This window comes from Oryctolagus cuniculus, chromosome 2, assembly GCF_964237555.1.
Source record: "Oryctolagus cuniculus chromosome 2, mOryCun1.1, whole genome shotgun sequence".
Taxonomy (NCBI): domain Eukaryota; kingdom Metazoa; phylum Chordata; class Mammalia; order Lagomorpha; family Leporidae; genus Oryctolagus; species Oryctolagus cuniculus.
In genome coordinates, this window is record NC_091433.1 from 174,216,370 (window position 1) to 174,287,155 (window position 70,786).

At 50.7% G+C, this 70,786-nt stretch overlaps 2 long non-coding RNA genes across 2 annotated transcripts; one reads left to right on the forward strand and one right to left on the reverse strand.

Moving 5' to 3' along the window:
- Positions 1-8,861: 8,861 nt before the first annotated feature.
- Positions 8,862-27,894, forward strand: LOC138848645 (uncharacterized). The gene is made up of 3 exons (XR_011386723.1): positions 8,862-9,132; positions 11,372-11,443; positions 27,406-27,894. It is a non-coding gene; the product is annotated as an uncharacterized lncRNA (long non-coding RNA).
- Positions 27,895-55,651: 27,757 nt separating this feature from the next.
- On the reverse strand, positions 55,652-57,351 carry LOC138848646 (uncharacterized). The gene is made up of 3 exons (XR_011386724.1): positions 57,046-57,351; positions 56,353-56,502; positions 55,652-56,229 (listed from the first exon to the last, which is right to left on the reverse strand). It is a non-coding gene; the product is annotated as an uncharacterized lncRNA (long non-coding RNA).
- Positions 57,352-70,786: the final 13,435 nt, after the last annotated feature.

Sequence of the window (70,786 nt, forward strand, 5' to 3'; positions counted from 1 at the left end):
TAGGCCTACCATGGGAGACAAACACTGAATCAGGAGCCTAGAGAGTATGGGGGTGTGTGTGTTCTGATACCACTGAATCCCCAGGGGGGCTGGGAGGGCTGAGCACAGTTTCTGGTATCTGGAGCTTGGTTATCAGGAAGGGGTTGGCTTCAGAATCAAAGGATAGGGAATGGAGGGACAGAAGGGGAAAAGGGAGTGAACAGGCCAAGTTGGGAACTTTTTAAAAAATGATACAATTGCTTTAAATCTCATTCATTCTGCAGTTGAGGAAATTGAGATTTAAAAGGGTTAAATTGCATTAACCAAATAGCAGAAATATGACTTGAAAATATCCACCTCTCTCTCTCTCTCCCTTTCTCTCTCTCTCTCTCTCTCTCTCTCTCTCTCTCTCTCTCCTCTCTGGATTTTACTTGAAAGCCTCACACTATGCAAGAAACTACTCTTTTCTCCTGATTCCCACCTGCCAGGAACCCCCTGGAACCCAGCATCCTCTATCCATCCTTACTCTTTTCTCCTCCAGTGCAACTGGGTCAGTAGCTAGCACCACGTTTCTCTGTCTTGCCCCATGTTTCAACAGTGCCACCAGCTCGCAGAATGATTTCCTAGTGGCTAAAAAAAGAGGTTGCTATGGCCTCTCATTCTAGTTCCAGTACAGGTTTGAACAAACAGAATGTGGTTGAGTGAATCCTAACTCTAATAATGTTAGGGTATTTCTAGTAGTTGATCTTGTTAAGACAACCAAAGGAAGGGCTTGTGTCCCAATACCCAGTAACAACAGTAACAAGTATTACTCTCTTTCTTTCTCTTTCTTTCTTTCTTTCTTTCTTTCTTTCTTTCTTTCTTTCTTTCTTTCTCTCTTTCTCTCTTTCTCTCTTTCTCTCTTTCTCTCTTTCTCTCTTTCTCTCTTTCTCTCTTTCTCTCTTTCTCTCTCTTTCTCTCTCTCTTTCTCTCTCTTTCTCTCTCTCTCTCTTTCTCTCTTTCTCTCTCTTTCTCTCTTTCTCTCTCTTTCTCTCTCTTTCTCTCTCTTTCTCTTTCTCTTTCTCTCTCTTTCTCTCGTTCTCTCTCTTTCTCTCTCTTCCTTCCTTCCTTTATTTTCCTTCCTTCCTTCCTTCCTTCCTTCCTTCCTTCCTTCCTTCCTTCCTTCCTTCCTTTCCTTCCTTCCTTCCTTCCTTCCTTCCTTCCTTCCTTCCTTCCTTCCTTCCTTCCTTCCTTTTCCTTCCTTCCTTCCTTCCTTCCTTCCTTCCTTCCTTCCTTCCTTCCTTCCTTCCTTCCTTCTATTTGAAAGGCAGAGCAACACAGAGAGAGACAGATCTTCCATCTGCTGGTTCACTCCCCTGGGGCTAGGCCAGTCCCAAACCAGGAGCCTGAAATTCCATCAAGGTCTCACATGTGGGTGGCTGGGGTCCAGTTACTGCGGCCACCTTCCACTGCTTTCCCAGGTGTATTAGCAGGAAGCTGGATTGGAAGTGGAGCAGCCGGGACTCATACTGGTGCTTCAATATGGAATGCCAGTGTCGCAAACAGTGGTTTAATCTGCTGTGACACTTTGCCAGCTCCAGATATTGCTCCTTTGTCAAAAAGGCTCCTGGCTGGAGGCTCCTAAGTGTGCCTATGCTTGGAATTGTAACTGACATGCTTATATTGAATCCCTCTGAAAATTCCACCCAATAAGTCATTTATCTTTTATAGATGTGGGAATGAAGGCTGAACACTTGTCTCTGGTCACTGGGGTAGTCTGATTTCAAAGCCCTGGCTGGGGCACCCAGACAGCGCGACTTAGAGGTTAGCTTGCCCAGGTAAGGTAGGTGGACTGTCTCTGGGACCCTGTTGTGCAAGAAAGTGAAAAGAAGTGAGTGGGGGCAGGGGATGGTGAGTGACAAAATGTGCTTTGCTGCAAGGATCCTCAGGGCATAGCAGGCATGTGGGGGATGGAGGCAGATGAGGGTGATCTGGGCAGTGGGGTAGAGCTGTTGAGAATGAAGGAATGAGAAATCACCCTCAACTACCTCCGGGCAGAGGCTGGGTGATGCCTGCCCTGCATACCTGAGGCCAGGCAAACATCGAAGAAGCCACCCTGATTTGTCTATGGATCTTGTGTCAGGCCTGCATAGCCCCTGTCTGGTGGTGTGGTTCAGATCCTGAGCTTTCCAGAATTCCAAAGACAGGGAGGACTGAGCAGTCAGGCTCGGCTTTCCTAACAGGGACACCCTGGAAGGGTTGAGCATGGGGTTGTGGGGTATTGTGGGATTTAGATCAGTGAGTTTCAGTGAAAGTGGCTGTGTGTTTGCTGTCAGAATCACCTAGGGAACTTTTTTTTTTTTTTTTAAACTCCATGTTTGATTTTCCTCCCATCCCAGGAACATCATATCTAATTCTCGCATTGGGAGTAGAGGAGTCATATTTTGAAACAGTGCCCCAGGGCCTTCTGATGGTGACCCACGCATCCCTCCCCCACTTTCCACCGATAGAGATCTCAAACAATAAAGCAAATCAGGTCAAAGGCAGCAGGGAGGGCTCTTCTTGTGAAGGGACTGTTTCTGGTTAGGTGTGTGAAAGAGTGGGGAGACCGGGATGCCTGGAGCAGGGGGAGCATCAGAGGGAGCAGGAGGGAGTGGGGTGGGTGATTAGCACGGGGCACCCAGGAACTGGAAGCCTGGAGGAGGGTTTAACTCGGATGCTGTTTGAAGCAGGAAATGGTTCCCAGATTCATTCATTCATCAAATAATTACTGAGCATTCATTCCATGCTGGGACTGTGTCACATCCTGGGGATATAGCAGAGAACAAAATAAAGTCCTTTCCCTCATCCAGTGATATTCTGTAGGAGAGGGTTGGGGAGATCAGGGCTAGGAGACCAGTTGGCCTGGCACTTCTGTTTGGATGTCTTTTAAAAAAATTTATTTATTTATTTGAAAGGCAGAGAGAGAGAGAGGGAGGTCTTCCATCTGCTGGTTCACTCCCCATATGGCTGCAATGCCTGGAGCTGGACTGATCTGAAGCCAGGAGCTTCTTCCAGATCTCCCATGTGGGTGCAGGGACTCAAGCACTTGGGCCATTCTCCACTGCTTTCCCAGGCCATAGCAGAGAGCTGGATCAGAAGAGGGGGCAGCCAGGACTCAAACCAGTGCCCATATGGAATGGTGGCACTACAGGCTGCAGCTTTACCTGCAACACCACAGTGCTGGCCCCTGGATGGGTTTTTTAGCACCAATAACATCCAGTTTAGCACCCAATTTGCCTGAGTTTCAGCACTGAAAATCTTCCTAGAAATTTCCCGGGCAGACCAAGAAGGTTGATTCTCTAATAGAATGGGTGTTTATGTGTTTCCAGTGCTAAGGGCCACAAAGACAAATAAATCAGAATAAGAAGGGCTAAAGAAGAATGCTAGGTAGGACTGTTAGGAAAGATCCTAATCCACGCGTGAGTGCAGAGCCCCCAGGACCTAATCAGCTCTCACAGGCCCCACCTCTCAGTGCTGTTGCCTTGGGGATCAAATTTCCAACACTTGAACTTGGGGGGGGGGGTGTGCATGTTCAAGGGAGTGAGAGTCAAGCTTTTCTTCAAGTTTGAAATCCTCACTCAGTGTCACCATCCAAACTTCATGGAGGAAAAGAGTGTGTGGTGCTCTTTCCCACAATTGAGCCATGAGACCAGGAAGCTGGGATTGTACAGACCAAGGCTCATACTCGAGCTCCAGCAGCTGCAAGCCACGTGCCTCAGGCAGCTCTCTGAAGCTCTGGGGATCTTCATGTCCTTACTCGTGGTGCCAAGCTGGTAGAGTTGTGAACTCTGAGCGAGAGACCATGGAGAGGAACCTAGGGCAGGACGTGGTACACGCTCAGTTTGAGTTCGGATTCTCTGTGTGTTTTCCTTGGTGGTCAATGTCGAATCTGTCGTTTTGAACTTCCACTCCCTGCCCACTTACTCCATAAATACCTTTCTGTGTGTGGATAGGGCCCACACTGTGGTCCTTCCCTTCACCTTCTCTGGGCCTGTTCAAACCTGTCTTCTTTCCCACCCGCAGGTCATACTTCAGCAGAATAACATGATTACACCACTATCTGCTTACGTACCCCAGGTCTCTGCATCAGTCTCAGGATAAAATCTATTGCCCTGAGCTAGAGTCCAGGCCTTGCATAATCCATGCCCGCTCCTCACAGATTTCCTCCCACCTCTGGCCCGCCCCTCCCCCTCCGCCCCTGCCAAGTTCACAGACGCATTCTTGGTGCTCCTGTGGTGCTCTGACCTCCTGCTGCTTATATCCTGGTCACCTCTGCACAGAATGAACAAGGTATCGCGTGCAGGGGTTGAGAAGTCAGGCTCTGGAGCTACCCACTCTGCATCGCAGTCCCAACTCTGCTACTCCTTTGCCAGCTGGGCTTAATAATTAGTAGTTAATTAAGTAAACTATGGGGGCCAGTGCCATGGCACACTAGGTTAATCCTCCGCCTGTGGTGCCAGCATCCCATATGGGCACTGGTTCTAGTCCGGGTTGCTCCTCTTCCAGGCCAGCTCTCTGCTGTGGCCTGGGAAGGCAGTGGAGGATGGCCCAGGTGCCTGGGCCCCTGCACCTGCATGGGAGACCAGGAGGAAGCACCTGGCTCCTGGCTTCGGATCGGCACAAGTGTGCCAGCCGTAGCATTTGGGGGGTGAACCAACGGAAAGAAGACCTTTCTCTCTGTCTCTCTCTCACTGTAACTCTACCTGTCAAACAAATAAATAACAATCTTTAAAAAAAATTAAGTAAACTATGATACTTCCCTCCTCCAAAATACTACAACTTTGAGCAAATTAGTTTATCCTCATGTTTCAGATGTGATAGTAACTACCTCCTCACAGGAGTGAGTATTAAAAGCTAATACATGTAAAATGCCCAAATAGTACCTCCTACGTAGTCAGCCCTCCGGAAACATTGCCTCCGGAAACATTGCCTGCAATTATTACATCTATCTGCCTGAGTGTGAGCTCCTTGAAAGATGAGATTATATTTATTCTTAAAAAAAAAAAAAAATCCCCTTATCTCCTCTTAATAGTCACTTAAATATTTGAACAAAGACCTGAGTAAATCTTCTTTTAAAGGTCTGTTTTTTAATTCACTCATTAAAAATATAGAAGGATGAGTTTTTTACTAACTCATATCAAAAGACTGAGTTTTTCTTTTTTTAGTCATCTGTTTTCTTAGCTATTTAAAAGAAAAAAAAAACATTTATTTAAGAGGCAGAGGCCGAGAGAGCTCCCATCCGCTTGTTCACTCCCCACTTGCCTGCCGTGACCACGGCTGGGCTGCAGCGAGGAACTGGGAACTCAGACCAGTTCTCCCACAGGAGCGGTAGGGACCCGAGCCATCACTGCTGCTTCCTAGGTGCTCATTAGCAGGAAGCTGGAATTGGGGGCAGAGCCGGGACTCAAACCCAAACACTCTGATGTGGAGGGTGGGTATCTTAACTGGCAGGCTGAGCACCTGCTGCTGCCCACCTATTTCTTGCTTGTAACATTTGGACTCTTCAAAATCTTGCTCATAAAAATAATAATATTTTTGTAAAATTTTAAGTTTTAATTTGCATTTTCCTTGGAGTGTATGGCTGTTTCTAAAAATAGAATCATCAGGTAATGGCAAAGGTAATTTTATGCTCTTTTGTACCTATTCACAGATTGTTCCTTATTAAAATTTTCCCAATCAACTTATATGCTCAGCTATAGGAAACTAGTTAAAGGATGCTATTTTTTTTATAGCTGAATAAGATGCAACCAGTAGATATCATGCTTCTCCAGAGTTTAGCTATTACTGTTTCTTTCTCATTTCTATTTATTTTTGCTAATTTAATAAATGTGTAGTGATGAAATTAATGTCATTTTAATTTCCATTTCAAATGAATTTTTCCATTTTTCATATGGTGAAAATAATAATAAAATATACATTTCCCATTAATTTTCCTTGATTATTTATGGGATCTAATTGTATGGTGAGTGAACACATTTGAATCTATATGTTTATATCATTTTCTTTCAATATGCTTTGGACAGGAAGCTCCTATTTAATGTTTAGCACATATAATTTTGTTCAATTTTTTTGATGTATTTTATTTGTTTGAATTTATCTACTTTGTCTCTTCCAAGAGCCTTCATTAAGGAAAATAGTGGAATGGTAGAGCTTAGGGGAACTTTGACCTCATTACCTTCATTCTTTTCCAATGTTTTGTTGTTATTTTCAAATACTTGAAAGAGTGACAGAGAGAGAGAGTGAGAGAGAGAGAGAAATATTCCATTTACCAGTTCACTCCCCAAATGCCCCCAACACTCAGAGCTGGGTCAGGTAGAAGCCAGGGGCTCAGTCTCCCACATGGCTGGCAGGGGCTTAAGCACTTGAGCTATCATTGCTGCCTCCCAGGATACATCAGCGGGAAGCTGGATCAAAAGCAGAGAAGCCAGAACATGAACTAGCATTCCAATATGGGAGGTGGGTATTTGCAACTAGAGGCCTAACTTGCTGCACCAATACACCTGCCCCTTATTCTTTTTACAAATGAAGAAACTGAGAGTCTGAGAATCTGACTTAATGCATTCTTTTGTTCCTTGAAACAAATTTTCTCCTGTAGCTGGGATGAACAGAATATTTTCTATTTTTGTTAAATCTGAATTTTCTTGTATAGAATGAGATATGTTTATGCCATGAGACAAAGCATAATGTAATGTTCAAACTACTCAAATTCTTGAGAATTTGTACTCAGTACAAAAACAGGTAGAGTACTGTGTTGTGTGTATTTGAGTGTGTGTTGATGGGTGTCTGAACCTAGTAGGAGAGGAGAGACCTGTCTCTTTTTGAAAATCCCTTATATGCAGCAATACACTTCCTAATATGACCTATGATTAGAAATAACTTAATTGGGCCGGCGCCGTGGCTCACTAGGCTAATCCTCCGCCTAGCGGCGCCGGCACACCGGGTTCTAGTCCCGGTTGGGGCGCCGGATTCTGTCCCGGTTGCCCCTCTTCCAGGCCAGCTCTCTGCTGTGGCCAGGGAGTGCAGTGGAGGATGGCCCAGGTGCTTGGGCCCTGCACCCCATGGGAGACCAGGAGAAGCACCTGGCTCCTGGCTCCTGGCTCCTGCCATCAGATCAGCGCAGTGCGCCGGCCGCAGCGCGCCGGCCGCGGCGGCCATTGGAGGGTGAACCAAAGGCAAAGGAAGACCTTTCTCTCTGTCTCTCTCTCTCACTGTCCACTCTGCCTGTCAAAAAAATAAAAAAAAATAAAATAAAATAAAAAAATAAGAAATAACTTAATTGACCGGCGCCGTGGCTCAATAGGCTAATCCTCTGCCTTGTGGCGCCGGCACACCGGGTTCTAGTCCCGGTCAGGGCGCCGGATTCTGTCCCGCTAGCCCCTCTTCCAGGCCAGCTCTCTGCTATGGCCCAGGAGTGCAGTGGAGGATGGCCCAAGTCCTTGGGCCCTGCACCCGCATGGGAGACCAGGAGAAGCACCTGGCTCCTGGCTTCGGAACAGCACGATGCGCCGGCTGCAGCGCGCTGGCCGTGGCGGCCATTGGAGGGTGAACCAACGGCAAAAGGAAGACCTTTCTCTCTTTCTCTCTGTCTCTCTCTCTCTCACTGTCCACTCTGCCTGTTAAAAAGAAAAAAAAAAAAAAGAAATAACTTAATTGCCTAATGCTTAGGGATCAGCTAAAGGAACTCTCATACTTACACATAGTGCAATACCATGTAGTCATTTCAAATATTATAGAAGAACATTTAATGAAAATGACAGATCCACCTAAATGTTGCTAAGCAAAAAAAAAAAAAAAAATTAAACTATAATTAAAGAAGACCTAAATAAAAGGCATGCATAAAATGTAATGATAGTTTTTAAAAAAATTAAAGATTTGTTTATTTGAAAGGAAAAGTGGCAGAGACTGAGAATGAGAGACAGAGAGAGAGCTTTTGTCCACTGGTTTACTCCCCCAAATGGCCAAAATAGGGCTAGGCCAGGCTGAAGCCAGAAGCCAGGAACTACGTCCTAGTCTCCCATATGGGTGGCAGGGGCCCAAGTACTGGGTCATCTGCTGCCTTCCCAGGAACATTAACATGGAGCTGGATCAGACACAGAGTAGCTGGGGCTCAAACCAGTGTTCCAGTACGGCATGTGCATGTTCCAAGCAACAGCTTAACACACTGGGCCACAACCCAGTCCTCCCCTGCCAGTTTTATTTTTAATGACAAAATTTAAAAACAAGTTAAATATCCCTCCATGGGAAATTGCTGAATTGTATAATTTTACACAGCAAAAAACCACCTCAAAACTCATCTACTACAACATACAACTCCATGGATATGTCTTACACAAATTATAATGAATGGAAAAAAAGACATGAAAAGTATGTGGTGTTTGACTATATTTATATGAAATCTAAAAATAGGTAAAGCTAATTAAAATCAATAACTTCGGGATAGGATTTACCTCCGGGGCACAGGATATTGATTGGGAAGGAACTAGTGAGAACTTTCTGGAATGGTTTATGTTGATCTAACTGGTAGTTAAATAGATTTATACTTACATAAAAGTGTGCCAAAATGTACATTTTAGATTATTTCACTTTGCTATATACATTATACCTCTAGAAAGAATGTTACAGGAAATTTTCATTTTCTTCTTTTTGCTATGATTTCTAAATATTCTCCCCTTTTTCTTGACTATGTTTTTCATAAAGTCTAAAATGAAGGCATGCACATTTTAATAAGAGGGAAAACAATGAAGTTAATATATTCTAAAAACCTAGAGCTGACTCTTCACCTCTAGACTTATTGGCCTGAGCCCCGGACCCAGCTAAAAATAGTTCAAAGACTGCCAGCTGGGAGCTGGGCTATGTTTAGCAGAATCGGGCAGATGAGGGAGTGGAATGGGGTGGAGCCCCGTGCACGCTCTGGGTCTGGTAGGGATGGCTCTCTCAGCAGGCCTTTTAGGTCACACCTGTCATCAATAACTCGGGCTGTTTCCTCCATGGCAGGCCAACAGCAGGTGTATTGGGAAGTGGAGATGAGAGGGAAGGACGAATGTCTGTAGAGAAGCAGCCTGGACACAAAGGCGCTCAGAGTAGCTGGACCCCGGCTAATCGCCGCATGTACCTTCCTTTTCTCTTCACCAGGTGAGACTTTCAGTCTTTACTTTTATAAAAAAGGATTCATTTCCCAACAACTGGGTTTTAAATGTCATTGGCTGCCTTTCGGGAAACCAGGTGCAGACGTATTTAGATCGAAAGGCTGAAAACTTCCCTGAGTGGTTTTCCTGCTGACTCAGCCCAAGGTGGGGAATTAGCTTGTCTTAACTTCTGCATCCTTTACTGTGCCCGTCTAAGAGGTGGGAAGAGCTGGTATAATTATCCACGTCACAGGGGTGCTTTGAGGCTTAATTAATGATCACAAGTCACTTTGAAGTTATTCAGATGAAGAGACAGTTGATAGGAAGGGTGTTCTTCCATGATCCACTTACCGACTCTAGCAAGGTAGGAAGCACCATGTGTGTTGTGTGCTCCACTTCCAGTGTCCTAGCGTGGCACCTACAAGATTGTTCCCATTATCATTGGAAAGGCTGTCACTCAGCCAAATGAGCAGACTGCGCTTCCACATGTTGTTGTTCCTTTTTAAAAGGAAAGTGTAAATAGGAGGTAAGTCGTTAACAGGTGGCAGACGGTGTCTGGAAGAGTGACTGAACAAGTTAGCATGTTGCAGTTGTCAGTAGCTAGAAAACTTTTAGCCCCAAAGTAGGATACAACCCAATTTTTAAGACAGGGCAAAAACGTGCCAAATTCTGAGATCAAAGGTTAGCATCAAGCCAAATGTTGTGGCAGCCATTAGAAATTCCTGAAAACAAATCCATCCTGTTGCGTGAGTTTGGAATGGCTTAGGATATCATCTTTTACATCCAGGAGAAGCAGAAACTTGGAAATATCACCAACAAAAGCAATCTGGGAGATCGCATTAAGACTCTGTCAATGTGTGGCCTCCCTTAAGACAATAACTAATCAATTTGGCTGTGCTTGGTTTAAAAAATCCAATCCATGAACAAACAGGAACGTGGTGGCTTGCACAATGATAATGAAGATGATGATGGTAACAGTGGTAATAAAAATAGCCGGGATGTGTTGAGGACTTAGTAGCACTAGACGCTGTTCTAAGGACTTTACATGTCTTGGCTCATCTGATCCCTGCAATAACTCTGGGCTATAGAACCTGTTATTATCCCTGCTTTACAGACAAAGCCACTGAGGCTTGGAGAATTCAGTAACTAGCTTGTTTGAGGTTATATAGCGTAGCAACTATCAGTAGTTTTTAAAACGTTAGTGTGCATGAAAGTCCTCTAGAAAACTAGCTAAAAATCATACTCCCAGCCCAAGGCCAGAAATTCTGATTCAGGGGCCGGCATTCTGGTGCAAGGGGTTAAGCCTCCACTTGCGACACAGCATCTCATACCAGAGTGGAGGTTTGAGTACCGGCTGCTCCCCTCCCATCCAGCTCCCTGGTAATGCACCTGGGAAAGCAGCAGAAGATGGCACAAGTTGGGTCTCTGTCACCCATGTGGGAGATCTGGATGCAGTTCTAGGCTCCTGCTTCAGCCTGGCTCATTCCCAGCCATTGCAACCATTTGGAGAGTGAAACAATGGATCTCTCTCTCTCTCTCTCTCTCCCTCTCTTCCTCTCTCCCCCATCCCTGCCACTGCCTTTCAAGTAAATAACAAATAAATCTTTTAAAAAAGTGATCAATCTCAAAAAATAAAATGCAAAAGAAATTCTGATTCAGAGGTGTGATATGGGGTCTAGAAAAATCCATTAAAATTGCTGATTTGTTTCGTCCTCTTAAAAGGCAGAATGAGAGAGATAGAGACAGAGAAAGATTGTGCACTGACTCCCTCCACAAATGCCCACAACAGCTGGGGCTTGACCAGGCCAATCTATTTCTTAAATAGATTGTCCTACCAGGAGCCATCTGGATTTCCCTCATGGGTGGTAGGTGCTGCCTCCCCTGTGGGCACCTTAAGCAGCAACTTAACCTGCTACATACACCACAATGACCACCCCAGAAAAATGCATTTTTATTTAATAAATATGCAAAGATCACTCTTTGGGAAATAGTGGTCCAGACCTAGAAAAAGGAAAGGCTGGGGACAAGAACCGGCCAGTATTTCTATAGCACTGGCCTTCTTTGTCCAGCCTGATGGTAGTAGATCTTCTCTGCCCAACTGGGACTGTGTGTCCTTGTGGTAAAAAAAGGCGACTCCAGTGTTCCACTGCTTACTGAAAATAGCCCTCCAAAATTCCCAACTTGATGTGTTCAGCTCCCATATTTAACATTTTAACCTTCTAACTGTATCTTGGTTTCTTAAATAGTTTGTCCTACCAGGAAGAGTACGTGCTGACCAACAGCTGTGCATTTTAGTGTGGTAGCTCTTATGCTCACAGGTAAGGAATACCTGGCATTGTTCCATATTCATCAATCCGTTCTAACTCTGATTAATGTGAATTCATTCCCCGGAGCCAGCTCTCCACTAAATGCACTGAGAACAACAAATATCTGAGTCTGCAAATCTCAGGGCCGTGATGTTTCAAGGCCTGGGTTTTCCCTCCCTTGGTTCACACACATCAGCTAGCTGGAAGTGACATTTGGAGACTCAGAATTCTGACCCCTTGGTCCTTCCAAAAGGGCAAGTTGATCAAGTTTAATAAAATATCATAACAAGTCATTCACCTGCGTCCCACTCTTCCACTAACACACGCGACCTCTGCGATACTGAGCAGCATGGTGATACATTTCTCAATTCCTTGCTCTTTTGCTCTTTTCAAATGCTACTTGTCTGCTTTGGTGTATGGGGTACCTAGTAAATAGAGAAAAACAGAAACTTGAATTTGGTCGAAGACAGCGCCGTAGAGACTGAACTGACACATATTACACACCCACCTTTCCTTATTGTGTATTTTTATTTTTTTAAAGATTTATTTATTTATTTGAAAGAATTACAGAGGGAGAGGGAGAGACAGGGAGAGGGTGGGAGAAGAGAGAGAGAGAGAGAGAGAGAGAGAAGAGAAATCTCCCATCTGCTAGTTCACTCCCCAAATGGCCACAAGAGCCAGGACTGGGCCAGGTTGAAGCTAGGAGCCTGGAATTCCATCCAGGCTCCCACATGGGTCAGGGGCCCAAGCACTTCTGCTGTCTTCCCAGGCATGTTAGCAGGGAGCTGGATTTGAAATGGAGCAGCCGGGACTCAAACCAGTGCTCATATGGGATGCTAGCATCACAGGTGACGGTTTACCTGGTTGTGCTACAATACCAGCCCCCGCCCCCCCCCCTTATTATACGTATTTTAAGTAAAGCAAAATCCCATGATCTCTTAGGAAATTATCAAAGTACTTGGCATCACCCACGCTTCTGATGGACACATTCTCATGGCTGCTCCTCCCCTTGCCCGCCGCCCTCAAGCCTCCCTTCCCTCCTGGCATGCCCCAGCCTGTTCCTGCTTTGGGCCTTTGTCTCAGCCTGGTTCTAATGCATTCTCTCCCTGCTTCCTGGGACTGGCTCCTTCCTGTCTCTCAGAGCTCCACTAAAACGTCACCCTTCAGAGAGGTTTTAACTGATGGCCCCACCCCATACCGCCTAAAGTAATCACCTTCTGTAAAATTATTCAATTTTATTCTCTGCATAGCCCTTACCAATTGCTGGAATTTTCTTTTTCTTTATTATTATTTTTAATAATCTGTCTCTTGCAATAGAACGCGAGCCCCCGGAGGGTAGGCTCTTATTACATTACATTTACACTTTCTAAAACCGTGCCTTTGGGGAGATGCTCTATACCTGTTTGGGAGTGTGGAGAAAGGAGGGAAGGAAGGAAGAGAGAAAGGGGGCAGGGAGGGAGAGAGGGAGCAATTAAAGAGCGAAAGGAAGAGAGTGGAGAAGCTGTCTCTGACCTGAGGCTGCTGTTGGCGGCATCTGGCTGGGTATGTCTTTGTTTAATAGTACTTTTCTTACTTTTATTTTTGCCCAGCTCCTCTGAAAACAAATCAGAGACCTTAAGGATGTGTTGACTTTAATACATCTGACCATTTAACAGTGGTTTAAGAACACGGACGGGTTACACCGAGAGTCTTTTCTAGATCCTCGTCAGCTTAGCTCAGCCTCACAAGTTATCACAACAGGAAACCCGGAAGCTGCCTACATGCTTCAACTCAGGTAGCTGCACACCGAAGGATCATAGAAACCGTAGCACCAAGGGATGCCGGGCCTTGGCTAGTGCAGGCGTTTGGGGAGTGAAAGGACTCTCTCTCTCTCTGCCCCCATCCCCGCCTTCCAAATAAAGACAAGGAAATCTTACAAACACAAATGGTGTCCCAAGCCTAAAAATTTTTAAAAACAAAACAAAACCAAAAAACAGTAGCACTGAAAGTTTTCTTTCAAAAGAGCTCTCACCTACTTTATTGGCAGTACATGAGGGACAATAGTAAAGTAGCTACCGAAAATCTAAAAATAGGAGATAAAATTGTCTTCTCTCTTTAATTATTTTTACTTTAATTTTATTTGAGAGAGAGAGAGAGAGAGAGACGTAGATAGATCTTCCATCTACGAGTCACTCCTCAAACGCCTGCAACAGCCCAGGCTAAGCCAGGCCAAGTCAGGAACCAAGGACTCCATCTGAGTGGCAGGGGCCCCCAACTCGGGCCCTCATCAGCTGCCTTCTCAGGGTCTGCATCAGCAAGAAGCTGGATCAGAAGCAGAGCCTGGACTCCAACATGGGATGTGGGCATCCCAAGTGGCATCTTAACCACTGTCCCGAGGTTGTCTTCTGTGAATAGGATCGATGAGAGGCACATGTGAGCACGTGCATGCTGGGCCTTGGGTGTGCACACACAGAGGTCAGGATAAACTGAAAGGTCACCAGTGTGCAACCAAAGGCCTTGGGAACTCCTCTAACTCCAGTCAAGGTGCCCTGGGAGTGTTCTCAAATTCACCAAGTAACCTACATGATGGTGGAGGAAAGAGGAGAGGCCAGGGTGTGCTCTGGCTGGACTCACCCGCAAGAACCCACGTGGCCCCGGCAGGTGAGGTAGGAGTGCTCTGGTCCATGGATCAGCAAACTTTCCTGGAAAGGGCCAGATAATGAATACACTAACGCTTTGCAGGCCATACACAGTCTCTATTACGTATGTGTCAACGTCTTCTTGATTTTTTTTTTTTTGACAGGCAGAGTGGACAGTGAGAGAGAGACAGACAGAGAGAAAGGTCTTCCTTTGCCATTGGTTCACCCTCCAATGGCCGCCGCAGCTGGCACACCGCGCTGATCCAGTGGCAGGAGCCAGGTGCTTCTCCTGGTCTCCCATGGGGTGCAGGGCCCAAGCACTTGGGCCATCCTCCACTGCACTCCCTGGCCACAGCAGAGAGCTGGCCTGGAAGAGGGGCAACCGGGACAGAATCCGGCGCCCCGACCGGGACTAGAACCCGGTGTGCTGGCGCCGCAAGGCGGAGGATTAGCCTAGTGAGCCACGGCGCCAGCCCTTCTTGATTTTTAAAACAATCCTTTAACAAAATAAAGTGTTCTTTGCTCCTGGCACAAAAACCAAGAGTTGGCAAGAGTTGGCCTTAGGAGCGTGGCTTACTAACCCTTGTTCTGGTTCGGAACTGGCCATTCATTAAAGGCGGGGGGGAGGGGGGGTTGAGTGGGAAGGGCTGATATAAGATGCATCAACTGGTTTATTCATAAACAAACAAGCAAGTGGTGAGTTTGTAACCTGCCCAAGGAGACACACCGGTCCAGGAGGGGCTAGAGGAGAGCTGCTGTCTCCCAGCACGCCTGGAGAATAAGGATTGTCTAAAACAAAGTCTCAATGGAAGATGAGACTTCCTACAGGAAGCCAAGGAGAGACTGCCCTAGGCCAGAAATGAGCTGAGCTCAGGTAATTGGTGGAAAATACCAAGCCCGGGGGATCCCTGCGACAGTTCTCAAGGGCCTCCAAGCTTCCTGCTTCTCCTTCTGTGGCTTTATAACTGCCTAGATCTGCTGTCTGATTTCTACCGTGTGTCCCAGTGAATGGTGCTTCTCCACGATCCAGACAACACACCCAGATTGCACCTCAGAGCATGGACACTGCTGGACACTGGATCTGCCAGGGCCCAGCTATAGCTGAACACACGTTTTCTTGAGGGGCAAACAAGACTTCCAGAAAGAATTCTATTTTAATCAAATTTCTGGATTTTTTTTTGGAGGGGGAAAGTGTAGCAGACAATCTAAACATCATTTTTATAAGAATTTTTCATTATATGTATTCCATTGTTTGAAATTTAAATCACTTTATATTTTATTTATCTAAATTCAAAATATGCACATGAACAGATTTCTGGAATCGGCTAGAAGGTAATTCAAGATTACAGAGCAGGTGGGGAGTGGGAGACAGAAATGTGAATGGAACCTTGAGCCCAGGTTCTCACTTCCTATGTCCACTATTGCACACTGGGATGGGGGCAGGATTGTGTGGGGGGATACTGTGCAGTTTGAAAAAGCCATCAACTCTCTCATTCCCAACTGAAATTTGCTCATCTACAAGTCATCTCGTTTTGCTTTGAATCTTTGTGAAACATCTTCAGACAAAACAAAACAAAAGACCTTTACAACTCAAGAGAATGGTTCTACCTATTTAGAGTTGCTAGCCCAGGGGCTGTGCTGTACCTTAGAGGGTAAAGCCACTGCCTGCAGAGCTGGCATCCCATATCGGCACCAGTTCCAGTCCTGGCTGCTCCCCTTCTGATCCAGCTCTCTGCTGTGGCCTGGGAAAGCAGCAGAGAATGGCTCAAGTGCTTGGACCCCTGTACCCATGTGGGAGACCCAGATGAAGCTCTTGGCTCCTGGTTTTGGCCTGGCCCAGTCCTGGCCTTTGTGGCTATTTGGGGAGTGAGTCAGCAGGTGGAAGACTGCCCCATCCCCCATCCTTGCCCACCCTCTCTGCCTTGCCCTCTCTGTAACTCTGACTTCCAAATAAAAAAATAAATCTTAAAAAAAAAAAAAGTGGCCAGCAGAAGAGCCGTGGGCAGCAGAGTGATTCTTGAATCAGCAAAGCAGAGCTTGAATGAACCACCATGAGGCTATGGCTGGGACTGAAATCATTCACTAGCAAGAAGCCATCCGAGAAATCATAAGATAGACCTTTTTCTCCCCCCAGATAGATCATTTTTTCCAAAATAGAAGAGAAGAAAGTGTCTCAGAATCATTGTGTTCATGTGAAAGGATCAAGGACAAGTCAATTCTATTAGCGTTTGAATCTGTGCCCAGGAAGTACCTTGAGTAGGTGACAAAGCCATTCTCCACCATGTGAGTAGATGGAAGGGAAGGTTACACCCTGAAAGCATGCCCACTATGACACCCTTCCCCAGTGAAGACAGGGTCAGTGTAGGGTTCTAAGTCGGCGATTAGCAGGGAGAAAACATTAAGAGGTACCCAGAAGAAACAAAGATTTGTTCTGGCATCAACATTATAGAAATGCTGTTGCTGCATTTGGTGTGGCTATTAGACACCTTTTCTGGAACAATGTGAAACCTAGAGCCGTAAAGGACAACTGTATGCCTTTTAGTTTGGAGGGACCCCAGAGAAACTGTTCAGATGGAAAAACTGAATCCCTGCTCTGGACTCAAAACTCATGGACTAGACTGGACCAGGGACCTGGCGTGTGCCTCCCCCGTGGCACAGAGCATAGACTGTGGGGAGCAACCCGGACTGGACTGAGTTACTGGAATTAAGACTTATTCTATGCATCTGCTCTCCCACAATATGGCGCTGGGAGAGGAGGCAACAGCTTCTACCCAGCTGCCTCTCACCAACTTGACAAGCTGCAGGACCTGCTCCTGATTGGAGGAGAGCAGCGTACTCGGCGTGTGGGTAGCAGAGTTGGGATTGGTGGAAGAGGACTATAAAGGAGGAGAGAGATGGCATGCACGAGGAACATCTAGGGGGAACATCTGAAGGAACACCTGTGCAGCCCCCGAGAGAGCCGGCCGGCGGTGTGCCGCTCCCCCGCGGAAGTGGGGAAAGTGGCCAGGGGGAACCGCCCTTCCACGGAGGTGGAAGGGACGGTAGCCAACCCGGGAAGGACCAGCAGCCAACCCGGGAAGGACCAGCAGCCAACCCGGGAAGAACCAGCAGCAAACCCAGGAGGGCCGAGCAGACGAAAGAACAACACAGGGTCCTGTGTCGTTCCTCCACGAAGAGGAGGAGTGACATAATGGTGCCGTGACTCGGATATGAAGCCTAGGCAGGGTTTAGTGTCGTTCCTCCACGAAGAGGGGGAGCGACAATAGACAGCAAGGATACCATTCCTGCCGTCTGGATCCTCTACCCTAGGCCGCTTGACCCCAGAGGCTGTGATTTTCAAAAAGATTTATTTATTTGTTTGAAAGACAGAGTCACACATACAAAGACAGAGAGACAGAAGGGGAGGGGGGAGATAGAGAGATCTACTATCTGTTGGTTTCCTCTGCACATGGCCCTAACAGCCTGGTCTAAGCCAGACCCAGTCCTGTAGTTTGGAACTCCATTTGGATCTCACACATGGGAGGCAGGGGCCATCACCCACTGCCTCCCCAGGAACATTAGCAGGAAGCTGGATTGCAAGCAGAGCAGTTAGGACTGGAACAGCTGTTCCAATACAGGATGCTGGCGTTGCCAGCAGTGGCTTACCCTGAGGGGCCACAACAGTCCAGGGACTGTCATTTTTATCTTTCACATCCTAACTTCCAGTACAGCGTCTGGCACTTAGTAAGTGTTCGATAATGTTTGTTCTATCGATCGGAAGAACCAAGAATGCACATCTTAGGGGATTTGGAAAAATATTTCAGAGGAAAAAACTCGTATTTCCCAGGGCAAAACTGCCCAGAGAGCGAAAGTGAGCGTGAGCTCTGTGCTTCTTCCTTGGGGCAGATTCCCCAAGTCACAGGTAAGCATGCGGCAGGCTGCCCCCAGCTATCACGCCCACCTTGTCATTACCAACATTGGAGAATTCGAATGAGTTCATTCATAATTAAGTTCCCCTGTTTAATTAACCAGAATAATGGAGAGAAAATGACTTTCATTCAAGTGTTTCAGCAGTGTTTTACTTTTGAAGTGTGAAGTATTAAGGGTAGATAAAAACAGCATCTTGTTTGAAGTTGAAAGTACAGATTATCTCATCATGGAAAAAGATTAAATGTAATTCTATTTACGTTATGATTATAATAGTTCATCAGATTTAGGAACTGTTGGGAAACAATCATATCTTTTCTAAATCTAAGTTATTTGATTCTTTGCCTTGGAAAGACAAAAGATGCTGTGAACCCTTCATTGCAATTGAACTGTGCGTTGCATGTTTATAAATCAGCCACAGGACAAAGAGAAGTGATGGGGAATTAAATGTTACAGTCCATTAAGAAATATTTTATTTCAGCATGACATGAATATCTTTGTGGTTTTCCATTTTCTTTTTAAAACCAAGTAACCCTATGACATTTCCAAGTGAAATAACTATACACAACATCTTTATACAGAGGCAAGGATCATTTTTTTTAGAACAAGTACACACACAGCACGTTATTCATGGGCCTCTGACCTTTGTCATTTCGTTTCATATTCTGAAAATGTTTGCTTCTAAATGTAGTCAGGGAAATGAGGTAATGTCAAGACTGCTTTATCGGCCAGCCATTATAGTAGAGTGTACCTAGAATACTGTTCAAATGTGGGTGTTGAAAAATATGTATTGTTTGTGTGCTTTGGCACATGGAAGGTTTGCTAGAAGCCAAGTGATTTATCAGAGAGATCCCCATCCGAGGGCCTGAAAAATTGTGATGTAAAGCACAGTGCCTGGTGGAGTCAAGGAGAGGAACACACCCAACTGGAGAGGGTTCAAGGACCAGAGGCTGCTGCACACTGAAGGTGCTGGCCGAAGTTCCCTGTTGCCTCTCCTCTCCCAGCGCCTCCAGAGACCATAATGTGGCTGGCTCCGCACAGGAGTTTAAACAAGATACAAGACGTAAAGTTGAAGGGGCCAGCGTTGTGGCACAGTGCTTCGTTTGCATCCTGGTTGCTCCTCTTCTGATCCAGCTCCCTGCATAATGTACCTGAGAATCAACAGAAGATGACCCAAGTCCTTGGCCGCCTGCTTCCAGGAGACCTGGATGGAATTCTTGGCTCCTGGCTTTGGCTTGGCCCAGCCGTGGTTGACATTGTGGCCTTTAGGGGAGTGAATCAGTAGATGGAAGACTTCTGTCTGTTTCTCCATCTCCCTCTCTGTAACTCTGCCTTTTAAATAAATAATCTTCAAAACAAAATGTAAAGTACTATAATCTCTTTTTCTAAAATGAGAATATGTTCAGCGCTGTGGTGTAGCAGGTGAAGCCACTGCCTGCAGTGCCGGCATCCCACAACGGCACTGGTTCAAGTCCCGGCTGCTCCACTTCCCATCCAGCTCTCTGCTATGGCCTGGGAAAGCAGTAGAAGATGAACCAAATCATTGGGCCCCTGCACCCGCCTGGGAGACTTGGAAGAAACTCCTGGCTCCTGGCTTCGGATCAGCACAGCTCCGGTCGTTGTGGCTATCTGGGGAGTGAACCAGCAGATGGAAGACCTTTCTCTCTCTCTCTCTCTCTCTCTCTCTCTCTCTCTCTCTCTCTCTCCCCACACCTCTGCCTCTCTGTAGCTCTGCCTTCAAATAAATAAAGAAATCTTTAAAAATAATTAAAAAAAATAAAAACTGACATTTAAAAAATAAAGTGAAAATAAGCACAAAAACAAAAGCAAAATGCCTCACTACACAGTGAGCCCAAAGCTCCTGCTGTGGTTGATGTGTGGCTCGTGGGTGGGTGCTGGAGGCCCCTCAGGGGAGCCTAGAGGTAGGTAGACCAGAGTCCCGGTGCCTCTGTGCTAGTATGACCATCGCTGCCCAGGTCAGAGCCACATGTGCATAGCGCAGGTGCCCAGCCAAGCGACCACTTGGCACTGACGCTGACGCCTGTTGCCAAGCGCAGCTCCCTGGCCGGGGCTGGTTCTCCAAGAGGAAAGGGCGCCTTTTTGTGTTTTGCCTGCTTTGAGGGAATGTCAGCTAGCACTGAGTGGCAGGAACTAGCAAGGCCCAGGCCCAAGGCTGTGATGTTCCGGGGAAGGCTTCTGACCCCATGTCTACCCCACTTCTGGGCCTCGTGTCCCAGGGGCTGGCCATTCTCCCGGCAGCGTGAGTGTCCCTGAGATCAGGGTGAGGTGCAGCGTCACCTCCGTGGTCAGGTCCCCGGGGGACTTCACTTGGGCGGAGGGAGGAGAGTGGCCGCCTCGGTCTCAGTGGGAGGTCTTGGCCAGGGGTCCCTTTCCTGCCTTGGTCTGCAGAACTCAGACGCAGACCGAGCTTATTCCTGGACTTCCTCCCCCTCTGTTCAAGGAAATGAACCTGACACAGCTCCATTCTAAGACTTGGGGGCTGGATTCATTTTCCCTCTTAGGTGAATTTGGATATTTTTAAATTTGAGAGGGAGAGAGGAGAGAGAGAGAGAGAGAGAGATCTTTCATTTGCTGGTTCTCTCCCGGAAGAAGCTCCTGGCTCCTGGCTTTGGATCAGCACAGCTCCAGCCATTGCAGCCAATTGGGGAGTGACCCAGCAGGTGGAGGACCTCTCTCTCTCTCTCTCTTTCTATCTCTCTCTCTCTCTGTGTAACTCTCTGACTTTCAAGTAAATAAAATAAATCTTTAAAAAAAATGGGATTGCAATCATTTAATTAATATAAATATATTTCAAAAGACAATCAAATATGCATAAAGTTACATTTAAAAGTTCACCTTAGGGATAGGTACTTGATACAACTGTTAAGATCCTACTTGTAATGCTCTAATCCCATATCAGAGTGTGCAGTTTAAGCTCTGCTTCTGACCCAGCTTTCTGCTAACGTGAACCCTGGGAGGCAGGAGGTGATGGCTCAAGTAGCTGGGTCCCCACCACCCATGTGGGAGACCTGGATTCAGTTCCTGGCTCCTGGCTTTGACCTGGTCCAGGCTGGCTATTTCCGGCATTTGGGGACTGAAGAATCAGTGGTGTCTCATTCTATGTGTACATTTACATATTTATTTTGAAAGCACAATAGGCCTCTTATCCTTAGAGGGGATTCATTCCAAGACCCCCAGTGGAAATCTAAAACCTTGGATAGTACAGAACCTTATATATACTGTTTTTTTTTCTATGCATACATACATACATACTTATGCTAAGGTTTAATTTGTAAATTAGGTGAAGAGATGAGCAATAACTAATAATAAAATAGAATTATTATGCGGCTCACTAGGCTAATCCTCCGCCTTGCGGCGCCGGCACACCGGGTTCTAGTCCCGGTAGGGGCACCGGATTCTGTCCCGGTTGCCCCTCTTCCAGGCCAGCCCTCTGCTGTGGCCAGGGAGTGCAGTGGAGGATGGCCCAGGTGCTTGGGCCCTGCACCCCATGGGAGACCAGGAAAAGCACCTGGCTCCTGGCTCCTGCCATCGGATCAGCGCGGTGCGCCGGCCGCAGCGCACCGGCCGCGGCGGCCATTGGAGGGTGAACCAACGGCAAAAGGAAGACCTTTCTCTCTGTCTCTCTCTCTCACTGTCCACCCTGCCTGTCAAAAAAAAAAAATAGAATTATTATAATAATATACATAATAAACTCCATCCACAACTTATCACTTGTTTATCTCTGGAACTTCCTATGTAATGTTTTTGGACCACAGAAAGTGAAAGCGCAAACAAGGTGGACTACTGCACTAAGAATCATTTGCTGTTGCAAAATCTCTCCAGTCACCACCGAGAAGGCCATCAAATTCCCAAGCACCTCCAGGACTGTGATTTGGAACACACCAAGAAGCAGTAACTCCTGGCTAACGATTCTTTGTTATGCAAGAATCTATTACATTCATACCCTCTGAGAGGAAGGTTTTGCCAACTTGTCTTTTCTTACCTAAGAGCTTTCACCCATAAATTCCTCCCTGGTTTTTCTTTCTTTTGAAATTTTTTTTATTTTATTTGAAGGGCAGAGAGAGAGGGAGAGAGACAGGCAGAGAGAAAAGTAGAGATCTGTCATCCTCCAGTTCACTCCCCAGATGCCTGTAACGGCCAGGGTTTGGCCAAGCTGGCACCAGGAGCTCAGTCTGGATCTCCCACGTCGGTGGCAGGGACTCAAGTTCTTGGGTTATCACCTATTTTTTTTTTAAAGATTTACTTTATTTATTTGAAAGGCAGAGTTACAGAGAGAGAAGGAGAGACAGAAAAATCTTCCATCCCCTGGTTTACTACCCGAATGGCCCCAACAGCCAGGGCTGGGCCAGGCTAAAGCCAGGAGCCAGGAGCTTTTTCCAGGTCTCCCACGTGGGTGAAGGGGACCCAGCACTTGGGCCATCCTCTGCTGCTTTCCCAGATGCATTAGCAGGGAGCTGAATGGGAAGTGGAGCCCATATGAGATGCCAGCCCTGCAGGTGGAGGCTTTACCTGCTGTGCCACAGCACTGGCCCCAGGGCATCACCTGTTGCTTCCCAGGCTGCACATTAGCTGGAAGCTTGAACCCAGGCACTCTGATTCGGAATGCGGGAATTCCAAGCGGCATTTAGACCGTTACAGCAAGTGCCTACCCCAGCAATTTTTATTTTTCACAGTGGCAACACTATTCAACCTTCTTTCATTCTGTAGACACAGCTCAAGCGAGGCAGAATGTTTCTGGGAATCCTGGGTGGTGTTGCCTCCAGAGGAGCTGCTTGAGGTCATGACCTTCCCTGTCAGAATACAGGAGTAGACATTTACATGGAAGAGATGCCGCTCTAATGAGCACATTACAAGTCACGCTGAAATCTCAATGCTCATTTCGCCCTTGGAGAAGTTCTTTTCTTTTTCCTTCTCCCCTTCCTTCACGCTCTCATTCCCCACCCTACTCTACCCAGAAGTCAATTGCTGCCAGAACTAACTCTCTCTCTCTCTCTCTGATAACAGCCTTATTAGGATGTAACTCATTCACGGTACATCGCACCCCTTTCAGGCGTGTGTGTCAACAGTATTTGGTGTGTTCACAGAGTCTATAACCATCACCACAGCCAACTTTAGAATCTTTCCATCGGCCCCAAAGGGAGCCCTGGGGCCATGCGTGGTCACTTCCATTTCCTCTCCACGCCCCAGTCCACCTTAGACGACCACTCTCTGCTGCTATAAATGTCTCTATTCTGGATACTTCATATAATTGACACCACCCAATGTGGGCTTTTTTGTAACTGGCTTCTCTTACTTGCAACATTGTGGTAGCCTTTTCGCTGTTGAATAATATCCCATTGTGTAGCTATACCACATTTGTGTATCCATCTAAAAGCCAATAGATATTCAAATTGTGTCCTTTTTATTGCCTGTTCTGAATAATGCCGTTGTGACCCTTCTCATGCATGCTTTTATGTGGACACATTTTTGCTTTTCTTGGTAGATTCCTAGGCTGAGTCTATGAGACCTCGACGTTTAACCTTGAGGGACTGCCAATCTGTTTTCCCATGCAGCTGCACCATTTTACACCCCTGCCAGCAGCTCTTGTGGGTTCTGATGGCTCCACATCCTCACCGACACTTGTGAACACTGTCTTTTTCATCAGTGGATGGGAAGAGGTATCTCCTTGGGGTTTTGATTTGCGTTTCCCTAATGGCTAATGCCAATAGATCTTCTTCAACTGGCTTTTGCAGAGGGGGAGAAAGAACAAAGATGTCTGTGCACATCCCCCTTGAGTGCTGTGTGCACAGTATTTAGAGAAAGACCAGGAGGGGTCGCGCTCTGGACAGGAGCCTGCTTTATAACACAGCGCACCTGCACAGCTTGGTGCTCACTCCTACTTGTCAAAAAATTCTGACCATTAGTGAGATTTTTATTTTAATCTGAAATGTACAGCCACTAGATTAAGCTTTGCAAAGCTCTCCCCTCACCCCGCTGCTCCACAGGCCTGAACTCACCTGTATATTTTTAAAGACAAGCTTTGGTAGTGTACACACTTGCTGCCTTTCCCCTTTCCCTTCTGAGGCAGTGAAAACAACCTGCAGCTGGTACGTACTCCTGGACTCCCCGACCAGGCTGCGCTAACTTGGCGGGGGTTCTCCAGGAGGGTGCAGCCCAAAATCCAGGCAGAGGGGACACAGGTAACTTAAGGAAACATGTGCGGAAATCACCTGACCTGGTTTGTTTTGAAGCTGCGCATCCTTTTAAAGAGGGTTTGTGGTTGTGTGTGTGATGACAGGGAACACATGCTCAGATGTGAAGAATGAGGTCTATCAGAGCAGGGGCTCCACATTCCTGCTTGCTATCCCGCACAAAGACACACACAGCTCATTTCCCTCAACCTGACACGCTCTGCAAAAGCCACCTGTTCTTGCAGCCTATGTAGGGTTGCCTGTGTGTGCCTGTCTGGGTGTCAGCACCAGTCTGTCCATCGTCCCGTCTTCCACGAACTTGGTCTTCTGCCTCTGACTCACCCTGTCCCAAACCTCTAACCAAAGAGGATTCTGTCCAGTGTTTTTTCAGACTCTGGAGTCCCCGCTGACCTCCTCTCTGTTCTCTCAAACCGTCCTCCTACATCGAGAAGAATCTCTCTCTTATTGTGGACAAAGTGCCTTTTACTCTAAGTTTGTTTCTCTTATTTCTTATTTCTGACTCTCCATTCCTCCTCATCCAAACTAATGGTTTCCCCTCGAAGATCCCACTCCCCTTTCCTACCTGCTGTTCCCCCAAGCCCTTGGCACTGGTCTAGGTGCCGTCTAGGTGCGATGCTCTTGCAGCCATGTGTCCCTGGGCTCCCTCCCTTTCGGTTCTCAGATCTCAGCTGGGGTGACCTGCCCCGATGGCCGTTGACCAGAGCTCCGTGGCAGTGGGGGTTTCTGTGCGCTTTGCTCATGTAGCATTCCCAGCACTAGAACCACGCCAGGCCATTGCTTGCTGCGTGATCCCGTAAAGCTGCTCTGTAGAAAGTACCTGGCTGCCTCATGGCTGCCGATTTGTGTTGGACAAGAAACGCCCTGGGGGATGAGCAAGAAAGGAGGAGCAGATGAGAGAAGGGGAAAGAGCTCCTTGCAGAGCAGGGGTGGAGTTAGACAGAGGGAAAGAGACTAGGGACAAGGTTTAAGGCCCGTTCTGCACTTCCCCTGATGTGACGAGAGCAAAACCCGGCTTCACTTGAAGCACATTCCCAAAGAAACCAGAAAAGCGGACAATTCTTCCCCATCCCGCCATCCCTCCAGCACCCCACTCCCCTACCCCCAGCTTCCGGTTTTCATCAGCAAAAGAAACAAGGGTTGGGTCAGAGTCCAGACTCACCACGTGTTAGACAGTCACCTGGTTATGTTAGTGTAAATGAGATCGAGATTCAGGGGACACGATTGTGTCTGAAAGCAGAATAGCAAGCCCTTCGCCACCGCACTGTTTGCTTAGACTTTCTGGCTAAGCTGTTCCATTCGCAAGTGAGTGAGTGACCTGTCGTGGTAGCAACGGACATCCCCAGCGCAGGTGCCCATTGAGCAACCATGCTTGGTTTCCTTTGCCAAACTGGATCTTCTGCTCCCTTTGCCAACGGCAAGCACATGTGTTGGGTCACAGCCCTGCTGCGAATGAGTTTCCACACTTGTTTTTTTCTCCTTTTTTACCCCCTGTCCATTCCACATAACAAATCAGATTGTAATTATGAAACTGAGGGACTCGGGCAGCTTGCATGCCTGCCGAGGCTGAGCAATGCTGCTGGTATTGTTTCGATTGCTTGGTGACAGCCAGAGGGTGCTTGTCACATGACTGTTGGGAATGTGCAATCCACAGAGGTGAAAATGACATCACCAGAGTGCCTTACACTGGAATTTAGCAAATCTGCGATGCGGGATTTGCAAGGGAAAGCAAGCTATCAGCTTTTTTTATTTTTTAATTCCTTCCATCCCCCATGTGATCAGTGATATTTTTCTAGTGGTGTTTGTTTTATGCTGAAGAGGAAGCTCATCCGGTTCTACTATCTGATACCTCCGAAGTTGCAGAGACACAGTGTTACCACTGAGAATGTTTTCCTTTTTCTTCTCCATATCATTGAATGGGTGTGACCTCTGATGGTGTGAAGCCTCTCTCACTGCTCTGGCCTTGGGTGTGGGACTTTCTCTGTCTGGCACAACCTTCTTGCTGGTCCTCTCCCTTCTGCCCCATTGGTCTGAGGAATGCCACTCATTCATTAAGACAGTCTCTCCTGTGGCACCGGCATCCCATATGGGTGCGTGTTTGAGTCCCAGCTGCTCCGCTTCCGATCCAGCTCTCTGCTATAGCCTGGGAAAGCTGGAGAAGATGGTCCAAGTTCTTGGGCCCCTGCACCTATGTGGGAGACCCGGAAGAAGCTCCTGGCTCCTGGCTTTGGATTGGCCCAGCTCCAGCCATTGAGGCCATTTGGGGAGTGAACCAGTGGATAGAAGACCTTTCTCTCTGTCTCTGCCTCTCTCTGTAACTCTGCCTCTCAAACAAATAAATAAAAATCTTAAAAAAAAAAAAGGCCACTTCAAATCGACGTCTCCTAAGTGAGTTTTCTTTTACCTCTCACTATCCTGACTCAGCGAGTCCTTCCTCTCTTCCCTGGCCCTGTCTTGTACAGCCTCTATGGTTCCCTTTATCGCACTATGTGTCCATTATTCTCGTAGTGCAGTTTCACAAGGGCAGAGACCATGTCTCCATGTCCTCGTTTCCCCAGCGTTTGGTGCAGTCTTGGCAGTTATGAAGCCCTCAGCACGGGCTGCTGCCTTTTCCCCTTCCTCCCTCAATGATTTTTCTTCATCGCCATGTATGTTTTCAATTTGAAGCATGATGAAGGTTTTATCAATTATTATATACTTTGAAGATATTTTATTAAGTATGAATAAATTTAGAGTTCTTATATAAGTGATACATTAAAACTTTTATTAAAAATAACATTAAAATATGGTGATTTACTTTACCCTCAATAATGATTTTTTTAACTAATTTGATGTTAATAATAGCTAGATTAGCTGTTTTGAGGTATGTATCAGCTTTTTTTTAATACTTCTATCTTCTGTCATCCTGGATCCTTATAGTTTTGCAAGCTTCTTAAAAAATAGAAATCTGGGTTTCTAATATTGTTGTATCCAATACTTTTGCATTTTAATCCATTTATATTTATTGTGATTACCGATATTTGGATTTATTGCTATACTCTCCTTTTGTGCATTGTATCTGTACTGGTTTTTTTTTCTGTGCTTCTTTCTCTCCCATTTTTTTTTTTTTAATGTTGGAACAAACTTGAACTTTGTGGTTCTTCCTTTTCCATAAACAAGTTTAACTTGCTGCTGATAATGGGAGGACTGGTCTGGCAAGTTTCTGTCTTCTTGTTTCTTAAAGTTTCTTCTTTTAACTCAGAAAATGAGAAGATTTCAAAGGATATTTACAACCATGCATCACGTCATCAAGAAAGAATAATAATAAAGAAGAGACTCAGGCAAGAATTTATTTCTTAGCATTTCTCACTGGGGACTAAGGCAGTTTAACAGCCAAGTCACTGGTTCTCAAAGCCATGAGTCACCATGTTGGGCAACGCTGGCTATAGAAAGATGGCAGCTGTGTAATGTGTCTGCTCCCAGGGCCAGGACGGCACCCGAGGGAAGGCCCTGGGGGCTCCTTGTCGTGTGACTTCACGAGGAAGCAATGCTCCCGTGACTCGCCTCCTGTTCCCTCAGCAGCAAAGCCTTTATTCATTCAGCCAGCCGTGACGGGGTGTGGCCTTCTCTTGGCCAGAGGTGGACCACAAATGCAAAAGGCGCCGTTAAACAGTGTGACACTGCCTGGCGATCCAGAATACACTTTAAGTTGTTACTTAAATAAATGCCTAATTTTAACTTTCTCACGGAATACTGCTTTGTGGTCTCTTTTTTGGATTCTCCTTTTTCTCCTATGGAAAAACAAGAATATCACAGCAGTGACCAACTTGGAATCGGGTTTCAAATAGCCTGGCTTTGGAATCTTGATGATGCCGTGTGTGATCTAGGGCAAGCTACTAATCAAGCCAAACCTCTAAGTGGGACTGAATCTACACATGGCATTGCCACGAGAATCTAATACATTGGGACATATAAGCCTGTGGCCTAAGCTTAGTACTCAAAAAGCAAACACAGTGCAGTGGCTGGTCTAATTTTTCTTTTTTATGAATTAGAAGCTTCTTGAAGTGATCCTTCTGACACCCCTCCTCCCCTTCAACATATACCCTTGGCATAGTAGTAGGCAGAGAAAAAAGATCTCGAGACAGGATGGGGACTGGCTGAAGGCTGATCTCTTTGCTTCAGGGATTTAACAGCTGAATATAGTGGAAATCCCTTCAAACTTTATATCCTCAAGTGTGACGTCCAGAGCCGGTAGGTGCCAGGGTTGCAGGCAAACTTGCTTCAGCAGGCACGACCCCTTTGATGGGGTTGGCTCAGCCCTACACTCTCAAGTCCTGACCTCTGCAAACCCAGTTAGAAGGTGTCAGGTGCCAGAGTGCTGCTAACGTCATGTTTGAGAACCCTTCCTTCCCAGGCTAGGGCAATCATGTCCTGGCGTGCTGACCTGGAATTGGGGGTGCATTTTCCCATGTGAAGGTGAAGATTTGTAGGTGGTATGTACCTCTGGAGCCAGCACTGTTCCCAGTAGGTAAAAGAGGGCTTTAGGACCCAGCATGTGATCCTAACTTCTTTCAATAACATGTTTCTTCATGTGAAACGTGTTCTCAGTTCCAAATAATTGATTTGCAAGTAAGATGTTGAAACATAAGCCATTAGGAACATGGAGCTATACTTCTTCATGTCTGCAGTGCGGCAAGCAGGAGGGAGATTCTGCAGATCCCCCCAGAACTGTAGCAATGGGCAGAGGTTTGCTGCAGCAAGGTGAGGCCATCACTTAGGATGTCCACTTTAACCAAGTGCCCGGGGTCGCGTCCCAGCTCCACTTTCGATCCAGCTTCCTGCTAATGGGCACCCTGAGGGGCAGCAGGTGATGGTTCAAGTACTTGGGTCCCTGCCACCCCTATGGGAGACCCGGATGAGTTCCTGGAGACAGGCTTCAGACTGGCCCAGACTTGGCTGTTGCAGGCGTTTGGGGAGTATATCATCAGATGGAAGACCTCTCTCTGTCTCTTTGTCTTTCTGCCTTTCAAGTAAAACTTAAAAAGAAAGAAAAAACAATAGGAACATGTGGGTACTGTACATTTTTCTAACCCAGAGGTTAGCCAGGGCAACAGAACAGCTGTTTGTGGCAAAGAACAATACTGGCTCCTTAGTGATCACCAAAGATAGGGACATTGAGTTAGATTCCATCCCATGGCCACCCCTGTGTCTTTATCTGGGTGCCTCTTTATCCCTGGGCAGGGAGGGGGGAGTTCTCCTGGGAGGAGAGAAGGCCACGTTACTGCCCAGGCTAACTGAGTGCTGACCAGAGGGGGCTTGTGTGCCCATACTCCCTTCCCCTGAGACAGCCTGGCAGTGAGCAGCCCCCAAACTCTCTGCCAGATCCCTCTCCCACTCCCTTCCTTCTCCTCTCTTCACTGCCCAGACATGGGCTCTCCCATCTGTCCATTAACATGGGGGTGCTGAGTCTAAACTGTTATCTAGGCTCTGTGAGAGAACAGGAAAGAAAAGCTCCAAATCTTCACTCTCCAGAAATTTATAAACTAGGTTGGAAAGCGAGTATCTGTTTATGGGATTCGAGTCGGCCAACTCTAACCTAAATCTACCATTTCTTAACTTATAGTCTTGAAGTCTCAGTGCTTCCATCTGTAAAATGGGACTGAGGAAAGCAACTGTCTCATAGGTCTGTCAAGCGGATTGTGCCGCAAGATTCTCAGCACTGCCTACACATGGGAAGTGCTCGATGAATGCTAGCGATCGTTACTATCATTATGCAGGAGGCCTGAGAGGGGAAATCCACTGGTCTGGGCTGCGTGTGAGCCAAATAACACTTCCCCCAACACTCTCCTTAGTATTTTTTATTATTTTTTTACAGGCAGAGTGGACAGTGAGAGAGAGAGACAGAGAGAAAGGTCTTCCTTTGCCGTTGGTTCACCCTCCAATGGCCGCCATGGTCGGTGCACCACGCTGATCCAATGGCAGGAGCCAGGTACTTCTCCTGGTCTCCCATGGGGTGCAGGGCCCAAGCACTTGGGCCATCCTCCACTGCACTCCCGGGCCATAGCAGAGAGCTGGCCTGGAAGAGGGGCAACCGGGACAGAATCTGGTGCCCCGACCGGGACTAGAACCCCGTGTGCCGGCGCCGCTAGGTGGAGGATTAGCCTAGTGAGCCGCGGGTGCTGGCCTCCTTAGTCTTTTTGACCTGGGAGAGGGAGCACTGCGCTCTGGGTCACAGAAACATACAGTAACACACTGGTGTGAGAAGGGCTTCGGGGATGCATTAGGGGCTGGCGAAGGCAGTCTGCCTGTCTGGGCTCACATCTACCCTGCACGTCTGGTTGGGTTTGTAAGCCAAATGATTGAAACTCCTTCTGTGTTGAAGAATTTATCAGTTAGGTGGGGATTCAAGACATACACATGAGATGTAGTCTTCACAAAATAATAAAGCAGTTTATTAATCCACTAGAATAAAAATGATATGTAAAAACTTCATATACCTATGGTAAATGTTTAGTCAAGAGACACTTATTGCTGGGGCTGGCATTGTGACACAGCAGGTTAAGCTGCCACCTGCAACACCTGCATCTCCTATGGGCGCCAGTTCAAGTCCAGGCTGCTCCACTTCTAATCCAGCTCCCTGCTAATGGCCTGGGAAAGAAGCAGAAGATGGCCCAAGTGGGAGACCTGGATGAAGCTTCTGGCTCCTGGCTTTGGCCTGGCCCCACCCTGGCCATTATGGCCATTTAGGGAGTGAACCAGTGGAAGGAAGATCTCTCTGTCTCTGCCTCTGTCTGTAACCCTGCTTTTCAAATAAACATATAAATATTTTTTTTTAAAAAAGGAGCGCTTATTGTTAGGTCCAAACTTTGGACTCTGGGTACAATTCTGTGGATACCAGAATTCTGTGGGTACCAGCAGAGCTTGGCGACAATAACGGCAGGGGGCAGGGGAGCTTTTCTTGCCCCTACTCACCCTGCCTCTTTGTCCACTACACCTGCTTCTCTCCCCTGACATACTGCAGCCTGGACCAGTGAGGGAAACGTGGTGCCAACTCCTGCCCGGGCCTTCAGGGCTTTGGGGAACAGGGTCAGGGCCTGGGGCACCCACCCTTGGTTCACGTTCTCAAGTGGGTGCTGGTGGGGCTATGGATGCTGGAAGCGCCCGGTTGGCTCTGGGTGGCTGCTAGCTCGGGCTTTTGCTGCGCCCAGTGTTTACTTGGGAGGATTAATGACAGGACTGGCTTGCTGGGAGTGTTGCAATGGAAGAGATGCAGACCGGGGCCACCGCCGGCCTCCTCCCTGGCCAGGCTGCCCCAGCTGGCGGCAGCTGAGCAGTTCCCCAGAGCGTGGGGTCTGAGTGTGCCACACAGGGCTTGTCAGAAGATTTTTGGCCGCGTGTCTGTGTGGTTTTGCTCTCTGGATAAATGGCTGGGTTCAGCAGCAGTCATTGCTCCTGGCCTCGTTCTCTTAGTTGATGATGTGACTGCGAGAAGAAAAGCAAAAACCAAAGGAAAACACGGCGGCAATGCTATCTGAGTTTAAAATATCCTTCTGGAACAGGAAGCGTCCATCAAACAGCCCTCCATGGGAAAAGCTGGAACCCAGCGCAGGGAAGCCCCTTGCTGAGATCCTACAGCAGGGCTGGGACTGAAAGCCCGAGTTCTGGGTTCGTGATCCTCTTCTCTTTCCCTGGTTTCCCTGGTTTCTCAGTGGTTGTCCGCAACCAGTGAGAGTCCCCCACCCTCTTCTGTTAGAATCTGCTTTCTTCCCAAAGCCTAAAAGGCACCAAGATGATCCAGGAAATTGACGGCATCCCAGTTCCCTTCCACGGGCAGGCTGTGGCCTGTGGGCCGGGCTGTATGGTTCGCTGTTCCAGTCAGTTTCTGGGCATTTCATCTGAAAGCGTGCAGATTCCCCATGGATTCTAAACCCATCCATTGGGGGGTATTCAGGGCTTATAAAGACAAAGACTTGCTTTCCCTCGCATTCTCTCTCTTCCCCCTGCCTTTCTTCCATCCACCCACCTCTGTTAAGAGGCATTTTTAAAAAGATGTGACTTAGGACATATATTTTGGTAAAATCCTTTATGATTATATCTGCTGTCTCAGTTTGTATGTTATCATGCCTTCTAATAGTTTATATTGTGCCAATTTCTTTATGCATTTGTTTGGCAGTGTGACCCTCTCAAGGTGTCCCGTGAGGAGGGGAAGGAGGGGCCGACAGGACTAGGTAGAGACTTTGAAAACATGGGCACAGTGCTGTGGCTGTTTGGGCAGTGGAATATTTATGCAGGGCTGTGGGTGTTTTGAACTGTCTGGAAACTAATAAGCAAGCTGCACACAGAAACTCGATGGAAGTCCTCCAAACTTCGGACAACACAGGGGCCTTTCAGGAGTCTGAACCGCGTCCAAGTCAAATTATAGCCCAGTGCCCTTGTGCGGATGGAGGCCGAGGAGCCCACAGGGGAGGGGGCGGGGCCCGGACCCTGGGAGACCCAGGGGCCTGCTGCTGGTTCTGCCGCTAGTGGTAGTCTGCAAAAAGGTGTAATAATAGTTTCAACTTCATGGAGCTGCTTTGGTTATAAAAATAAAATCCTGTGTGCCAAGTGCTGAGCACGCTGCCTGGCACACATAGGCACTGCTAACGTACGAGATCCCAATGTCAGGGGAAAACACGCGGAAACTGACCGCTGGTCAAGCAGAGGAGGCCATGCCTGGCAGGGAGGCGCCAGGGTCATGGGCACAGATTTGGAAGTTAGAGCTGCCTGTAGATCCCAGCTCCAGCCGTTTCTAGCTCTGTGACTGTGGGCAGTTAGAAAAGCTGCCTCACTTTTTGTTACCTTTTTATTTTCTTTTGGCTTTAAGACTCATCTTCTAGAGTTATTGTCTTGGTGACTGATGTAGCCGTGTGAAGCCCCTGGCTCAGTAGTAGGTGCTGGATCAGTGGTGGCTGGTGATCCAGGTCCTTAGGAAGAAGCCAGAGCAGTGAGGCAGGAAGACAGTGAGTGGGGAGACTGATGAGGTGAGAGCAAGGGCAGCCCCTCTGCGGCCTGAGGAGTTTTCTGTGGGTGCTATGACACATGACCACAAACACAGTGGCATGAAACAGCAGCAGTGGATTCTTTCATGGTGCCAGATGGTTCAACATCATCCACATCCCTGGGTCGAAAGCAAGGTGCTGACGTCTTAACACTGCCATCCTCCCTGCAGTGCTAAGGAGAAGACCTGTTCCATTGCCTTTTCCGGTTTCTGGTGGCTGTTGGCATTCCTGGTCTTGTGGTCACAGAATTCCAGTCTCTCTGTCTCTGGCTCCCTGTCACCTTTGTCCCATCCATCCATCCATCCATCCTCTATCTAAATTCACTCATTCTCTGGCCCAAAGGGACAGCTGGGATACACTCAGGATCCACCTGTATAATCGAGAATAACATTTTCTTCTCTGTATCCCTCACTTAACCGAGCCTGTGGCCATGCTGCCTGCTGCAGGCCCAGCGCACCAGCGGTGGGGAGAAGATGCCAGTTCGCCTTTCTCCAGAGGGACCCGGCAGGGTGGGAGTGTGGTGAGAGCTGTCCCTGGGACATGGGCAAAGTCAAGCCTAAGCTGGCCTGTGTGGCTGGGGAGGAAGCGGCACAGCTCAGACTGCGGGGACCCACGAGGCCGGATGATGTGTGGCAGAGTAGAGCTCAGCACAGTCTCTGGTCAGGGCAGTGACCTCCAGGAAAGGGTGGGAAAGGGAGAGACGCCGGCCTGCCTGACTGCACCAGAGGGGTTCAGAGCCAAGGCAGAGTGCACTGAGAGCCTTGGGCCCACCGGCCCTTGCCTACTCTTCCTAAGCTAGCCTGGCTGGGCACAGTCCTCGTCCCCGACGTCTCTCTCAGAGGCTTCTTCGGGGGAGGAAGTATAATGACGAAAGGGAAATCATCTCAAAGCCCCGTGCTCTGGTAACTGTTAGCTTCCTGTCTGCCTCCTGTGTCAGGCAGCTCACTGGAGGACCTCGCCCAGCTTGCAAGGGACAACAGTGTGACCCACGCGTGTCCAGGACATCCACCTTACCAGGAAGTAGGCCTAGGCAGGAGCTGCAGCAGGAGGAGGATGGCGTGTGGGGCACGAGAGAACCTGGATCCAGGTCTCGGCTCTGCCATTTAACTCCTAAGGCCTCAATTCCTTTCTGGACACAAAGCAGTAATGACAGCATGCACTTCACAGGGAATGCTATGAGGACTGAATCTGGTGCTTGCCGGTGACTCAGCACAGGGCAGGGCTGCTATGAACTAGTTTAAAAGGGGAGGAGTAGGAAAAGAAAGAAGCAAACAGCATTCAGAAAGCCAGGAGCAGAGGAAGTGGTCAAACTGCATTTCCCACTGTTGCGTGATTTCCAGTGACAGGGCGTGCCAGGGATGACCCCTTGCAGGCTGTGAGAGGCTGGGAGGGCTCCTGATGAAGGCCCCTTCCCAAATTCGTGTTCTTAGAGGGCCCAGGGGAGCCGCAAAGGCCAGCCCTGGAAGCCCATTCTCTTGACCAAAGCCTGAAGTCTCTACAGAGAGGTCACATATTGAATCATTAACAGCCTTGCTCAAAATGCTGAACATCTCACAGGCCCTGATGCACTGAAGCCCAGGACGGGCACAGTTTGACAGGGGAGGTTAGCGGTTGCGTAGTGGCCCCCAAAGGGTCGGTCTACATCGCAGAAACTGTTGACTTGACCTAGAGATGAGATCATCCTGGATTGTTTGTGTGGGTCCCACATGTAATGCCAAGTATCCTTATAAGAGACCCACAGAGGAGGGACACATGGAGAAGAGGGGGAGGCTCTGGGAGGAAACAGCCCTTGGAAGATGGAGGCAGAGATGGGCAAGAGGCGACCTCGCGCCGAAGCAGGCTTGGAGCCACCAGGAGCTGGAAGGGCAAGGAGGGAGTGAGGCCCGCTGGCGCTGTGACGTCAGCCCCGTCCCTGAGACTTCAGCGTCTGGCTCCAGAATTGTGCAAGAATACATCCTGCCACTTTAAGCCACTCAGTGTGCGGTCATTTGTAACGGCAACTACAGGAAACTAATTCAAGGTCACTTCAGAAAGTTTGCGGATGAATGGAAGGAAACGTTCCTTTTGGAGGTGGGCGTTTGATGCAGTGGTTAAGATGCTGCTCAGGGTCCCCACATCCCAGAGTGGAGCCTTGGGTTTGAGGTCTGGCTCCACTTCTGACGCCAGCGTCCTGTCAATGCACAGCCTGGGAGACAGCAGGTGATGGCTCCAGCGCTGCCCGCTCCCCTCACCTCGTCCATCCACCTGTCACAAGGACAACTAGTGTTTCCGTAGACCTCAGACTGTGTGCGTGCCAAACCTGTGCCAGGCTCTGAGCACGTGGCCATGAGCAGGGGGTGGGGCGGTGTGGAGGACCCAGGCTAGCTGGCAGCCTGTCTCTCACTTGGATTTGCCAGACGGGTTGCCACTGTGTCCTGACCTTAACCTGCTCTTGTTAGGCTTGTTTTCAGCTGTGGCTGATTCCCGGTCCCAGCTCCTCCTCATCTGTTCCCCTCCCTCTGCAGGTCGGGCAGTTGGCCGCTGCTGCATGCCTGGCCCGGCCTGGCGCTTCTGGGTCAGCCAGCCCGGCCTCGGGGAACCTCATCCATAATTTTTGGCTCTATTGTCTGTTCTCCTCGCTGAATTTAACTACTGCTCTTGCTTTCCTGGTGCTGACAGTGAATCCAAAGTGCTGTAAGTGATTCCCAGCTCATGCCCTGCGTCACCTCCCTGGCCCTAGGAGGAGAAGGTCACCCAAGGGCAGGTTACAGAGGGCCATGACGAGCGTGACAAGACTTCTCGGTCACTGTGATCTTCAGATGGACGTCAGCCACACCATGTGACCGTTCACTTGTCACGGAGCTTCCCTAGAAGCTCAGGTCAGCTCACAATCCCACTTTGCAAGCTGCAAACAGTCTCTTTGTTCAAAGCACTCTTTATTTTGGTGTGTCTCCTACAACGAACATCACGTGCCACGCTCCACAGCTTTCTCTTCATTTATCTTTTATTTTCACTCTGTCTTCCCTTTCCTAGCAATGAATAGAAAGGGAGAGGGGCTGGTGCTGTGGTGTAACAGGTAAAGCCGCCGCCTGCAGTGCTGACATTCCACATGGGTGACGGTTCGAGTCCATGCTGCTCCATTTCTGATCCAGCTCTCTGCTGTGGCCTAGGAAAGCAGTAGAAGGTGGCCCAAGTCCTTGGGGCCCTGCACCCACATGGGAGACCTGGAAGAAGCTCCTGGCTCCTGGCTTTGGATCAGCTTAGTTCTGGCCATTGCTGCTGTTTGGGGATTGAACCAGAAGATGGAAAACCTTTCTCTCTCTCTCTCTCTCTGCCTCTCCTTCTCTCTCTCTGTAATTCTGACCTTCAAGTAAATAAATAAATCTTTAAAAAAAGAAAAGAAAAAGGGAGAAACTGAGCATCTGAAGTCTTTAAACAAAAAGAACGTGTGCCTGATTTTTATTGATCAAATGCATGTTTTTGTTTTGTTTTGTTTTGTTTTGTTTTGTTTTTTTTTACAGGCAGAGTGGACAGTGAGAGAGAGAGACAGAGAGAAAGGTCTTCCTTTTGCCGTTGGTTCACCCTCCAATGGCGCTGCGGCCGGTGCATCACGCTGATCCGAAGCCAGGAGCCAGGTGCTTCTCCTGGTCTCCTGTGCGGGTGCAGGGCCCAAGGACTTGAGCCATCCTCCACTGCACTCCCGGGCCATAGCAGAGAACTGGCCTGGAAGAGGGGCAACCGGGATAGAATCCGGCACCCTGACCGGGACTAGAACCCAGTGTGCCGGCGCTGCAAGGCAGAGGATTAGCCTATTGAGCAGTGGCACCGGCCCAAGTGTATGTCTTTTTAGAACAGGAGGTACTAGACAGCAGTAGTCTATCTTTCTTTTTCTTATTTTAAAGATTTATTTATTTGAAAGACAGAGTTACAGAGAGGCAGAGGCAGAAAAGAGAGAGAAGTCGTCCATCCTCTGTTTCACTCCCCAAATGGCCTCAACAGCCAGAGCTGGGCTGATCCAAAGCCAGGATCCAAAAGCTTCTTCCGATTTCCCACATGGGTGCATGGGCCCAAGGACTTGGGCCATCTTCTACTGCTTTCCCAGGCCATAGCAGAGAGCTGGATCAGAAGTGGAGCAGCTGGGACTCAAACTGGTGCCCATATGGGATGCCGGCACTGCAGGCAGCGGCTTTACCCGCCACGCCACAGAGCCAGACCCTTTCTGTTTCTTTACAAGGCAATGTAGCAAAGGTTTGGGAACGTGGGATAGGAAGAGAGATGGGATCTTGCTTTGACTGGGTATCTCTAAGGACTAGACGTGGACACAGGTGCTTGCAAATATTATCTCATTTAAGGTTCACAACAATCCCTGGAGTTAACAACCATGAACTCATTTTACAGATGAGACAGAAATTTTGGAAGACCTGCCCAGGGTCATGAAGCTGGGATTTGAACCCCTATGCTAAGTGGCATAATAACAACAAAGTAGTTTTTAGAAGTCAGCTAGAAATGTCACTTAAACTGTCATCCAAACACTGAGGCATGTGACCTCTTTGCTAGAAGAAAGGCTGGCATGGGCTGCAGAAATGAGTTCTTTCTTAATGGAGGCTTCTAAGTACAAGAGGAGTGGAAATAGTGGCTGGAGGTTGCCACCTGCAAAGCTGCTTTTTTAGACAGTGTCTGGCATTAATGAACATTTCCAAGGCTCTTTGAGATATGAAGATAAGAGATGTCACAGGCATGACGAGTGTGACTATGATACTGCCCCGAAGGCAGGGAGGCATCCCTGGGTCATCACCAGGGCCTGGCTGATGTTCAGGAGGGGCCCCGTGGCCTGCATGGCAGAGCTTCTCCCGGGAAGATCCTGCACTGGGAAGCAGGCACCCACCCTGTGGAGATGCACTAAGTGAAATTACCGTGAGATATCGTGGAGGTGTTGTGGTTATCTGTCACTGCCTCCTGGGTGGGAAGGAATTTCAGATTCTGTCTGGAGACTGCGTTAGGGTAAAGAGAGAGAACACCAGGGAGAGGAGGGCGAGGACAGCCCCAGCAGGCCAGGAACCGCTACCAAGCTCCACCCAAATCACTGATTGGCTTGGGTCGGTCCTTGGGACGAGGTGGTGTTTAATTCTCGATGTGTAGGCATGGACCTAGTCCCTCACAGAGCCGAGACCGGAGCCACAGAAATGGATGGAAGCTTCCAGGGAAAGAGAAGCCACACAAAGGGTGAGCAAAGGGCAGAAAGGGTGTCGCAGGTTGAGATCAAGATGATTCCCCATGGGAGTGAAGACAGGGAGCCTGAGACAGCAGTCAGAGCTCCACACGCAGGGGGCAGAAGGTTAGAGCCTCCTTAATTATGTAAAATTGTTATTTATTTATTTTCATTTTATTTGAAAGAGAGGATGGGAGAGAAACAGAGAGATCTTCCATCTACTGGTTCATTCCCCAAGGCTGGGCCAGACTAAAACTAGGAGCCAGGAAGTCATCACAGGCCTCTCATGTGGGTGTCAGGGGACAAATACTTTAGCGATCACCTGCTGTCTCCCAGAGTGCACATGGTCAGGAAGCTGCGTTGGAAGCAGAGTAGCCAGGACTTGAACCAGGCACTCTGACTTGAGATGTTGGTGCCTCAAGCGGAATCTTAAATGCTGTGCCAACCACCTATCCCCATCTAACTTTACTTGTCAATTATTTAATTATTTATTTGAGAGAGAGAGAGAGAGAGTTAGGGTTAGGATTATCCACTGGTTGACTTTCCAGATGCCAGCAACAGCTGGGGCTTGGCTGGGCAGAAGCCAGGAGCTGGGAATTCAAGCCAGGTCTCCCATGTGGGTTGCACTTGAGTCATTACTTACTCATTCCCAGGGTCTGCATTAGCAGGAAGCAAGAGTTAGGAGCCAGAGTTGGGTACTGAACCCAGGTGCTCCAATATGGAATGAGGCATCGTCATTGCTAGGCCAAATGCCCGCCCCATCTAAGGGTTTTTTTGTTGTTTCTATCACACACAGAAGGTGTGCTGTCTTGTTTTCACCTTGATAGCTTTACACTGTTGCTGTGAGGACACAGCAACCCTCAGACATGGGTGTAAGCACCCATTTTTCACGGGGAAGCTGAGATTCGGAGAGAAGTAGCACGTCCCAGGTCTTGTAGTTAGCACCCGGAATCCAGGTGCTCTGGCTCCAATCCCACCAGGCCTCAGCTGCCTCCCCCATGCAGCATCATCGAGGCTTCAAGGAAGCAAGAGAGAGGAACAGCTGCCCAGGAAAAAGAACCCGAGCTGCATGTCCAGCAGATCCGAGTTTGAATCTTGGCTCCAGCGCTCAATTGCTGTGTGGCCTTCGACAAGCATTCGACCGCCTTCAGCCTCATTTTCCCGACCACTCATCTCACGCCTGGAGCAGAAAGTGCAGATGATGGCGACATGGTGGAAATCATACTAGTTGACACTTGTAAAGAAGTTACCGAGTGCCAGACATGGTTCTGAGTAAATCCCGGGAGTTACTTAATCCTATGACAAGTTTGCTAGAGATCATCCCCAGATAAGGAAACCGAGGCACAGGCAGGCTAAGGCCCCCCTGGATATTGAGTGGGGCAGTTACACTCAGAGAGATCTGGGACCAGGGCAGAGCCCGCTGTGTGCCTCCCCTGCCCCTTCCCTGTGCGCAGAGTGGAAGCACAACCGGGAGTGGTTGCCGTGACCCACTTCCTCCTCCAGGCCCTGCCCGCAGGGGCATCCCACCCCAGAGACTTCTGCCTCTGGCCTTGATTTGCTCCTCGCCGTTTTGTTGTTGTAGCCTTGATGACTCAGTGCACTTGTCCTGTCAAGCTTCCCCTCCCCAGGTCTCCCTGCACCGCCCCGTTTTTCAGTGGTGGTAAAACACATGTAGAATTTACCATCTTGGCCATTTGGATGGGTACAGCTCAGGGCACCGACTGCACCGCTGCAACTCTTCACCTTGTCAACCGGAAACTGTGGCCCAGTAAACATCACTCCCCACCTCTCCATCCCGCCTTTCCCGGGCACCCACTCTTCCACTTTCTGTCTCTCTGATTTTGACTATTCTGAACACCTCAATGAGTGGGATCATAAGTGTTTTGTGTGACTGGCTTATTTCACTGAAGGTAACGTTCTCATGCCCCATCCACGTTGTAACATGTCAGAATTTCCTTCTTTTTTTTTTTTTTGACAGGCAGAGTGGACAGTGAGAGAGAGAGAGACAGAGAGAAAGGTCTTCCTTTGCCGTTGGTTCACCCTCCAATGGCCGCCGCGGCCAGTGCGCTGCGGCCGGCGCACCGCGCTGATCCGATGGCAGGAGCCAGGAGCCAGGTGCTTTTCCTGGTCTCCCATGGGGTGCAGGGCCCAAGCACCTGGGCCATCCTCCACTGCACTCCCTGGCCATAGCAGAGAGTTGGCCTGGAAGAGGGGCAACCGGGACAGAATCCGGCGCCCCGACCGGGACTAGAACTCGGTGTGCTGGCGCCGCTAGGCGGAGGATTAGCCTAGTGAGCCGCGGCGCCAGCCTTCTTTTTGTTTTAAACACTTATTTATTTTGAAAGTCAGAGTTACAGAAAGGGGTGGGGAGAGGGAGAAAGAGAAAGAGAGAGAGAGAGAGATCTTCCATCCATTGGTTCTCTCCCCAGTTGGAAGGAGCTGGGCCAGGCTGCAGCCAGGAGCCAGGAGCTTCATCTGGGTCTCCCACATAGGTGGCAGGGGCCCTGTCACTTGGGCCATCTTCCACTGCTTTACCCAGGCCATTAGCAGGGAGCTGGACCTGAAGTAGAGCAGCCGGGACACAAACCAGTGCCCATAAAGGAATGCCAACATCATAGGTGGTGGCTTTACACTCCATGCCACGACACTGGCCCCAGAATTTCCTTGTTTTTAAGACTGAATAGTGGGGCCGGTGCTGTGGCATAGTGAATTGGGCCTCTGCCTGCAGTGCTGGCATCCTGTATGGGTGCCACTTCGAGTCCTGGCTGTTACGCTTCCGATCCAGCTCCCTGCTGATGGCCTGGGAGAGCAGTAGAGGACAGCCCAAGTCCTTGGGCCCCTGCACCCACATGGGAAACCTTGAAGAAGCTCCTGGGTCCTGGCTTTGGATTGGTCCAGCTCTGGCCATTGTGGCCATTTTCAGAGCGAACCAAAGGATGGAAGACCTCTCTCTCTGACGCTCTTTCTCTGTCTGTGACTCTGCCTCTTGGATAAATGGATCAATCTTTTTTTTTTTTTTAAAGGTTGAATAGTGTTCTAATGTGTGCCTATATCACATGTTGCTTCTCCATTCATTGGCTGATGGGCGCGTGGGTGGCTTCCGTGTTTCAGCTGTTGTGAATGGTGTTGTTATGAACACCAGGGTACAAATCTCTTTGAGACGTTGCTTTCAATTACTTTGCATTCATACCCAGAAGTGGCACTGCTGGATCACGTGGCAGTTCTGCTACCAGCTGGAGGAGCCGACACACTGATTTCCACCACAGCGGGACCATCTCAGTCAGGTCTCAGCTTTGCTCCTCACCAGTGCCCAGCCCCGCAGGCTGATGCACGGAGCCCTGTTCCTGTCTCTGACTCCCCTGGCTTCTCTATTTTGGGCCACCCCATCACCTTCCTATTCTGATTTCTCAGAGTCTGATCCCGGGAGGGGACTTGTGCTGTGTTCAGCTCTCTAAACCTTTGCCTCGGGGAGCACTTGGCGCACTGGGACCTGGCAGAGACTGTAGTGACGTCGTGCGTCAGACCAGAAGGTGGGAGGTTGATGTGGTTGACCTTTAAAACTTCTCTGTCTCCAAGCAACTATTATAAAGCAAACACACGAGCTCATGCGCACTAGGCCTAATATGGGGAAACACAGTTGAGGGAATGTGTACCTGCAGGCTCCCAGCCACACGCAGTCTCCAGCACTGGGCACATAGGCCATGCGGCTTCACCTGGGAGTTCCCCGGGGACAAAGCCGTCTCCAGAAGGTGGAAAGCGGGAGTTAGCTCCCATTCCCAGGCATCTGGCTGCAAGGCTGCTCTCCCCACCCCCATTATTATCCGCATTTGTTTAAGAAGCTACAGGTGGTCCTATGAAGTCAAGTCCTTTGATTAAAAAGAAAAAGCCATTTTGGTTGCAGAGGGCAAACCTGGAATAGTGGTGAGCCAGAAAAATCCACAGTCTAAACACACATTTGAGGAATGCTTGGAACTTGCAGCCCTGAATAGCAGAATCATGCTGTGCTAGCTGGCCTGGGAGTGGGTGCCCAGCAGCCCGGCCGCAACTGGTGGTAAAGGACAAGGGTGCGCCCGGCGCGCCTGCTGCCTACCAAGGCGCAGGCTGCTCTGAGCTCTGTTCCATCCCGGCTCGCCCCTGCCCGGGCCGTGAAGCCCTTCTCCCTGCGGTGGCGCTGTGTGGTGTGGACCCTTGGGCCCTTCCTGGAGCTGCAGCCGCCTCTACCCCTACAGCGCTGCACAGGGCTTAGCGCTCTGGGCCTGGAGGAGGGAGCTACTGATCCCACTCACCTCCCCCAAAGCTCCTTTTAGCCAGTGCAGGCTGTTCCACTTCCCCTGTAGCTTAGCAACCTGTGCCCCTGACAACTGATTTATTGGAAAAAAGCTTGACTTTCCCCAAGCAGGTTTGTTTTTTCCCCCATTCTTCCCTCTCTCTCACTCCTTTTCTTCCTCTCTCTCTCTCTTTTTTCTCTCTCACAAATAGTTAGGCCTTGCCTGTGATGATGTCCTGGCAATGGTTTAAATGTGTTTACAGAAGTTCACGGGCTGAAGATCTGATCCCCAGTGCAATGGTTTGGGGCCTAAGGAGAAGTAATTCGGCTACGAAGGCAGGTGGAACGGATCGGCTGTAAGGAATCAATCTCTGTTCTTTTTAAATTACCCATGCTTCTCAGTTTATGGCGGGTTGCTTCCTGATGAGCCTATTGCAAGTTGAAAATACTGTATTAAAAAACACAGGGAGCACACTGGACATCTGAGCTTCGCAACACAGCACGCTGTGGAGCGACTGCAGGGCTGACTGGTAAAGTGACAACGTCACACTGCACATTGCTGGCCCAGGAAAAGAACACAATTCGGAATTTGAAGTATGGTTTCTACTGAAGGTGTAATCGCTTTTGCACCATCATAAAATCAAACTCTCATAACTCAGGGACTATCTGTGATCTGTTATAGAGCACAAAGTAGACTAAGACAACCTCGCCCACCCATGTTCAGTACGATCAGCACTGGCTTCAACATGATTAGCACAAACACACATCACGTGACCTGGCAGTAATGCCTTGCACAGACCCGACTCCTGCTCCACTGCTTGCCAGCCAGGTGGGCTTAGGCAAATCACTCAATTTCTCATTTTCTTCATTTGTAAATTGGAATAATAAATACCTGACTTAGAGAGTTCCCAGTTGTACCTTATAAGGTGTCAACAAAAGGGCACAATTATTATTATTATTACTATTTATTATTTGGGAACTCTTGGCATTGATCTCAAAGCTGCAAGTGAGAGGGTACAGAGATGAATTGGATCTTGTTGGCGCTCTAAGAGGCTGGCAGTTTACAGCAGGAATGTGCAGACCACTGCCTGGGTCGATGCTGGCCCAGGGCCTGGTTTTGTAAGTAAAGTTTTATCCGTTCATTTTCATGTTGTTTGGGCTGCCTTCTTGCTGTAGCTGTGGAACTGAATAGTTGCAACAGAAGCCACGTGACCTACAGAGCCCCAAATATTTATTATCTGATTCTTTATAGAGAAAGTTTCCTGGCCTCTGGCCTGCAGGGGAAGATATACTATCAGGATGAAGCCAGTGGGAGAGATGTAGATCATCTCGAACGGAGGCCCAGTAGGGGAATTGAGTCTGACCTGAGTGTGCATCAGGGTTTTAGCCAGGCCATGAGGGCTGAGGAGGAACTTGGGCCCCCAGACCCCATGAGTAGGACAGGGGTGGGAAGGGGAATGCTAAGCTGGACCACAGGGTTTTTAAGGGATATAATGTCCCTGACAATGGAAGAGACTGGAGATTAATCGGCCAGTCTAAAGTCAAGCAACTTTGGAGTCCTGGCTCAGTGCCTTGCACAACTGTCATGACTTTGTATCGCTAAATCGTTTCATTGAATACAAACACATTAGCACCTAGGAGCGTTCAAAAAGTCTGTGGAAACATGGAATTAAAAATGCTATAATTTGAACATGATTTGGCTTCTGAACCCATGCAAGAATTTAACTTCCAAAGTCATCAGTTAAGGGTGCCAAGAGGGTGGGGATTTAATCCAATTATAGTGTTTAGGAGATGGGCCTGAGGGCCTTAGGCCATGGGGTGGGGAGCATGCCCTTGGAAGGCAATTCTCGAGAGAGGGTTGGCTTTAGACACCTGAACCTGGCCCCGCCCTGCTGTCTGCTCCCTGGTTGGCTACTTGGTCCTTTATCCTCACCTGCCCCACCACTGCCATCCTCCAGTCTCACAGAGGCCAAACCGATGGGACAACCTGATCTTGGACTTGAGCTCCAAAACCATGTGCTAAATAAACCTTTTGTCTTTATTAAGTTAGTGAAGAAAAGCTGACTAGCACAAAAAGAAATACATTCATTTAGTATAAAAAAAAATCTTTGGCAATCCGTGCATTTTTAAAATCATATGCATTTCCATGAGCTTTTTAAAGACTGCTGTTCACTCTTATCGAATCCTCACAACCACCCTCCCAGAGGTAGGTGTTGCTAACCTTACTTTAAATATGAGGTAAAGCGTCATTCGATTGGGCAGCGGCATTGTTGGGCCCTGAGTCCAGGGTTGGGGCCTATGACCATGGCAAGGCCACGCAGTCCTTGCACTTCCAAACTCTGTCGTGCGAATAGTGCTGGCTGCCCCGTTCTTCACTTCTCCGTGCTTCCTTCAGGATAACGAGCAAGCCTCAGGCTGAGAGGCTGTAGAGTGGCTACGAGTGTTTCAGGTTCTCTGGGTTCAAACCGCTGCCCTGACACTAATCATTGTGTGATCTTGGGCAGGCTGGATAATCTTTCTGTGCCATAGAGTCCTCGTCTATCAAGTGGGTGTGGTCATGGCCAGACTGTGTGATCATGGTCATTACCTTACAGGGTTATAAAGAACAAAGGCAAAACTCTGAGGACAAAGCACAGATTAGTGTCTCCTATCCGGCAAACACTCAATGAAAAGTCAGCTGCAGCCATTGCTGGTGGCATGGCGTCCCTCAGTGCGCGCCGTCGCACTCTGCCTGGTTTCTCCATACAGGCCTCCCCACTCAGGCCTGCTCCTGGCCCCTTATTAACTGTGCACCCTTTCTCCCTCTGGAGCCGCCCCTTCTCCTCCTGACCACCTGTTCAGCAGGTGCTACTGGGGCACCTGTTCCCTCTCGTTGAAGTCCCCAACACTCAGCCTGGACCTCTCTGCTGCTGCAGACCATCCCTGGACGTCCATGGCCACCCATTCCCAGGGGCAGAGGTTCTGGACTCCCCTAGTCCTTACTTTTAATTTCACACACAGCACGCAGGCAGGTACTCACCCAGTCTGTGTCCATTCACTGAGCCGCTGCCACCTGCAGGGATCTTGGCCAGACTCTGGGGATAGAGGATGGACGAGCCCCATCTCTTCCTCACAGTGTGGGGGAGCACGGACTCAGGAGCCAAGCCTCAGGACTAGAAGGGAAATAAGACAAAGCCCGGGAAAGCCCCGGAGGCGCTGGGTAACGGGGGTGTGAGGAACGTGTGAGGGTGGTGGGAGAGAAGAGTGAGAGCCCAGAGGGATTACCCAGAGAGCGGGTTAGGGCTGCCACACACAGGCAGCCCTGTGAGAACAAGCGCCTGCTGCAGGGGCTGGGCCGCCCTGGCCTCAGCCTGTAGACGGCCCAGGATGGCAGGGAGCCCAAGTCTGAGGCTGGCAAACAGCAAGAAGTTTGGAAGCCAGGGAAGAGGGTGCTCGTGTGCCTGGCACTGGGGGAGGTGACTGAGGAAGATGTGCGGATGGCAGGCGTGACAGGGTGAGTGAGCCTCTGGAGGTGGATTCGGAGAGGGCCCACTCCACGGGTGCCTCTCCACAGCTGGGGGCTGGGGGGGGGTTTCCTTTGGCCCCATTTGCACCAGGCAGTGTTGTTGGCAGAAGTAGGGGCCGGCGCTGTGATGCAACGGGTAAAGCCGCCACCTGCGGTCCCGGCATACCATATGGGAGTGGATTTGAGTCCTGGCTGCTCCACTTCTGATCCAGCTCCCTGCTAATGTGCCTGGGAAAGCAGCAGAGGATGGCCCAAGTGTTTGGGCTCCTGCCACCCACATGGGAGACCCAGATGGAGTTCCTGACTCCTGGCTTCAGATTGGCCCAGCTCCGGCCATTGGGGTTATATGGGGAGTGAACCAGTGGATGGAAGATCCTTCTCTCCTTTCCTCCCTCTCTCTCAGCTTTTCAAATAAATAAATAAATAAATAAATAAATGAATAAATAATAAAAATAAATAGGGGAGTGCAGGAAGAGTGAGCTTTTGTTATTATGCTTATGCTTGCAAAGGGAATTCCGGCATTTGGGGTGACAGCATGCTGGCTCCCAGATGCTGACCGTAGGCCAAGCTCCAGGGCCAGGAGGGCAGCTGGGACACAAGAACTTGAGTTTTGGAATTTGGGGTCCATGACCTTGAAGAGATGGTGGAAGCTGTGAGCCCATCCTCTAAAGATGCAGGATGGTGATGATGGGAGAGAGGCTTGAGCTCAGGGAGATTCCAAGTAAACCAGGTGGGCGAGGCCGGGCCTGGGAGCAGTGTGACGAGGGACCCCAGGCAAGTACAAATCACAGGGAAGACAAGGCGGTGGATGGGGCGGGCAGGGAGGGGGAGGTGGCGGGTGGACCAGGAACATGTCCCGGAGGGAAAGGGCATTTCAGGCTGACCTGAACATGTGGGCAAGATTTCAACACGGAGCCATGGCAGAGTGTTCCAGAAGGGACCAGCATGAATCCTGGGGGTTGGACTGGAAAGGCCGCAGGAGTCAGGTACCCTGCTGAGCAGGTGGAGTAGGAGCTGGCGGTGAGAAGTGGTGGCCAGAGTGACACTGACGTGATTCCAACTGACGTTTAGAGAGCTCGGGCTAGAACTCCTACCTGGTGTGGACGGAAGTAGAGTGCCCCTGGCACCAGAGACACCCCCTGGAAGGCAGCAGCTACAGTCAGCCTGAGCGGCCCATTTTTCCAGGAGGAACCCTTGAACCCTCTTCCCAGCCTCCTGGCTGGGCTGTCACTCACCGCGCCAGACAGGGCTTCTGATAGAGGACTGGCGGCCGGCCGGGTTACAGGGGCCAGTTGGGAGGGAGGTCAGTCGCAGATAAGCGGGGATCTTCTCTCATGTTTGAAGTTATCCAAGGCCAAGTTCTTTGGGGGTGGGGCGAGAGGATCAAATAGCTGCACCTGGCTCCGCCCTCGCCAGCGGGGTGGGGGGGGCTCTGCTCCCTAACCAAGGTGTTTGGTGAATGCTGTGTGGTCTAGGGTTTCAGCCTCCTTTCCCAAGACCTGTTCCTCTGTATTCACCACAGTTTCTCTACAATCTTTACTCTTTTGTCTTAGAAGCTGCTGTGAAGTCAACAATTGCGTCTTCTCCAACGTTGTATACGCTACACTATCTATGGCACGCAGTAGACAGGCGACACTTTTGCAACTTAATTAAACAAACTCTCCCTGCCATCCCATCCCTCATCTCCGCCTCCAGAATTGTTCAGCTCTGCCTTGGAGGTGCCCCCACAGATCCTCACCCTGGCTTAGTAGTGCTATGGGACCCCATCAAGCAGGGACGGGGGAATAACCAAATAAAAGCATTCCCTGGCATCAGCACTTTGCAAGGAGAGAACAAGAGCTGTTCTGCCCTGTAGGGCTTTGTCAAGGTAGGCAAAGAGTTAATTACATGCCAGCCCACAGGACTTGGCCACATAAAGGCATTCCACCCCGAAGGAATGTGGGAGTCGTGCTGGGAAGCAGGTTTCTCTCCAGGCTCCAGGGCCTGCTTGGCTGTGCCAAGGCCAAGGTCTGGGGCTGTGCACACGCAGGGGGACACAGGTCGCTGAGGCCCCTGAGCATGGTGTCACATGGTGTCAAGGGCCCCGAATGGCGACCTGGCTGCTGAGTGGGAGAAGCACTGAACTTGCAATGCTCATGACAACAGCGGCTCTCCGTGTATGACCTCATGTCCACCCCTCACCCAGGGGGCCACTGGCTCTTGAGGACATTGACCTTGGCATCCACCTGGCCACAGGCATGACTGACGCTCATGGAGGGAGGTCTACAAGCCAGGCTCTGCATGGGCTTTGCCTCGTTGTCTCCATATGACCACTTTTGGGATAGGTGCTTTGGTCTCCAGTTTTTAGCTTAGGAAATGGAGGTTCTCAGAGGGTAGGTAATTTGTTGCTAAGATTACACAAGTTAGTGGCACCATCAGGACTCCAGTTCAGGGATGGAGGCTGATGCCCTTAGCTGTTTCACTATGTGAGTCCTTCAGTGACCAAGGCCAGTCTGGTCCTTGGACTCCACGTACAAAGAGCCCAGTTTGCACTGGGGCCCGCTGATGGAGGGACGGTGATTCTCAGAGTCTGATACGATCCAGGGTTGTGGTCATCCTCCAGTAGCTAAAGCCAGAGTTAGGAACTTTTTTAAAAAAAAAATTTTATTTATTTGAGAGGTAGCATTAAAGACAGTGAGAGGGGGAGAGAGAGAGAGAGAGAGAGAGAGAGAGAGAGGTCTTCCATCCACTGCTTCACTCCCCAGGTGGCTGCAACGGCCTGAGCTGGGCCTTCTGAAGCCAGGTGCCAGGAGCTTCCTCTGGGTCTCCCACGTGGGTGCAGGAGCCCAAGGACCTGAACCATCTTCTACTGCTTTCCCAGGCCATAGCAGAGAGCTGGATTGGAAGTGGAGCAGCTGGGTCTCGAACTGGTGCCCATTTGGGATGCCGGCTCTGCAGATGGCAGCTTTACCCACTACACCACAGCACTCGCCCCCAGAGTTAGGAACTGCTTAGCCTAAGCTGTTTCTCAAGAATAGCTACCACACTGCGCTTCCACTCTGCCCCCGTGAGACCCACTTCATCTTGTGATTTTTGTTTTGTTTTTAAAGATTTATTTATTTACTTGAAAGAATCACAGAGAAGGAGGGAGGGAGAGAGAGAGGAAGAGCGAGCAAGCGAGCAAGCGAGCACGCAATCTTCCATCCGCTGGTTCACTCCCCAGGTGGCTGTGACTTCCAGGGCTTCTTCAGATGTTTCTGGAGGAGCAAGGGACACTGACCCTGGGGCGCTCGGCAAACCTCACCTGCTGCTCCGGCTGCATCATGCGGCTGTCCTTGAGCGGAAGAATGTGGAAGCCCCTGCGAGGGGTGTGTGCCCCTGGCCCCTGCCCACGGCCAGACCTTTGTATGCAGCTCCTTCTTCTGTGGTTAGTCACAGAGTTGAACAAAGTCAAAACTCATCCATCCTCATGTCTCTTGGCCTCAGGGCCTGGCTGGATGCTGAGGAGGCAGCCACATGTCCACTTCCTGTGGCCTCCGGCCTCTCGGCCTCTTCCTGTTCTAGGCCTGCTGTTTACCTTCAGTGACTGTTTTACTCTTGGCACCAGGCACACAGTAGGTGCTCAAGCATGAATGCGTTCTGTTGTCCTGCCTTTCACTGGAACATGGAAGGAACCACTTGCTCCCTTCCCTCAATTTCCCAGGCCCTGCGGAGGGCGTGGTGATCCCTGGGCAGAAATACCCACCCCCTCTCTCCTCTCTCCAGTGGTGACTTGCTGCAAGGCCTCTGGAAATTCTGTGTAGCCTCACTCGATCCACTATCAGCTCTCCCTCGATCCGCACATGTGTTCATAGAGACCGTCCTATGGTGCAGACATGGCTACAAAATGGTTTTTGTATGAATCCAAGTTGGTTTTTCTCTCCAAGTATTTCGTTCCCCTGTGCTGCCCTTCCCCACAGCGGCCAGGGGTCTGTGGCCTCAGGGGAGCCATGGGCCAGGGCTCCAGGAGCAGCATAGGGGCCTCCCTGGGGCAGGAGAAGGGATCTGGTCCAGCGCTTACACTGTTGACTTGGTGCAACTGTGACAAATGACAAGGAGCTGTTATTTAATCATCTCTGACTTTTTTTTTTTTTTTTTTTTTTTGGACAGGCAGAGTGGACAGTGAGAGAGAGACAGAGAGAAAGGTCTTCCTTTTGCCGTTGGTTCACCCTCCAATGGCTGCCGCAGCCAGCGCGCTGCGGCCGGCACACCGCACTGATCCGAAGGCAGGAGCCAGGTACTTCTCCTGGTCTCCCATGGGGTTCAGGGCCCAAGCACTTGGGCCATCCTCCACTGTACTCCCTGGCCACAGCAGAGAGCTGGCCTGGAAGAGGGGCAACCGGGACAGAATCCGGCGCCCCAACCGGGACTAGAACCCGGTGTGCCGGCGCCGCTAGGCGGAGGATTAGCCTAGTTAGCCACGGCGCCAGCTAATCATCTCTGACTTTTAATGATGACAAAAGCTGCAAGGACAGTGGGCCAGACACAGACCCGCTGGGGCGTGGGCTGCTCCCCCACGCAATGGCCACAGAGTGCACTGCTTTAGGTTTTTAATGAAAAAGTAGATATTTATTACCATCGTGCAAACAGTCGCCAGTGCCCCCGACCTGGCCGAGTTGCTGAGGGGGTTCAGCGGGACCCTGCACACACAGCACCAGGTCCTGTGCCACGCTCAGAGCAAGTGCTTCCAATGGTTGTTTCTGTCTCTTTCTCCCCCTATTTTTGGAGGGGCTAGGGTAGTTAGGAAAACTCAAAAAGCAGGCGGCCAGACTTTTCCTCCAACCCTGCAAGGGGTGGCACACCTGGCATCTGCCCTCACCAGTAGCGAGACTGACCAAGTGTGCAGAGGGACGTGAAAAGTCCTCAGCCCCATCTGGGTCACAGGCGGGCAGGCTCTCGTTTGAGAGTCGGCGTATCATGTTCGCCAGACATGATCCACGGCGTCAATATTTGATGAGGCCCTGGGGGTGCAGTGTGGCTGCCGGCCGGCTCTGCTGTCCTGTGCCCAGTGTGGCTTGCCAAAGCCCCGTGTCCCCAGGGAAGGAGCAGTGGGTTGTTCTCCAGGGGAGACAGCAGGGCTAGGTTGGCCCCGAATCGGCCTTTCTCTTTTTCCTGCTCTCCCATTTGACAGAAGAATACTACCGAGGCCTCCTTGCAGCTGAGTGCTTAGTCTGCGCCCGGCACTTCGCAGGTGCTGCCCCCGTTAGGCGTATTTGAGGAAATTGTTGAGAAAACTGAGGCCTGGGAGAGGAAGACCAGTTATGTGAGAATCAGCGTGTGAGGTCTTCAGAGGCGAGGTTGTCACAAGCCGGAAGCTGTGAAGCACTGCATTACTTTGGGGAAAACAGCCAACAGCCGGGAGATGGGCCCGCAAGCCTCCTTCAGCTTGAGTGGGGGTGGGGAGAGAAGTCCGTTGAGTGCAGGATGGGGCACTCTGGGGCCAGTGCTCTCCGTGTGGAGTAAAGAAGGCGAGAATTCCGAATCCCGGCCTGGCCTTCAGGATCGTCGGGCATGGGCTGGTATCTGTGTCAACACAGAGGAGTAGAATGTATTTTATTTGTTTGTTAGATTGACCTGGTATTTAAAAATGTTAGACCTAGGTATGTGGGCCTCTACTGGTGCTCTGTGCTAGGTCCCACGGATGTTAGAGGCACCTGTGTCGTGGAGAGCTGTCATGAAAGTCCCAGGGAGGTGATTTGCTTTTTCAATGAGATATTTTTAGTCTGGAAGTCTCTATTATTTTTTTTCACATGTATTAAGCCATGAGCTCATAGGACACCAGTCCCAGCAGCTCAAGCTCCTTCATTGATTCCGACAAAGTGGGCTCCTCTGGGTGGCGCAGGCTGGCGCCTCGGTTGAACCCAGGTTCCTATCGCTCTGGCTTCCTTCTTTTCCTTCCACACGTTTCAGGAAGCTCTCTGGGCTCTCCGAGTGCTGAGTGCGCTCACTACCCACAGTTGTCTTCTCGGCCAGGATCTTGCCTGTTTGTTTTCCAAAGTGCCGAGAGCGTGCTGGGTCACTCTGCAGACCCTGCGGCTGGGCCGTGGTGCCATTCGCGGGCGTTCCTTTCCCAACAGCACCCGTGCTCTCCATGTGTGCAATAGCACCTTGCTGGTACTCACGCAGGTGCGAGGCCACAGGGACAGCTCCGCGTTCTCGAGGAGGCTGGAGAACCTGTACCGCGTGCCTCTCCTCTTTCCCTCTGTCTTCTCCATCTTGGCGAATTACTGGACGCTGGCGGGTCCAGCCAGGAGGCCCGAGGTGGGTGCTGATTAACAAGACGGGGAACCACTTGCTGGGATGCTGAGTGGTTCATTTTCCCAGCGTCCTGTGAAGATTCAAACCCATCAAGAAGCAGAAGCAGTAGTGACGTGGGCGGGCTTAAGCGAGGGCTAAAGACCCAGCTGTGCTGTTGTGATCGCCTGATCTGCTCTTGGAAAGAGATGACCCTTTGACCTTTAGATGGATTTGATGTGAACACCGCAGGAACTATTTGGAAATGCTGTGAAGGGTTCACTTTCGGGCATTCGCCTGGACCAGGGAGCGCTTTCTCCAGGCAGTTGGCTGTCTCTGTCTTTCTCCTCCCCAGGGTTGTTTCTCAGGCTCCCGGGGAAGGCATGGGTGCCCGGGGAAAGGATCTGGTGAGCGCCTTCCTCCCCCCAGAAAGAAGCCCTTCTCTGTGGCCCTGCAGTTTGTCCAGAAGGCTGGGGCAGCTGCCGGGCCACAGCCCCCGCCCTGCGCTGTGAGGTGATCGTGGCCTTGGTGCTGAGCCTGCATGGCCAAGGTTCATAGGAAGCTACACCCTGGGCTATTGTGCTGCCCTCCCTGAAGGCAAACCTCCTTCCCTTCCCACGAATGGCACCTTCCGCCATCTCTAGGTATTGTCTCGCTCCGCGTCCAGTTCCCAGAACTCCCTGGAGGATTCTCGTCCAGTTCCCAGAACTCCCTGGAGGATTCTCGACCAGTTCCCAGAACTCCCTGAAGGATTCTGGAGCCTCAAACAATGAGGCATCTCACTCGGGGCAAAAGCAGGAGCACAGGAGGCCCCAGAGCCCATGGGGACCTGATCCCATGAGTGCCCTTAATAGGGCTGTGCCTGTGACTGCCCATGTCTGAACCAAAGCTGCCCTGGGTTCTGACCATGTTGCCAAAAAGAGGGGTGGGCGGTGCTGTGCAGGTGCATTGGGTGCTGATCGGGGCCTCGTCTTAGAGGGCGTGGCAGGGTGCTGGGACTCCTGTGCTGTTACACACTCCCCTTTTCCTCTGTAGGCTAAGCTGCAAGGCTGCCTTTCACCAGGGTTCTGAGGTCAGGCAAGCTGGTGTGGGCACACGCCCTCCACACGCCTCTTCCTCCCGCACCCCGATGAGTCCCTGATGTCCTGGCCTCCGATTCATCATCTGGGTCTCCCAGCTCTCTGGGGACTAAGTGTGGGCTTCCCAGGAGGGTTCTACCATGCTGCCCTTCCCTGCTGTGCCCTCGGGTTCACACACACACTCGTGCATCGGCTGAGCGTGTGTATGCACGCACACACACGTATACTCTCATTCATGCACACACACACACACTCTTCACTGATTGGTGTTTTATTTCTCCAAAGCCAGCTTCTATCTGCTAACGGTGTGGGGAGCAACCAGACTAGACTGAGTTACTGGAATTAAGACTTATTCTATGCATCTGCTCTCCCACAATATGGCGCTGGGAGAGAAGTAAACAGCTTCCGCACAGCTGCCTCCAGTTCAGCTAATAAACTGTAGGACTTGCTCCTGATTGGAGGAGAGCAGCGTACTCGGCGTGTGGGCAGCCGAGTTGGGATTGGCAGAGGACTATAAAGGAGGAGAGAGACGGCATGCACCAGGAACATCTAAGGGGAACATCTACCTGAGGAACACCTGTGCAGCCCCCCGAGAAAGCCGGCCGGCGGTGTGCCGCTCCCCTGCGGAAGTGGGGAATGTGGCAGGGGGAACCGCCCTTCCACGGAGGTGGAAGGACCAGTAGCCAACCCGGGAAGAACCAGCAGCAAACCCGGGGAGGGCCGAGCAGACGAAAGAACAGCACAGGGTCTTGTGTCGTTCCTCCACGAAGAGGGGGAGCGACATAATAGTGCCGTGACTCGGATATGAAGCCTAGGCAGGGTTTAGTGTCGCTCCTCCACGAAAATGGGGAGCGACAAACGGGAGGCCGAGGAAGAGTGAGCCTTCCCTTCCAGGTAGCATTTCTCCATCTAAACCCTAATGAGTTGTTTCCTAACTTCAGAGGGATGGTAGGCAACCCAGAAGAACCAGAGTACCCTCCCTCGGGGCAGGTACAGGCTTCAGGGGGTGGAATCCGGGTTGGATCGAGCTCCTGCTTGCTCCTTGCCTGGAGACCCTGTGTTGTGAGCTGTCTCACGTTGGAACACACTCTGGAGGAGTGAGTCTAACGGGAATGGCACTAGCCAGGCAGGAGGCACAGGTCTGGGGGACAGGGGCAGAATTGTAGTGCCCACAGGTCACCCCAGTAGGTGTCTGTGTGTCTCATCTCCTCTGGAGGGTGCCTCCCCGACTCAGCAGGATTAATGGCTGGGAGCCCTTGGGAAGGGCCCGGAGCACCGAGGAGCACAGGTGCCCAGTGCTGTGGTTGCGATGTGGTTTGTCCCTGTTGGAATTTGATGGCCACGGTGATAGTGTTGGGAGATGAGGCCTATACAAGGTGATTGGGTTGTTAAGAGGGACTAATTCCTTTATTGCTGGATGGAATTAGCTACTCCAGAGGCAGGTTGTCACTAAAGGAAGCCGCTCCTGCACTCTGGCCCCCCGACATGTGCCGGTTGCCTTTCCGCCCTCTGCTGCCAGGCCCTCACCAGATGCTGGCTCGTGGACTCCCCAGCCCTCCCAGCCCCCAGAGCCATGAGCCAAAATTAACTTCTCTCCTTTGTAAGTGACCAAGTCTCATGTATACTGTCACAGGAGCAGGAAAGGAGCCAAGACACCCAGCGTGCGTGGGCCTTTCCAGCAGGCTGTATTTTTAGAAACATGACCTCATTTGGTCATTCGATCAATCGTGGCTGACCTGTGTCAGCTGTGGGAAGTGGAAGGGAAAGATGAGTATACCCGTGTTGCCAGAAGAGGAGACAGAGTCAGAGGCTGACGGACCACGGTCACCTCGGCACTGTGGTTCTCTGGTTTTGCCCGTTTGACAGCTGTGCCACGTTGCCTCCTACCACACATATTCCCAAAGTCCAGTTTTAATTTTCTACAATTTACAAATCTGGAAGAGGTCCTTTATGACTCTATAAAGACCATTTTCCTGACATGTTCTCCTGTGTCACATCAGCCACTTGGACTGGATTTTTCTGCATGGCATCCGCTTCCCACTTAATGCTTTTTGGAGAGGCCGTTGGTTTTCAAGCAGCCTGGGGTGTTGGCAGGACAGGTATTCTGTGCACTCCAGAGGAGCCCATGGGAGTTCCCAACTCACACACCTGGTTTGGGACCAGCATCCAGGTCTTCTCATTTTTTAAAAAAGATTTATTAGTTTATTTGAAAGGCAGAGTTACAGAGAGGAAGAGGCAGAGAGAGAGAATCTTCCATCTGCTGGTTCACCCCCTAAATGGCCACAACGGCTGGAGCAGGGCTGATCTGAAGCCAGGAGCCAGGCACTTCTTCCAGGTCTCCCATGTGGGTGCGGGAGCCCAGTGATCTGGGCCATCTTCTGCTGCTTTCCCAGGCACATTAGCAGGGAGCTGGATTGAAAGTAGAGCAGCCGGGACTTGAACTGGTGCCCATGTGGGATGCTGGCACTGCAGGCGACAGCTTTACCTGCTACACCATGGCTCTGGCCCCCGGGGTCTTCTCATCTTTAAGTCCAGCGAGGTCTCAGTGGCGTCAGGCTGCCCCTTCCCAAGGGGGCTCAGGAAGCACAAGCAAGTGCGACAGGAGCTGCCACACAGAGCTTCCGGGGAGCCGACTCCATGGAAACAGCAGAGAGGGGCTGTGTGTGTGAAATTCCTTCTGGACCTGTTATAGTTCTCAGTAGATGCTGATGAGCCACTGCCTGTTTTCATGGTGGGCCAGTCTTTATCATCTGCATCCTATTCAGAGAGACCAGAACAACTAAATCACAGAACAGCAGAAACAGAGAACCACAGAGTCTTCCTTCTAATTGAGCAGGAAATGGCTTGAGCGGGCTCAGTGTCCTGCTCAGGGCCTCCCACCTCGTGATGGGGAGAGAGGAGGTTCTACAGCCTCACGGTGAAGTTGTGGGCTTGGTTTTTGACCACGCACATCCACAGTCTGGAGCTTGGACCCCCTACGAGGGGAATGGTGTTGTCCCTTCAGTCCTCTGTTCTACTCTGAAGGAGACCCTGTGGGTGACAGTGAGGAAAGTAAAACAAAGTTGGCATCATGTTGGTTGCTCTCAACATGAAATCTGGGTTCCATTAGCTCCCCCCGATTCACTATAACCTGGAAAGAAAAAAAATCTCTACACTGCCCTTGACGGCTCTGTGTCCTCGCCCAGTGCACTCCATACATTGCAAGTTCCCATTTTTTCCTGGGAGCAGCTACTCCCTCCAAACACATTTTCTTTTCTTTTCAATGTCTTACTTATTTATTTATACTAGAGAGAGGGAGAGATACACAGAGAGAGATCTTCCATCTGCTGGTTCACTACCCAAATGGCCACAACAGCCAGGTCTGGGACAGGTTGAAGCAGCAGCCAGGAACTCCATCTGGCCCTCTGACACGAATGCAGGGGCCCAAGCCATTGGTCCATCTTCTGTTCCTTTCCCAAACACATAAGCAGGAAGCTGGATCTGAAGTGGAGTAGCTGGGACTTGAGCCAAGCACAATGCCACAATGCCAGCACCCCCCCACATACACACACAACACACACATTTTCTGAGCACCTGTTTCATCCCTCGGCCTGGGCTTGGCCAAGCCCTGCTCATCAAAGCAGCACAGATACCACTCCAGTTCTCAGGAAGCAGGTGGGTCGCTTCAAATGCTCACTCTTAGAATCCATTAATCCTGGTGAGTCCTAGGGATGTCCTAGAATCAGGTTCCCCCCGTCTTGTTCTGGATCCTGAGCTAAACTTCCCCAGCCTCCAAGCCTGAAGACCATTGCCTTCTTGTTTCCAGATGCCCACCGTGGCCTTCACATCTTGATGCATGAGAGCCTACGTGGTAGAGCCCATCCTTGTATTCTCCTGCCTGACTTGAGCACCTAACTTTATCCTGTATGGGGACAGGAAGCTGAATCATCAGACATCACCTCTGCTCTCAGGAATGCAGCTGGCTCCCAGCCTCTGCTCCCTGGCCGGGCCTGGGAGCATGGTTTTCCCCGTTCACTTGGAGCTGCCTTGGCTCTCTAAGTCTTATGCTTGTCTTTGCTTTGATGACATGTCAGTGTCTGCCTTTGACACTGACCCTTGGGTTCATGGTAGCTGCATGTTTTCTTCCTTGAGAAACTGCCTTTCAGCTGCAGTCGTGGGCATGGCCACTTCCTGCCACTGTGCCCGCCAACCTGTCCCAACCCCTAGTTCTGCCTTTTCCTGGTCAACTTTGTCCAAGACAACCCATGGCCTGGAGTTCACCCATCACCCGTACCAGGCCTTCGATAAATATTTGTGAAGTTGAATCAACTCAGGAGTGGTTCAGAAATTCCAGGAGAAAGAATCCAGAGGAGTTGGCTGCGGTCGAATGGCACTTGCTAAGTTGACAATACTTCTGTTTTAGTCCTGTGCTTCTCTGGGCTCTATAAGTTTACAAGGAAGCTCACAGTCTCACAATGGATGAGTCAGGCTGGGGAAGGGAGCAGCTCTTCACACAGGACTTGTGTCTCTAGGAATTGTTGGCAGCCTCGAGCCCAGCCCTCTGGGAGGCTTGGTAGGCCTGGCTATTGGAGGTGCTGGGAAGAGGCCCTGCCTGCTACTGACCTGCCCAACAGGCTCTGCTCATGCAGAGTGCAGAAATGCACCTGCCTGTGAGGTGCTTTGTTCTCTGTGAGTGCCTCTCTGGATGCTTGCATGGGCTGTCCACTCTGGACGGGAAACCTCTGATGGGCATACGTGAGCTGCTTCATCCCACGCGGTCGGTAAAGACAGCTCCCCCAGGGCTCCGCAGCCAAAGCCTTGTGAAGCAGGTGACCGAGCCCCTGCCAAGTGAGGGGCAGCTGTTGGCCATTGTGCAGCCATCTGTTCAACTTAGCCGCTGCGTCACTGACACGCGCACACCCTGGTCCCTGACTAAAATGAGCTGAGCGCTTGTCCCAAATTCTTTTGCGTCTTGCTGATTTCACTCCAAGAATGTAAGATTTTGCCTTCTCAAAGAAGCCTCATGGGCAGCCTAAGATGGCCTCCAGTGGCCCTCACCTCCTGGGATTCGCATTCCGGTGTAACCCTCTCCCCTTGAGTTACTCAGCTGTTCTGACAAATAGAACAGCACAGAGAAGGGGATGTGGTCATGGGGACTGTGGCATCCGTATGAGGCATCCATTCTGCTGCTTCTCCCCTCCCTTCTCACCCTCCCCTCTCCTCCCCTTTCTTGCTCTATCTTCCCCTCCCCCTCTTTCTTTCTTTCCGGCATCCCACAATTTGGGAGAAGCTGTGTTGTGAGCAAGTCTTTGGAGAGGCCCACACAGCCTGGTGAGGAACGGAGACCCCCATCCCCATGGCCTGGGAGGAAGCAGACCCTAGCTACTCCCGGTGAGTAAGCTTGGAAGTGGACCCTTGAGCCCCCGCTGAGCCTCAAGGTGACTATGGCTGCTGGCCAAGGGCTTGACTGTAGTGTTCTGAGGAACCCTGAGCCCGGACCACTCAGCTCAACTGCGCCTGGATTCCCCACAGAACTGTGAGGTCCTAAATGTTTGCTGTTTAAACTGATAAATAATATATATCCCCGTGTAGGGGCTGCATACACATGGCTTTTGTTTCTTTTCTAGCCACTCATTCATAAACTTCTTGCCATAGGCCTTCTCCCCTCATCAAGGCTGCTGCTAATCTATACGGCATCTTTGTGCTGGGTAAGAAAAGGGACCCATTTTTTTTAAAGATTTATTTATTTATTTATTTGAAAGGCAGAGTTACAGAGAGGCAGATGCAGAGAGAGAGAGAGAGAGAGAGAGAGAGAGAGAGAGGTCTTCCATCCACTGGCTTATTCCCCAAATGGCCGCAATGATGGAAGCTGGACCAGTCTGAAGCCAGGAGCTAGGAACTTCTTCCAGGTCTTCCGTGTGGGTACAGGGGCCCAAGCACTTGGGCCATCTTCCATTGCTTTCCCAGGCCATAGCAGAGAGCTGGATCAGAAAAGGGCCAGCCAGGACTCAAACCGTTGCCCATATGGGATGCCAGCACTGCAGGTGGGGGCTTTACCTGCTGCACCACGGCGCCAGCCCTGTGGGACCCATTCTTTAAGACATTTGGCTGGGAAACTGTTATAAGCATCTCATCTGTGACAACGAGGAAGCAGGTGGTGTGCTGTGGATGTGCTGCCTCTGTGCAGTGCACAATCTGAATCACTGTGTGTGGCCACCAGGCCCCTGCTCCTGCAGGAAGTTCCCCTCCCAGTGTCAGGGGTCACTCGCTGCTCCGCAGGCCTGCTCACCTTTCGCTGGTTCTGCTTTTCTTTGATCTATCAGCTGCACTTGACTCTGACCCAGCCCCTCATCCTAAGAACTCTCTATGTAGGATTATAGGAGACAGGACTGAGACAGAACAAGAACACACATGGCAGGTGGCTGAAAGGACCAACCGACTGTTAACAACAGTCAGCACAGCTAGCGAACCCTTTGTGGCAGCGGCATTGTGTGTCTTCTGCCTCTCTAACAGTGTCAACAGTTGGGATGGTAGTTTGGGTGTCCTCCCAAGGCCCATGTGTTAAGGGCTTGATCCCCGGAGTCTGTGTTAACGGATTAAGGATGAAACTTAATCCAATTATTGTGTCTGAAGGTGGGCCTCTGGAAAGTGAGCAGGCTGGGTTAGGTTGTCAGGGTGGAGTGCCCGTGATGAGTCACAGCTGCTTTGTAAGGAAGACATGGAGGGAGACGCCCAGCCAGCTCCCTGCCTCAGCGCCTGCTCCTTCCTCTGCACCCCGTCCACCGTCCACCACCCTCATCAGACACCAGACCAAGGGGGCGAAAATCCAAAACCACGAGCCAACACACACCCTCCTTCCTAAGTCCTCCTCTCAGGTGTTTTGGTTATAGTGACGAAAAGCTGACGGATGTTAACAGAATACAACAGACTGGGTGATTTGTGAAAACGGAAGTTTGTTTGGCTCATGGCTCTGGAGGCGGAGCAGTTCAAGGGGCTGGTGCTGCCCGGGGTGTGCCCTCCTTCAGGCTGCATCTCAAAGTGGTAGAAGGGCAGGCAGGCACAGGCGAGATGGAAGAAACAGGGCTACCCTCCTCCTCCTTATCAGGAACCCACTCCCAGGGAGCGAACCTACTCCTGTGGTGATGGCACTAATCCATTAGGAGCTCAGAGTCCTCATGGCCCAATCACCTTAATACCACCACAGTGACAATTAAATGCCAACATGAGTTTTGGAGGGGCATTCCAAGCGGAGTACTCTACTCGGATGCTGCCCAAGGTCTTCCTTCTCATTGCAATTTCCTTTCACCCATGAGCTCTGGTTCTCAGTGTTTTATTTTTTGAAGATTTATTTACTTATTTGAAAGGCAGAGTTGCAGAGAGAGAGAGAGAGAGAGAGAGAGAGAGAGAGATGTCTTCCAACTATTGGTTTATTTCCCAAATGGCCTCAATCAGGAGCCAGGAGCTTTTTCCAGGTCTCCCGCACAGGTGCAGGAGCCCAAGGACTTGGGCCATCTTCTACTGCTTTCCCAGGCCATAGCAGAGAGCTGGATGGGAAATGGAGCAGTCAGGACTCAAACTGTTGCCCATATGGGACGCCGGCAACTGCAGGCGGGGGCTTTACCCGCTACACCACAGCGCTGGCCCCCATCTTCTTTTATTACTATCCTGGTGTTGGACCAACATGGAAGTTGCCCAATTCCTTACTTTTACCCAAACCTCCCTGCTTTCATAGAGTTTCAGGAGACAGAAGGGGTGCGTTTGCACTATAGACTTGTGAGGAAGACTGCCAGAAGTTCTTCCGGCGACTCTGCCCGCTCCGTTCTCCCGCCCCTGAGCCCACGCAGCTCCAGGTAGCTTTCTCTTCCGTCAGTCTGACTCCCTGGAGCCCAAGCTTCTGGCCTCACCTGACTCAAGACACCTTGCATTGGGAAAATAGCTCTCTCAGAGGGATTCTGTTTCCAGACATTAAGCTAAATTGTTTTTCAAATTTTTTTCTGTGCCTCAATTAGTTCTTAAAATGATCACGGCTGGATTGTGTGTTAAATGCCACTTCTGCAAGGGAACTCCAAGTGGGCAGGGTAGCTGTTTGGGACAGTGAAGCTTCTTTCTTCACACCCCTCCTGTCGGGGCCATCTTGTAACTCTGCCTTGGCGTCTCCCCAGCGTGCGCAAGCACCTTTTATTCTGCATTGCTGAGTTTCTTCTGTAGCTCGACAAATCTTTTCCGCTTTAGCGGACTCCTCACTGCACTGCCCGCAGGCAGCCTTGGGCTTCGACAACCGTGGCAGCAGAACAGATGCCCGAGTGTTCCTGCAGGCCCTGTCTTGTTGGACATGACGCATTCGTGGCCAGCTTTGAAAAATCCTTTCCATGGCCACCCTGCAGTTTCAGGCTTGCATGCAGGGCGACCTCGGAGACTCTTGTTATCTAAACAGCTTGGTGAGAGTCGCTGATCGCTTTCTGTCTTTTCTAGCATCGCTGCTTCCTGCAAGTTTGCTAATTATGCCAGAAATGGTTTTCTCCTTGCTTTTGTGACATAAGATCTCTCCTTTTTCTCTTTCCACCTCATATCACTGCTCTTTTTTCATTTTTTATTTACTTGAGAGAGAGAGAGAGAGAATGAATGGGTGCTCTCCTCTCTGCTTGGTTCACTCCCTAAATGCTTCATCAGATCCCAGACCAATCGGGCCACCCAATCTTGGACTGGATGGAATACCACAGGCTGGGTAATTTATAAGCAATAGAAGTTTATTTGGCTCATGTCCTAGAGACTGGGAAAACCATCTCTTTCTCTCTCTGATTTTTATTTGAGAAACACACACACACACACACACACATATATATGAGAGAGAGAGAGAGAGAGAGAGACTGACTGTTGGCTCACTCCCCAAATGCCCATAATGACTGAGGCTAAGCTGAGACCAAAGCTGGGAGTTGGGAACACAATCCAAGTCTCCCACATGGGTGGCAGGGACCTGAATACTTGAGCCACCATTGCTACCACCCAGGGTGTACACTAACAGGAAGCTGGAGTGAGGACGGAGGTGGGTCTTGAACCCAGGCACTCTGAAGTAGGACCTGAGCTTGTTAACCACTAGGCCAAATGGCTGTGGCATCTTTCTTTGGATCCACTTTGTTCTACCTCCAAGGGGAGCCCTTCCAAGCTCACTTTCCCCTCTCTCTCTGGAAGCCTCATCTACTTTTGGGATTTCAGATATTACTATTTTTAAGCTACTAAATATTTTCTTTATTTACTCATATATATGTATGCATTTGTTTTCACCATCTTAATCATTAAATTAAAAATTATTTTAATTTTATTTGGAAGGCAGAGAGACAGATACATGGAGAGAGATCCTCTTACCTGCTGGTTCACTCCACAGGAGCTGCAACAGCCAGGGCTGGTTCAGGCTGAAGCCAGGAGTCCAGAACTCAATCCAAGGTGACACATGGGTGACAGAGACCTGGACCAGGCACTCTGATATGGGATGCAGGCATCCCAAGCAGCACCTTAACTCCTGTGTCAAACGCCTGCCCCTTAGCCATCTTTAAGTGCATGGTTCCATGGCACGGACACATTCACATGGCTGGGGGTCCATCACCACCATCCATCGCCAGGACTCTTCAGCTTGCACAATGGAAACTGTACCCGTTACCCGTCTCCCTCCTGCCCTGCCCTGGTCTCCACCATCATGTTTTCTGTCTCCGTGAATTGGATGACTGTGGACGCCTCCCAGGAGTGGGATCACGCAGTGTCTGTGCCTCTGTGACAGGTTATTTCATGTAGTACAATGCTGCCAAGGTCCGGCCACGTTGCAGTGAGTCAGCTGTTACTTTTACATGAGAGACTCTGAGGCCGGAGGCCGGAGTTCTGGGTCCCATCTCCCTCTCAGGGTCCCACCTCCCTCTCAGGGTCCCTCCTCCCTCTCAGGGTCCCTCCTCCCTCTCAGGGTCTCACCCCCTTCTCAGGGTCCCTCCTCCCTCTCAGGGTCCCACCTCCCTCTCAGGGTCCCATCTCCCTCTCAGGGTCCCACCTCCCTCTCAGGGTCCCTCCTCCCTCTCAGGGTCTCACCCCCTTCTCAGGGTCCCTCCTCCCTCTCAGGGTCCCACCTCCCTCTCAGGGTCTCACCCCCTTCTCAGGGTCCCTCCTCCCTCTCAGGGTCCCACCTCCCTCTCAGGGTCCCTCCTCCCTCTCAGGGTCCCACCTCCCTCTCAGGGCCCCACCACCCTCTCAGGGTCCCTCCTCTCTCTCAGGGTCCCACCTCCCTCTCAGGGTCCCACCTCCCTCTCAGGGCCCCACCACCCTCTCAGGGTCCCTCCTCCCTCTCGGGATCCCTCCTCCCTCTCAGGTTCCTCCTCTCTCTCAGGGTCCCCCCTCCCTCTCAGGGTCCCTCCTCCCTCTCAGGGTCCCATCTCCCTCTCAGGTCCCTCCTCTCTCTCAGGGTCCCTCCTCCCTATCAGGTTCCTCCTCTCTCTCAGGGTCCCTCCTCCCTCTCAGGGTCCCTCCTCCCTCTCAGGTCCCTCCTCTCTCTCAGGGTCCCTCCTCCCTCTCATGGTCCCACCTCCTCTCACCGTTGGCCGTGTCTTAGGTGAGCTAAAGCGCTCTCAGGTCTTCTTGTACGGGCGTTGTCTCACTAAGGCCCCACCTCTTTCTCAGGAGTCCCCTCTGCTCTCCAGCTGCCTTGTGGATTCCTTACATGGATGAATTGCATTTGCTGCAAAGTCCACAGATCTGAAACCACGCTCGCCACCCTTCCCTCTGAATCCGAGTTCATCGGACTACCCCAGTCTCTTGAAATTTTGGTCCATTTCTATTCCTCCTTTTTTCTCTCCACATCAAGTTACTCTGTATCTATAAACTATCCTTACTGCCTATAAAGTCCAAAGTCCTTAGGCCACTTAAAGTCTAGCCTTGAATTAGCTGAGATTATGTTCAGTCATTATGTTTATCAGAAAACGGAAAATAGTGGACTAAATGTGGTGCCAAATTCACTTTATCTTACGTTAATTAATTATGAGAACAGCCCAGTTCTGCGGCAAAAGCTCCACACAGCTGTGAGCTATTGAGACCCACCCCCCACCCCCCCCACACCCCCCGCTCTATTGTCTCGAGAACATTGCTATCATCCTAGCTTAAAGATGCAGCTGGAGCGCTAGCCATCACATCTGAGTTCTGGGCAGCTGGGTGGAGGGAGGGGCGGCACAGAGCTATGCCACTTGCTGTTTAAGATCTCCTGGAAGCAGCCCTCCACCACTCCCAGTTACATCGAAACTACTGGCCAAAAACTAAGTCACATGGTCACATCTCCCTGCTAGGGAAAAAAAGAAATATAATCTCTGTTCTAGATGGATCTATGGAGTTCCATTACTAAGGAAGAAGGGAGAACAGTTCCTGGGCAGGAGTCGGACTTCTCTGCTTCAGGGCGCCCTGGGCACGCCCTCCCATCAGTCACCATGTGTGGCTGGGATGAGATCACTCTGACACCTGCCACGACTCCCAGCAGGCTGGTGGCTCTTTGGTGCTGAGTCTTGTCTTCCTCAAATGTGGACTGTGTTAATTTTGTGCAGCGCCTGGCGAGGAGAAGGGGCCCCACAGGTGTGTGATGTATAAGCAGACACCACTGGAAACATTTCTGAGAGCCAGTGGCCCAGGAGAGTGGAGAAGCTGTTTTGGGGTCAGTCATCCTGCTCTAGAAAAAAAACAATGCAAACCAATGGCAGCTTGCAGCACCGTGGTACCATTTGTGATGACTTTGGAAGTTCAGCGGGGCAGACGGTTTTCCTCTTACGGAAGAAGCCACAGGCTGAGTGATGTTCTGAGACTCCTGGAGGGCGCACGGCCAGTGGGGCAGGGGCAGGGGCAGGGGCAGCGGCAGCCCTGAGCCTGCGTTCCTTCACTCTGAGCCCAGCATTGCTCTCCAGAAACCGGAGGTCAGGGCAGGCTGCCTCAACTCCAGTGTGCGAAGCCCTCCACCCCGTCCTCTGCTTTGTCCACACATGGAGGCCCAGAGGCTTCCGGAAGAAATGGCAATTCCAGGGGAGGCCCCCAAAGGGACTTGAGGGCCTGTCTTCCCCAGGCGGGGCTGCCCCCATCAGGGTCCGCCAGCCACCAGCCTTGTAAGGCACAGGACGCCGAGAACCTGGAATCGGCGGCTGCACGGATCTCAGTAAGAAATTTGTCTTGGGGCCCGTCCCATGTGGCGGGGTGTTGAAGCACCGGGAAGATCTCGTTTGATTGTTGACCGCAAGTTGTTGCTTCCCCTAGCAGAAACTCAAGGACAATGTTGCCACCAGGCCTCTGATCCAGGTGAATGGTGTCTTGGCTGGGATGAGGGGGTAGGGCTGTTCTCTTCTCTCTGCGTTCTTCCCGGGCTGCTGGCAGTTGAGTTTTGTTGGCAGGTGACCGTTGGCCGTGCCTTAGGTGAGCTAAAGTGCTCTCAAGTGTTCTCTTGTATGAGCGTTGTCTTGCTGGGGTCCCAGTTCCAGCCGTATCGGCATCCCCTAGGGACCTGTTAGAAAAGCAAGCTCCTAGACCTGCTCTGTTAGGCGCCGCCCAGCACGCTGCGTTTCAATGAGTCTTCCAGGTGATCCTGCAGACCACACTCCTGTGGGCACCCAGGTGAGCTTGCACCAGCAGGTTCTCTGGGCTGCAGTGGGGGAGACTACGAGGGTGTCCTCAGCCTATCTGGGGTGCCGGCTTTGAGTGGTGCCCAGGCATCATTCCACTGCCCTCTACTCCCTGGGAGGAGAAAGCCCACCGCAGGAGAAGCTGGGACAGCCAGAGGCAGCAGGTAGGGAAACCAGGGGGCCCACCAGGCGGGGATGGGCTGGCTCAGTTAGCCTGGTCAGTACTCAGCACACGGGTGGGGCTGGGGCGGAGACCTGTCTCTTGGCCAGCTTGTGTTTTTGGGGACAGGCCCGAGCTTCCAGGCTGACCGGCTGCCAGTGAGTTACTGATTCCTGCCCCGTTGTTTGGCAATGACCTTCACAGCTGTCTTGCATGAGCAAACACGGCCAACAAACCACTGTGGTTTCCCCTGCTCCACGATACACCCAGCACCTCTTATCCCACCACGGCTTGCCGCGGCTGTGCAGGACAGGACGCTGTCCTAGGCCAGGAGCACCATGCACAGGCTGGGATTTGAGGCTTTGGTTTCACATTCATGCCCCCCGGTGCATTTCACTCTGGTGACTGGAAGATGAATGAAATGTCCACGTGATGTGGAGAGGGGAAACACCCCTAGTGGGTGTGTCCCATTCAAGTCAATAAATCATTTTATAAAAAGCTACAGGGAGAAACCATGAGTTGTTCCAGTGCTGTGGTTACATCCTTTAATTTCATTTTTATGGCCAGGCAGAGAAAGTTCTATCTGCCTGTCTGTGTTTCTGCTACATGGTGCCTCGGTCCTCTGTGTCACGGGCCCTGCGCCTGCCCTCTGAACAGGCGTGGCCCAGAGAGGCCAAGCTGGAATGTGTCTCGGTGGTGGGGGTGGGGGTGGGGCAAGAGGCAGGTGCTGGAGGGAGAAGGCACCGCCCGTTTGGGAGTTGGACTCAGAGGGAGGTGGCCAAGCACTTGCCATGCTCACATCAGTTTGACAAATGGTGTGGATTTACAGGGCGTGGGAACGGGACTCTTGGTGCTGGTGAGAAGCAAGGGTAGGTGGGTAGCCACGTGCAAGTCCATCAGATCTGGAGCTGGGTAGGGCTAGGGCAAAGCTTTCCATCAGGGCCAGCCCAATAGGCGGTGGCTCCAGGCCTAGGAGAGGGAGCCACCCAGGACCTCAGGTGGTGACTGGGCACAGTGCAGGAAGGTTGGCGCACACGTGGGTGTCTGTTGTGACAGATACGCAGCTGGAAAGGTAACGCCAGGGCCCACACCTGGCTGCACACCTGCCCAGGGTTGGCTCGGGGCCAGGAAAGATGCGTCAGGTCCTGTGGGAGGTAGGACGACTAATGCCTGAGCCCCCGTTCCATGGCTGGCAAACAGTTTCTGAGGCCGTCACGCATTTTCCAAGCTCTAATTACAAGTCTCCCTTCCACACGGACAGCCCCGCCCCTGCCTCCCTGGAGGAGGCTTCTGGAGTTCTGTTGGCTTCCTGAGTGCAGCAAGTTGTCCTGTGATCTGCTTTGGAACCCGGACAACTAGGCTCTGGATCCTGGCTTTGCAATGTGAATTTGGGTATTTCCAGGGAATGTCTGTCTTGCTGAGCTTCCGTTCCCTCATCCGTGAAGGGGTTTCGCCACGCGTTCCTCACACGTATCGTCTCAATGATGAGGATGAAGGCCGTCAAACACACGCCTGGTCGCGGAGAAGGCTGGGGATCCGCACCACTCGTTCTCCTCCAGCCCACACGCATTCCAGAGAGCTGGAGCCCTGCTCTCATTCTGAAAGTCCAGTGCCTTGCGGTGAACACACACCAGTCCATCCACGCGAGCTTAGTTGTAAACGGGGGCCAGCGACAGGGGCTCTGTTCCTTTCTCTTGGAGAGCCAGAGGTATTTTCTTTCTGTCCTCTGAGTAAGATGGAATTCGCTTCAAGATATTCTATCCTAGAGATCAAGTTCAGTCCCCTGGCACATGATAGCCACTGTAACTACAGGGAACCTGGGATCCGGGTCTCATCCACAACACTGATCATGGACAGGGTGCAGCCTTGGTTTCATGTCGGGGGCTTGAGAGAGCTCAGACACGCGGGCAGGCCATCGGCTCTGGTGCTGCCAGTTTGGGAGAACTCCATAGTTTATTCCCCTCTGTAGGAATTTCTAAATCTCCTTCCTCCGAGCCAGGATGTGAATTGCGATTACATGTCTTCAAACAGCTGTGCTTGCGATCGCCTCTGCTCTCACTGGGCTTTGAGCTGTGTTTGCTGCCTTTAGCAGAATCTGCCAGAGGAAGGGGCGGGCCTTGACCTTGAAAATGCAAACCAGCTGCAGTGCTGTCTGGCCCAGCAGAGCTCTGAGGCTGCCTTCAATCTTCCTGGAGCAGAGCAGCTGGAGGCCTCCCAGCCTCCTGGCGCCTGTGGGCGGATGATTGGCTCGCCCCAACTATGCATTTGAGTGAAGAGTGTTTGGAAGGAAGCGGCAGCCTTGCAAAGCTACAGAGGATCCCAAGTGCAGTGTGCAAGGGTCGTGCAATGTGTGTAGGTCGTCCTGCTCTAAATGAACTCCGAGGAGCTGTTGGTCCCCAGTGGTTTTTTTGCTGCATAGACTGGTAGAAGGCACGTGGAAATTTGGGGAAGAAATGTGGGGGAGGGGAGGCAGGAAAAGAGGCCTCTCTGGGATGGGACAATTCAGGAGGGAGGAAGAGGGAAAGGAGAGAAGGCAGAGGGGCAGCCAGAAAGAGGGAGCCACAGCGTCGCAATTCAGTGCCACATGCAGTGTGCTCTGTGCAGGCTGTGAACTCCGCTCCACCAGATGCCAGCGCCCACAGCCTCCAGCACCCTCTGTGCTCTGGGCTCAACAGCAAGGTGCGGTAGAGTCGGGAAGATGCCATGGTGAGTGCCCAGTGCTGTGGGCGTCTCCCCAAGTGCAAGCAGGGAAGCATCTGCCCTGGTAGACTGGCCATGACTGTGGCCTTGGCTTCCACTCCTTTCGAAGACTTCACCTCGGGCTGGGAGAGGACCTGGGTTGTGTGGATGCAAAGCTCAGCCCAGGTGAGGTGTGCGGTAAATGCAGGCAGGGGTATTCAGCTGAACGTTGTGCAAAAGTGGGCAGAGACCAAGGAGGGACTTTCAGGCCCACCACAGCACATGGCATGGGTGTGTTTGCACTTCACTGCGCCTTGTAATCTGAGGATCTGGGTAAAACCCCACATGGGCCTCACCTGGGAGGCTGTTGGGACGGCTGAAGCCTGCTTCACCTGCAAGGAGAAGGTTACAAGTTGGAGGTCGCATGTGAAGGCCCCAGCCGCTCTGCAGCCTGCTGAGCTGTGTGGTCCCGAGATCCAGCCCTGGGCAGGAAGAGGAGGAGGCACCCCTGCAGCAGAGAGGCTGGTGTGTTGCAGCCTCTCTGAGCACCTCTGTGACCGAGGCCTTCCTCCGCTCCCGGAAGGTGGTCAGTAGGATCCCATGGGCATGGGAGGCCACAGAGTACTTTGTTAGGTGGTCCCGGCCCTCGGAGGTTCAAGGCTCTCTCTCTCCGGGATGTTAAATATGGTGACTTGGGACAGATTCGGTTACTCTCCTCTGGACTGTAACCCCAGCTGGCCACCACTCCCAGCTCCGTGGCTCCAATTCTCTCCTATCACCATCAGCACTGCTGCTGTCACCGCCCCGCCTCTAGCTGGCACCCATCCAGTGCTTCGGCAGTTTTTGTGTGTTGTCACGTGACTCCATGAGGTAAGGAGACGATATCCATTTCAAGGAAGTGTAAGGGCCAGAGAAACCACGTCCTGTGTGTGAGGTCTCAGGCCAGCAAGGGGGCAGGGCTGTGACTCCGAGGCAAGCCTCCTCCCCGTGAGCAGGTACTGCAGCTGTTGTCCTAGTGTCTCCTTGGAGGGTCCTCAGTCTCCTTCCACCATGCTCTCCTTGCCAGTCCTTGGCTCATGCGATGACCTTTTCTCGGGCAGGGCAGACCCCTCCTTCCCTGGGTGCTGCTCTCAGTCGGAGAGGACACTCGGATCTGTCCAGGGCCAACCCTGCCTCAGTACAGCCACGTTGCAGGGCCAAAGCAGCCAGCGACATGGGCTACCTTGAGTTCCTGCTTTCTTTTTTTGTTTCAAAAAGATTTGAGAGGCAGAGTTATAGACAGAAAGGTCTTCCATCTGCTGGTTCATTCCCCAAATGGCTGCAACGGCTGGAGCTGGGCTGATCTGAAGCCAGGAGCTGCTTCTGGGTCTCCCACGCAGGTGCAGGGGCTTAAGCACTTGGGCCATCCTCCACTGCTCTCCCAGGCCATTAGTGGGGAGCTGGATTGGAAAAGGAGCAGCTGAGGGTCTGGCGCTGGGGTGTGGGCTAAGCCTCTCCCTGTGGCACCAGCATCCCATATGGGCACCAGTTCTAGTCCCAGCTGCTGCTCTTCTGATCCAGCTCTGTGCTATGGCCTCGGAAAGCAGCAGAAGATGGCCCAAGTGCTTGGGCCCCTGCACCTGCGAGGGAGACCAGAAGAAGCTCCTGACTCTTGGCTTTGGATCAGCTCTGCTCTGGCCATTGCAGCCATTTGGGGAGTGAACCAGTGGATGGAAGGCCTTTCTCTCTGTCTCTGCCTCTCTCTGTAACTCTACCTCTCAAATAAAAATCTTTAAAAAAAAAAAAAAAACTGGAACATGAACCGCCATCTATATGGGATGCCAGTGCTGCAGGTGGAGGATTAACCTTTATACCACAGTGCCAGCCCTCA